The sequence below is a fragment of the Helianthus annuus genome, chromosome 8 (genome assembly GCF_002127325.2).
Source record: "Helianthus annuus cultivar XRQ/B chromosome 8, HanXRQr2.0-SUNRISE, whole genome shotgun sequence".
In the NCBI taxonomy this organism is placed as follows: Eukaryota; Viridiplantae; Streptophyta; class Magnoliopsida; order Asterales; family Asteraceae; genus Helianthus; species Helianthus annuus.
Window position 1 is genome coordinate 151,702,565 of NC_035440.2, and position 72,089 is coordinate 151,774,653.

At 42.1% G+C, this 72,089-nt stretch overlaps 3 protein-coding genes across 3 annotated transcripts; 2 read left to right on the forward strand and 1 right to left on the reverse strand.

Annotated features, from left to right (window-relative positions):
* Positions 1-22,640: 22,640 nt before the first annotated feature.
* LOC110933670 lies at positions 22,641-23,684 on the forward strand. Its single transcript, XM_022176881.1, has one exon. It carries the CDS (start codon positions 22,641-22,643, stop codon positions 23,682-23,684), a length of 1,044 nt encoding a protein of 347 aa, XP_022032573.1.
* A 12,521-nt stretch (positions 23,685-36,205) lies between these two features.
* Positions 36,206-40,946, reverse strand: LOC110933678. Its single transcript, XM_022176888.1, has 2 exons — positions 39,872-40,946; positions 36,206-39,765 (listed from the first exon to the last, which is right to left on the reverse strand). Exons 1-2 carry the CDS (start codon positions 40,944-40,946, stop codon positions 36,206-36,208), a joined length of 4,635 nt encoding a protein of 1,544 aa, XP_022032580.1.
* Positions 40,947-58,482: 17,536 nt separating this feature from the next.
* On the forward strand, positions 58,483-59,337 carry LOC110933692. Its single transcript, XM_022176904.1, has one exon. The coding sequence runs from the start codon at positions 58,483-58,485 to the stop codon at positions 59,335-59,337; it is 855 nt and encodes a 284-aa protein (XP_022032596.1).
* Positions 59,338-72,089: the final 12,752 nt, after the last annotated feature.

Consider the following 72,089-nt stretch of genomic DNA (forward strand, 5'->3'; position numbering starts at 1 on the left):
GTTGAAGATTGATATCTAGAAAGCGTATGATACTGTAAGCTGGTCCTTTTTAGAAGCTATATTACACCGGTTCGGTTTTCACCGGAAGATGGTTTCTTGGATTATGGCGTGTGTAACATCAGTATCCTACTCGGTTAGCATAAATGGCGAATTGCATGGTTATTTTTCTGGGAAACGGGGTCTCTGTGACACCCCAGGAAAACCAGTGAACGATGTAACTTACCTAGCTTCCTCAGTGAGTGCGTACCAAATTTCGGGACGAAATTTCTTTTAAGTTGGGGATAATGTGACAACTCGAAATTTCAAGATTTCTATTTCGCATTTAATGCACGTTCTTGTATTATTTAGTTGATTGATATCACGATTAGTTGTTATGGAATTTGTATATGTTTTGCTACAATGAAGTGTGTTGCGTGATTTGACATAATTGTTGGTTAAATGTGGTAGACTTGTCAAATAGGTGAACTTGGTGGTGAAACTGTGAAACTATTTGAAATGGTGTACTATTGTAAAATATATTACTTAAGGGTGCTTAGGGTTGATAGTGAAACTTTAATAACTAATAACCCTAATTCCCTTCCCTAATCATCCTCTAATCATTTCCAAGAAACCAAAACACGTACTTGCAATCCTCTAATTCTCTGGCAATCATCATCACCAAGATAATCATCACTTTTGGTTCCTCTCCTTCTCTAGAATCATTCAAGGTAATTGTGCTATCATTTGTTATTAATCGTTTGATTGTTAACAATGCTTAAATCTTGTAAAGTGTGTAAACCCTAGTCTTCACATGATGCTCCTGTGTTTTGATTGATGTTAGTTGTTGTGTGATGAAGATGTTTAGTCAGATAATCAATTGCTTGATGATTGTGATGCGTGAGATGTAGGCATAGTGGTCACTGCTTCGATCTGTGTATTGCAAATGAACGAAATTAGGGTTTCATATTCGCATACGTAACTGTTCTGATCATATTGATTCTGTGCAAATTGAAATTCACGCATGATTGATTAGTCTAAGTTTGATTATTTGCCTGAGTTTGATTGTTTGTCTGAGTTTCTGTGCATGGTTGAGTGTCTGAGCTTATTGATTAACACTTGACCGAGTATATTGATCAAGCATGTGCCTGAGTTTATTGATTATCAACATGATCCGAGTTTATTAAGTTCACTTTGGGTCCGAGTTTATGGAAGTTAATAGGACCGAGTTTAATGGTCCGAATTTGGTAAAGCTAATTGGACCGAGTTTAATGGTCCGAATATAATATCTCTTAAGGTCCGAGTTTATTGTGCTTTCAAATGGTCCGAGTATAATGTCTTCATATGGTCCGAGTTTAGGGAAGTTGATTGGACCGAGTTTAATTAGCTCACGTTGGTCCGAGTTTAATGAAAAGACAATTGGACCGAGTTTAAGGGATTGTCTTTGGGCCCGAGTTTAATGACCATAGTTGCCCGAGTTTAATGACCATAGTTGCCCGAGTTTAATGACTATAGTTTGCCCGAGTTTAATGAATATAGTTTGTCCGAGCTTAATGAATATAGCTTGGACCGAGTTTAGTAAGGATGTTTGGACCGAGTTTAGTAAGGATGTTTGGACCGAGTTTAAATGACTATTTAGTGGACCGAGTTTAAAACATGATCCTCCATGTCCGAAGTTGTATGTTAATTATATGCCCGAGGTTGTATGCTATGTCATGAGTTATCCGAGTTTCAAACAGGGGAACCCCCCCCACACACACTTGTCTGATATTGTGTAACTGTTTGATGCTGTATAATTGTCCAATTGAAACAAGTAGCTGCATGATATATTATGTTAGTCCTGCCTGTATGACGTATGATTCTATGTGAACAATTGCGTGCAACGGTATGATTCTGCATGTGTGAACATTATATGTAATATCGTTGTGTACACAATAAACACACAAAGCACCGTTGTTTGAATATCGAGGATTTGTAAACCCTAATGGAACGAATCATGTGCAATATATCCTAGGTCGTGTGTAACGGACTTAGAGATTTATAAACCCTAGAAGCAATAACATACCGAGCAAACCAAGGTGAGTTCACACTCTTACCAAGGCATGGGATTCCCGGGGCGTTGGGAATGGGATTGAAAGGATAAGGTTGAATAGATACACTACTGACACTATGACTAGACTACCATATTACTATCCTCGGATGTGAAGGATACTTATACTGATCACTATCCTCGGATGTGAAGGATACTTATACTGATCACTATCCTCGGTCGTGAAGGATACCTATACTGATCACTATCCTCGGATGTGAAGGATACTCATACTGATCACTATCCTCGGATGTGCAGGATACTTATACTAATCACTATCCTCGGATGTGCAGGATACTTATACTAATCACTATCCTCGGTTGTGAAGGATACTTATAGTTACGAATAGTCTAGTGGTTATACAACGTGGGAAGCCCCCACCAATAGAACGTACTAACGGCCCAGTAGAGCCACCTGTCACAAACGAACTTACTATTACGCATTTACTTTCTGTGAACTCGCTCAACTAGTTGTTGACCCTCTGTTACATGCCTTGCAGGACGTTAGGTATATGGAGCTTGCACACGGAGGAGCTGGTCGTTGTGGGACTTGGATCTTGATTATCTTGTTAAACACTTTTGATAATTGATACTTATTTGCTATGGGTTTTACGATAATACGCTTCCGCTAAACGATGTTAACTTACTTATGTTTTGGAAACACCTTTCATATGGAATTGGTTTGGATTATATTGCATTTACTTTTACTTATTACAATGTTCTGTATGATTGGTGGCTTGATCCTGGTCAGTCACGCTCCCAAGCGGTGATACTCCGCAGGTGGATTTTGGGGGTGTGACAGATTGGTATCAGAGCCATTGGTTATAGAGAACTTGGTTTTAATATGGGGGAAAACGTTTTTTATTAAAACCAGACTATAACCAGAACAATGCTCTCAACGATCCACAACGACGCTTCGCTCCACGTGCAAGACTCGACATCCTAGGTAATAAGGTTTATGTTTATTACCTGCTTGCTAGAACTGCATAGAACTTTGCTCGTAGTATGCTTACATTACCTTGCTCACTACTTGTTATTGCTTGAGAACACTTACGTGCTTACACTCTTCTGTCATCGCACTATTCGCGAACCTTTCTCACTTATGTTGCCTTTGATGTGAAGATCAATGGCCGGAAGAATCAACATGACTCAAGCCCAGCTAGAGGCTCTTGTTCAGGCTCAAGTTGCTGCGGCACTTGCAGCTGCTCAAGCAGGTAGTATACCCTGCAGATTAGACTCACACTAGGATCTTTAGATCCTACATTAATTCTCGTATTTAACTTTGTCCTATTCGTACACAATAGGTCAACCCGCGCAGCAGCCTGTCTGCACTTTCAAGAATTTCATGGATTGCCGTCCTAGCACGTTCAGTGGCACTGAAGGAGCGGTTGGACTCCTCCACTGGTTTGAAAAGCTCGAGTCTGTGTTCGAGATGTGTGAATGCCCTGAGGCACGCAGGGTTAAGTTTGCCACTGGTACTTTGGAAGGGATCGCGTTGACTTGGTGGAACGCGCAAGTGCAGATCCTAGGGTTGGCAGCTGCTAACGCCACCCCTTGGAATGACTTTAAGGAATTGATTAAGCGTGAATACTGCACTCGGGAAGACATCCACAAGCTGGAGGATGAGTTTTATCATTTGAAGATGACTGGGTCAGAAATCGAGGCTTATACAAAGAGATCGAACGAGTTGGCTGTGCTGTGTCCAACCATGGTAGACCCTCCATACAAGCGTATTGAGTTATATCTCAAGGGTTTGGTGCCAGAAATCCAGAGCCACGTAACATCGGCTAATCTCGACAACATTCAGGCTATTCAGCGCCTCGCTCACCGCATTACAGATCAGGCAGTGGATCAGAACAGACTGCCAAAGCGTATCAGTGCTACTGCTACCGCTACTGCTTCTACTACACTTGCTACTCCCAGTGAAAGTAAGAGAAAATGGGATGGGGATTCTAGCAAGGGATCGGCTTCAGTGCAGTCACAAGCTCAGCAGCGAAAGACAGACAGTTACCAGAGTCCCAGTCAGCACTCCTCAGGCAGCCACAGACAGGGGGGATATCGAGGGAACCTCCCGAAGTGTAACACCTGCAACAAGCACCATAGTGGTCAGTGTAATAAGGGTCGCTGTCAAAGATGCCTCAAGATGGGTCACGAGGCCAAAGATTGTAGAAGCCCTCGACCTGCGAACCAGAATCAGCAGCAGCCTCAAGCACAGCAGAACCAGCAGCAGGGTAACAAAGGGTGTTTTCATTGCGGTGCAGAGGGTCACTTCAAACGGCACTGCCCTCAGCTGAACAGGAACCAGAACAACAACAACAACCATAACAACAACCAGGGCAACGGGAACAACAACAACAACAACGGGGGAAACAACAACAATGGCAATGATGCAAGGGGCCGTGTGTTTGTGTTGGGGCAGGGTGATGCCAAAAATGATCCCAACGTCGTTATGGGTAAGTTTCTTCTCGACGACATCTATGTTACTGTTTTATTTGATTCGGGTGCGGATACGAGTTATATGTCTTTGAAAATGAGTAAATTGTTAAAACATGCACCAACACCCCTAAACGCCAAGCATGTCGTAGAACTAGCAAATGGTAAAAGTGTAGAGGCCACGCAGGTAGTTAAGGGTTGTAGCATTGTCTTAGCTGGTCAGACCTTCTCCATCGACCTTATCCCTATAGTTCTGGGTAGTTTCGACATCGTCATCGGCATGGATTGGTTATCCAAGCAGCAGGCAGAGATTCTATGTAAGGAGAAGATCATTCGTATTCCCCGTTCGGGAAAGGAACCTCTCGAGGTTCAGGGCGACAAGAGTGGTGCTGTGGTTGGCATCATCTCTTTCCTGAAGGCTCAGAAATGTTTACGAAAGGGGCATACTGCTATCTTGGCATTGGTTACTGATGCAGCTTCGAAAGAGAAAAGGATAGAGGATATTCCAGTTGTACGAGAATTTCCTCAGGTGTTTCCAGAAGATTTACCTGGCCTACCGCCTCATCGTCAGGTCGAATTTCAAGTCGAACTAGCTCCAGGAGCCGCACCTATAGCTCGCGCACCGTATCGTTTAGCCCCAACGGAATTGGAAGAACTGTCAAAGCAACTGCAAGAGCTCTTGGAGAAGGGCTTCATTCGTCCAAGCTCTTCGCCTTGGGGAGCTCCAGTACTATTCGTGAAAAAGAAGGATGGCACTTTCAGAATGTGCATTGATTATCGCGAACTGAACAAGGTCACGGTGAAGAACCGCTATCCTCTTCCTCGTATTGACGACTTATTCGACCAGTTGCAAGGGTCGAGTTACTACTCCAAGATTGATCTAAGGTCAGGTTATCATCAGTTGAGAGTCCGGGATGAGGACGTCTCCAAGACAGCATTCAGAACTCGCTACGGCCATTACGAGTTTCTGGTCATGCCATTCGGGCTTACAAACGCGCCTGCAGTCTTCATGGATCTTATGAACAGGGTGTGCAAACCTTATCTTGACAAGTTCGTCATTGTCTTCATCGACGACATTCTGATCTACTCCAAGAGTCAGGAGGAGCACGAGCAGCACTTACGTCTTATCTTGGAACTTCTTCGAAAGGAGCAACTGTACGCAAAGTTTTCAAAATGCGACTTCTGGCTTCGTGAAGTCCACTTCTTAGGCCATGTGGTAAACAAGGATGGGATTCATGTCGATCCATCCAAGGTAGATTCGATCAGGAATTGGCCAGCACCGCGTACACCAACAGAAATACGCCAATTCTTGGGTTTGGCGGGGTATTACAGACGGTTTATCAAAGACTTCTCCAAGATCGCGCAGCCGCTCACTATGCTGACACAGAAAGGTGTCGTTTACAGATGGGGTAATACGCAGGAGACTGCTTTTCAGTACTTGAAGGATAGACTATGCAGCGCACCTATCCTCTCACTGCCCGAGGGCACGGATGACTTCGTGGTTTACTGTGACGCATCGATACAGGGGCTTGGTTGTGTATTGATGCAGCGGGATAAAGTTATTGCCTACGCCTCTCGTCAACTCAAGGTTCATGAATGGAACTACACGACGCACGATTTAGAGCTGGGAGCTGTTGTTTTTGCGCTTAAGATATGGCGACACTACCTGTACGGTACCAAGTGCACAATTTACACCGATCACAGGAGTCTCGAGCATATCTTCAAGCAGAAGGAATTGAATATGCGTCAACGACGATGGGTCGAACTGCTTAATGATTACGAATGCGCTATCAAGTACCATCCAGGCAAGGCCAATGTTGTGGCTGACGCCCTCAGTCGGAAAGACACTCTACCAAAGCGCGTGCGAGCGCTACAGCTTACTATTCAGTCTAGTCTTCCTTCTCAGATACGAGCTGCACAGATGGAAGCTCTGAAACCCGAAAACGTCACAGCTGAAGCCTTACGCGGTTCAAGGCAACAAATGGAACAAAAGGAAGACGGCGCCTACTATGTAACGGGGCGTATTTGGGTCCCACTTTATGGCGGTCTACGAGAGCTTGTGATGGACGAAGCGCACAAGTCTCGCTACTCGGTACACCCAGGGGCAGATAAAATGTACCACGATATCAAAACAACATACTGGTGGCCAAGTATGAAAGCTCACATCGCCACCTATGTTGGCAAATGCTTGACCTGTGCGAGAGTCAAGGTTGAATATCAGAAACCCGCAGGTCTACTGCAACAACCCAAGATACCATAGTGGAAATGGGAAGAAATTTCCATGGATTTCGTTACGGGCTTACCTAGATCCCAGCGTGGGAATGACACTATCTGGGTGATCGTTGATCGACTCACAAAGTCTGCTCACTTCTTGGCTATTAAAGAAACGGATAAGTTTTCTACCTTAGCAGACATCTACTTGAAAGAAGTTGTTTCGAGGCACGGAGTGCCAACCTCTATCATTTCGGATCGGGATGCACGATTCACGTCAGAGCTATGGCAAGCGATGCACAAAGCGTTTGGCTCTCGTTTAGACATGAGCACAGCATATCACCCTCAGACGGATGGGCAGTCTGAGCGCAAAATTCAAACTCTAGAAGACATGCTTCGAGCGTGTGTTATCGATTTCGGCAACGGCTGGGAAAAGCACCTCCCTTTAGTGGAGTTTTCATACAATAACAGCTACCACACCAGCATTCAAGCCGCTCCATTCGAGGCATTGTACGGACGTAAATGCCGGTCACCTCTCTGTTGGGCAGAGGTGGGGGATAGTCAGATTACGGGTCCAGAGATTGTAGTGGACGCCACAGTTTATTGCGCAGATACGGCAACGCATGGCGGCAGCTCGCGACCGTCAGAAAGCTTACGCGGATAAGCGTAAGAGGCCGTTGGAATTTCAGGTCGGGGACCGGGTTTTACTTAAAGTCTCACCCTGGAAGGGTGTGGTTCGATTTGGTAAACGAGGCAAACTCAATCCGCGGTATGTCGGACCGTTCGAGATCATTGAGAAAATTGGCAAAGTGGCCTACAAATTGAACCTACCAGCTGAACTCGGTGCAGTTCACAATGTATTTCACGTGTCGAATCTGAAGAAATGCCTATCAGATGAGACCCTCATAGTTCCTTTTAAGGAACTCACTATCGATGAGCGGTTGCAGTTCGTCGAGGAGCCAGTTGAAATCACGGACCGGGATGTTAAGGTCCTCAAGCACAAGAGAATCCCTCTTGTTCGAGTTCGTTGGAACTCCAGACGTGGCCCAGAGTACACCTGGGAACGCGAAGACCAAATGAAAGAAAAGTACCCCCAGTTATTCGAAACCAATGCAACCACTACTGAGGCTGAAGCTACTACTGCTGAATTTCGGGACGAAATTCCAAATCAACGGGGGGATGATGTGACACCCCAGGAAAACCAGTGAACGATGTAACTTACCTAGCTTCCTCAGTGAGTGCGTACCAAATTTCGGGACAAAATTTCTTTTAAGTTGGGGATAATGTGACAACTCGAAATTTCAAGATTTCTATTTCGCATTTAATGCACGTTCTTGTATTATTTAGTTGATTGATATCACGATTAGTTGTTATGGAATTTGTATATGTTTTGCTACAATGAAGTGTGTTGCGTGATTTGACATAATTGTTGGTTAAATGTGGTAGACTTGTCAAATAGGTGAACTTGGTGGTGAAACTGTGAAACTATTTGAAATGGTGTACTATTGTAAAATATATTACTTAAGGGTGCTTAGGGTTGATAGTGAAACTTTAATAACTAATAACCCTAATTCCCTTCCCTAATCATCCTCTAATCATTTCCAAGAAACCAAAACACGTACTTGCAATCCTCTAATTCTCTGGCAATCATCATCACCAAGATAATCATCACTTTTGATTCCTCTCCTTCTCTAGAATCATTCAAGGTAATTGTGCTATCATTTGTTATTAATCGTTTGATTGTTAACAATGCTTAAATCTTGTAAAGTGTGTAAACCCTAGTCTTCACATGATGCTCCTGTGTTTTGATTGATGTTAGTTGTTGTGTGATGAAGATGTTTAGTCAGATAATCAATTGCTTGATGATTGTGATGCGTGAGATGTAGGCATAGTGGTCACTGCTTCGATCTGTGTATTGCAAATGAACGAAATTAGGGTTTCATATTCGCATACGTAACTGTTCTGATCATATTGATTCTGTGCAAATTGAAATTCACGCATGATTGATTAGTCTGAGTTTGATTATTTGCCTGAGTTTGATTGTTTGTCTGAGTTTCTGTGCATGGTTGAGTGTCTGAGCTTATTGATTAACACTTGACCGAGTATATTGATCAAGCATGTGCCTGAGTTTATTGATTATCAACGTGATCCGAGTTTATTAAGTTCACTTTGGGTCCGAGTTTATGGAAGTTAATAGGACCGAGTTTAATGGTCCGAATTTGGTCAAGCTAATTGGACCGAGTTTAATGGTCCGAATATAATATCTCTTAAGGTCCGAGTTTATTGTGCTTTCAAATGGTCCGAGTATAATGTCTTCATATGGTCCGAGTTTAGGGAAGTTGATTGGACCGAGTTTAATTAGCTCACTTTGGTCCGAGTTTAATGAAAAGAGAATTGGACCGAGTTTAAGGGATTGTCTTTGGGCCCGAGTTTAATGACCATAGTTGCCCGAGTTTAATGACCATAGTTGCCCGAGTTTAATGACTATAGTTTACCCGAGTTTAATGAATATAGTTTGTCCGAGCTTAATGAATATAGCTTGGACCGAGTTTAGTAAGGATGTTTGGACCGAGTTTAGTAAGGATGTTTGGACTGAGTTTAAATGACTATTTAGTGGACCGAGTTTAAAACATGATCCTCCATGTCCGAAGTTGTATGTTAATTATATGCCCGAGGTTGTATGCTATGTCATGAGTTATCCGAGTTTCAAACAGGGGAACCCCCCCCACACACACTTGTCTGATATTGTGTAACTGTTTGATGCTGTATAATTGTCCAATTGAAACAAGTAGCTGCATGATATATTATGTTAGTCCTGCCTGTATGACGTATGATTCTATGTGAACAATTGCGTGCAACGGTATGATTCTGCATGTGTGAACATTATATGTAATATCGTTGTGTACACAATAAACACACAAAGCACCGTTGTTTGAATATCGAGGATTTGTAAACCCTAATGGAACGAATCATGTGCAATATATCCTAGGTCGTGTGTAACGGACTTAGAGATTTATAAACCCTAGAAGCAATAACATACCGAGCAAACCAAGGTGAGTTCACACTCTTACCAAGGCATGGGATTCCCGGGGCGTTGGGAATGGGATTGAAAGGATAAGGTTGAATAGATACACTACTGACACTATGACTAGACTACCATATTACTATCCTCGGATGTGAAGGATACTTATACTGATCACTATCCTCGGATGTGAAGGATACTTATACTGATCACTATCCTCGGTCGTGAAGGATACCTATACTGATCACTATCCTCGGATGTGAAGGATACTCATACTGATCACTATCCTCGGATGTGCAGGATACTTATACTAATCACTATCCTCGGATGTGCAGGATACTTATACTAATCACTATCCTCGGTTGTGAAGGATACTTATAGTTACGAATAGTCTAGTGGTTATACAACGTGGGAAGCCCCCACCAATAGAACGTACTAACGGCCCAGTAGAGCCACCTGTCACAAACGAACTTACTATTACGCATTTACTTTCTGTGAACTCGCTCAACTAGTTGTTGACCCTCTGTTACATGCCTTGCAGGACGTTAGGTATATGGAGCTTGCACACGGAGGAGCTGGTCGTTGTGGGACTTGGATCTTGATTATCTTGTTAAACACTTTTGATAATTGATACTTATTTGCTATGGGTTTTACGATAATACGCTTCCGCTAAACGATGTTAACTTACTTATGTTTTGGAAACACCTTTCATATGGAATTGGTTTGGATTATATTGCATTTACTTTTACTTATTACAATGTTCTGTATGATTGGTGGCTTGATCCTGGTCAGTCACGCTCCCAAGCGGTGATACTCCGCAGGTGGATTTTGGGGGTGTGACAGTCTCCGTCAAGGAGATCCAATGTCCCCGTACCTGTTCACGTTGATTATGGAGGTGTTATCTCTCATGTTACAAAAGATGGCGTTAAACCCTGCGTTTAAGTTCCACACTCACTGTTCTAAACAAAAGATCATTAACGTTTCTTTTGCTGATGACTTATTTGTTTTTGTTAATGGGGATACTGGATCGGTTCAGCTTATTCGGAATGTATTGGAGATATTCACTAGTGTTTCGGGCCTGGTCCCTAGCTTGCCAAAGAGTACAATCTTTTTCTGCAATGTTCCAAGTCATGTTAAAGCTGAGATTCTGAGCCTGTTGCCGTTTCGTGAGGGTGAACTCCCGGTTCGCTATCTCGGGGTTCCCTTGATCTCTACTAAGTTATCTTTTAGAGACTGTCGGGTTCTGGTGGAACGAATGGAGAGAAAGGTTGATAACTGGATGTCTAAATTGTTATCCTTTGCAGGTCGATTGCAGCTCCTCAATTCTGTTCTTGCAGCTATGTACACGTATTGGGCCTCGATCTTTATATTGCCAATGCGTATAGTAAAGGATCTGGAAAAGAGAATGCGAAGATTTCTTTGGAATGCGGGGACTTCTGGGAGTGTTTGGTCAAAGGTCGCGTGGAAGGATGTTTGTTTGCCTAAGGATGAGGGTGGGCTTGGGATCCGAAATATCTCAGATGTGAACAAAGCCCTTATCATGTCACATATTTGGAGCATTATTAGCAACCGAGAATCCCTTTGGGTCCAATGGATCCATTCTTACAAGTTAAAGGGCCGAATTTTTTGGGAAATTCAAAGCCGTGGTAGCTTTGGAGTTGGCGAAAGATTTTATCTATTCGTCCGTTGGTCAGACCTTATGTTTGGAGGATGATTGGTAGTGGTTCTCAGACAAATGCGTGGAGTGATAATTGGTGCTCGTGTAGTCCGATCCGTAACTTCATTACGCCTAGGAGAATAGCCCAAGCGGGTTTTAATCTGAAAACTACTGTTGAGGAACTTGTAGATGCGGATGGCAATTGGAGGTGGCCTCAGGCATGGTATGATTTATTTCCAGTACTCATAAATGTCATGGTTCCGCCTCTTGTTCCTCATTCGATTAACAGACTGGGTTGGAAAACTTTAGAAGGTAAAATTGTGCATTTTAACTCTTGGGAAGCTTGGAACAACTTTCAGCTAAGGGATAACAAGGTGGCTTGGGTGAACATGGTGTGGTATGGCCAATGCATTCCAAGACACGCTTTTCATCTTTGGTTAGTTCTAAAAAATAAGCTTAAGACGCAGGATAGGTTGGCGGTGTGGGAAGCGGGGAGTGAGACAAATTTACGGCTTATGTGCTGTCCTCTTTGTAACTATGGACGAGACTCAAGGGATCATTTATTCTTTCAATGCTCCTTTTCGGCTATGATATGGAACATTGTCAAGAATAGAACTGATATGGTGAATGTAAACGACTCTTGGAGCTCTATTATGGCGTGGATAGAACAGAATGCGAGTTCAAAGAAACTGGAACACGTTGTATGTAAGCTTGTTGTAGCGGCTTCTACATACTTCATATGTCACACCCCCAAAATCCACCTCGCGGAGTACCACCGCTTGAGGGCGTGACTGACCAAGATCAAGCCATCAATCACATCAAACCATAGCATTTAATAATAGAAGTAGTTAATGAAAGTCACCATGACATGATTGATGTTCAAAAATCAAATACTGTTTAAGTAGCGGAAGCAACATAAAGTAAACCCAAATTAAGTTATAAGTTCAATAATGTTCATGATCCATCTGCCACAACGACCTGCTCCTCCCTTGTGCAAGCTCCATAAAGTACCTAAGGTCCTGCAAGGCATGCAGCAAATAATCAACAAACTAGTTGAGCGAGTTCACAGAAGGTAAGTTCATAACATAATGCATAAGTGTAGCTAGTGGGGGCTTCCCATACTAGTGTATACTAAAGGTGGGGGCTTCCCATGTTCATCCTGGTTAATGAGGGCTTCTCATTAACGGTACTTACTAGACTAACTTCCGACCATGTGTTCTTCTTTACCGAGAACAGGAAAAACGTACAGGGCCACGTAGGCTTTACGTGACGTGCCCTTCCCCGAGGACATGGTACGCGTGGGGGCTACGTAGGCTTTACGCAGCGTGGCCTTCCGACCTGGAAGCCAGTAGATGGTATTGGGTTACGTAGGCTTTACGTAACGTGTCCTCCCGACCCGGGAGACATAAGGCAAGTATACTGGGTTACGTAGGCTTTACGTAACGTGTCCTGACTAACCTGAGGACGATGGTCTATAGTCTGGTATATGCGTAAGTACGAGTAATCATTCCATATCCATCATATCCAACCCAATTCCCAACCCGGGAATCCCATGCCTTGGCTGTGTGAACTCACCTTGGTTTGCTCGGCAGATACACAAGGAATATAAGTAGCAAGTAACTGGTCAACCACGTCCTATCATGGTTATTATACGAGTCAGGTTCGTATATAGCACGTATATAGTAATCACGTATAGTCATGGCAAACTTGTACGCACGTAAGCAGATAAGACATAGCATGTGAGGATCCAATTGTCTAAGTCCCACAATACCCGGCCCAAAAGCATAACAGCCTAGATTCTCATTCGGCCCAACTAGTAAACGTATACCGGTCCAATAGCAAACAGTCCACAATTCAAATCGTTGGGCCCAAATGATTGGACCCGTGACAGTGAAGGCCCAACAGTGTGCGTGTAAATGGTGGTCTCGACTCGCAACGGGGTTACGAGTCGCAACGGAAATCTCGAGTCGTAACGGGGGTCTCGAGTCGTAACAAATGGTCTCGGTTCATCCTGGTCTGGTTACGAGTCGCAATCTGACTCGCAACCATGATTGCGGCTTGTGCTGTTTGTGGTCTCGAGTGGGGTTCCGACTCGCAATCCGAGTCGCAACCGAACGTGTAACTGGTTTCCATAATTTTAGTCAATTAAACCCCGTGATTTCAGCTAACAGTTTGGTCAGTTCGGTAACCAGATCAATTAACATAATTTTTAACAAATCATTTAGCATGATATCAATCAAACATAACAATTGCAACACAAATTCATAAGAACCCTAATTATATCATGCATGAACACATCTAACAATTCATCGACAAACCAACATTCAAGTTAACCCGATGCATACTATAGCCGATTACTTGATCATTCGGTAATACCACAAGATCATTGATTCTTATGTAAATCATGCATTCATATATATCCGATTTATGTCCAAGTCAATCACATAATCATAATATACCATAAAAGCCGATTTCTTTATATCTAAACATTCGATTCTAAGTTAACCACAACTACAAACTGATTATATAACAATCAATTCGAGGACCAACATAACCACAATATCTAACCGGCCCTAGTTCATCATCATGCAAATTCTAATCGGTTCGATCTAAGCATGTAATCAAAACATCACTTAACACACAAGCATAAAACATCATACTAACCGATTACAAGAAGGAGAGTGTGATCCGATCGAGATGATGGTCCTGCCGTCGAGTTCTAAGCAAGCCGAGAGAGAGAAAGAAGCAACTAGGGTTTTCTTGTGTGTGTTTATGTTTTGCAAAAGTAGTAAAACAATCCCCTAGTTCCGGTTTTGTGTGTTGCGAGTGGGGAGTGGGCCGAGCCCAACTCGGGTATCAAGTGGAGTCCGATTTCAAGGTGGCCCAAACGAGCTTGTATGACCGGTTTGCTTTGTGCAATCGGTTTTAGTGTGTGGTTTGGGTTCGGCTCAATTAACATACAAATATATCACACAATACACATAACGACATCTCATAAATCACGAAATATTCATTAGCTCAAAATGTCACATAAACACGTAACGTTACATCAAGCAAGCCTAAAGTTCGAGTTGTCACATTATCCCCAACTAATTGGAAATTTCGTCCCGAAATTTGGTATGCACTCACTGAGGAAGCTAGGTAAACTGTATTGTTCACTGATTTTCCTGGGGTGTCACATCCTCCCCCCGTTGATCTGGAATTTCGTCCCGAAATTCCGAAGTAGTAGCTTCAGCCTCAGTAGTGGTAGCATTGGTTTCGAATAACTGGGGGTACTTTTCTGTCATCCTGTCTTCGCGTTCCCAGGTGTACTCTGGGCCACGTTTGGAGTTCCAACGAACTCGAACAAGAGGGATTCTCTTGTGTTTGAGGACCTTCACATCCCGGTCCGTGATTTCAACTGGTTCCTCGACGAACTGCAACCGCTCGTCGATAGTGAGTTCCTTAAAAGGAATGATGAGGTTTTCATCTGATAGGCACTTCTTTAAGTTCGACACATGAAAGACATTGTGAACTGCCCCGAGTTCAGCTGGTAGGTTCAACTTGTAGGCTACCTTGCCAATCTTTTCTATAATTTCGAATGGTCCGACGTACCGTGGATTCAGTTTGCCCCGTTTGCCAAAACGAACCACACCCTTCCAGGGTGAAACTTTCAATAAAACCCGGTCCCCGACCTCGAATTCCAATGGCTTTCTACGCTTGTCCGCGTAGGCTTTCTGACGGTCTCGTGCTGCCGCCATGCGTTGTCGTATCTGTGCAATCCTTTCTGTGGCGTCCACTACAATCTCTGGACCCGTAATCTGACTATCTCCCACCTCTGCCCAACAGAGAGGTGACCGGCATTTACGCCCGTACAATGCCTCGAATGGAGCGGCTTGAATGCTGGTGTGGTAACTATTATTGTAAGAAAACTCCACCAATGGGAGGTGCTTTTCCCAGCCGTTGCCGAAATCGATGACGCATGCCCGAAGCATGTCTTCTAGAGTTTGGATCGTACGCTCAGACTGCCCATCCGTCTGAGGATGATAAGCTGTGCTCATGTCTAACCGTGAGCCGAAAGATTTGTGCATCGCTTGCCAAAGTTCTGACGTGAATCGTGCATCGCGATCCGAAATGATAGATGTGGGCACCCCGTGCCTCGAAACAACTTCTTTAAGATAGACGTCTGCGAGAGTGGAGAACTTGTCCGTTTCCTTAATCGGTAGGAAGTGTGCAGACTTGGTGAGTCGATCAACTATGACCCATATTGTATCGTTTCCACGCTGGGATCTAGGTAGGCCTGTAACGAAATCCATGGAAATTTCCTCCCATTTCCATTGCGGTATCTTAGGCTGCTGAAGTAGGCCAGCTGGTTTCTGATATTCGACCTTGACTCTCGCACAGGTCAAGCATTTTCCAACATACGTAGCAATGTGGGCCTTCATACTAGGCCACCAATAGGTAGTGCTGATGTCGTGGTACATTTTATCCGACCCTGGATGTACCGAGTAGCGAGACTTGTGTGCTTCTTCCATTACAAGTTCGCGTAGACCGCCATAAAGTGGGACCCAAATCCGGCCCGTTACATAATAAGCGCCATCTTCCTTCTGTTCCATTTGCTGCCGTGAGCCGCGTAAGGCTTCAGCCTTGACGTTTTCGGGCTTCAGTGCTTCTACCTGAGCATTTCGTATCTGTGCAGGAAGGCTAGACTGAATCGTAAGTTGTAGCGCTCGCACGCGCCGTGGTAAAGTGTCCTTTCGACTAAGGGCGTCAGCCACAACATTGGCCTTGCCTGGATGGTACTTGATAGCGCATTCATAATCGTTAAGTAACTCGACCCATCGTCGTTGACGCATATTCAAATCCTTCTGCTTAAGGATATGCTCGAGACTCCTGTGATCGGTGTAAATCGTGCACCTGGTACCGTACAGGTAGTGTCGCCATATCTTAAGCGCGAAAACGACAGCTCCCAGCTCTAGATCGTGCGTCGTGTAGTTTCGTTCGTGAACCTTGAGTTGACGAGAGGCGTAAGCAATAACCTTGTCGCGCTGCATTAACACACACCCAAGTCCCCGAATGGATGCATCACAATACACCACGAAGTCATCTGTGCCTTCTGGCAATGAGAGGATAGGTGCGCTGCAAAGTCTATCCTTTAGATGTTGAAAAGCAGTCTCCTGGGGCTCTCCCCAGCGATAGGTAACACCCTTCTGTGTCAGTAGCGTAAGCGGCTGAGCAATCTTCGAAAAGTCTCTAATAAATCGTCTGTAGTATCCTGCCAAACCCAAGAATTGGCGTATTTCTGTCGGTGTACGCGGCGCAGGCCAGTTCCTGATCGAATCTACCTTGGATGGATCAACATGGATCCCATCCTTGTTCACTACGTGGCCTAAGAAGTGGACTTCACGAAGCCAGAAGTCGCATTTAGAAAGCTTGGCGTACAGCTGTTCCTTTCGAAGGAGTTCCAAAATAAGACGAAGGTGCTGCTCGTGTTCCTCCTGACTCTTGGAGTAAATCAGAATGTCGTCAATGAATACTATGACAAACTTGTCAAGATAGGGTTTGCACACCCTGTTCATAAGATCCATAAATACAGCAGGCGCGTTCGTTAACCCGAATGGCATGACGAGAAATTCGTAGTGTCCGTAACGAGTTCTGAAGGCTGTCTTGGAGATGTCCTCATCCCGGACTCTCAGCTGATGGTACCCTGACCTTAAGTCTATCTTCGAGTAGTAGCACGACCCTTGCAACTGGTCGAATAAGTCGTCGATGCGTGGAAGAGGATAATGGTTCTTCACCGTCACCTTGTTGAGTTCGCGGTAGTCTATACACATTCTGAACGTACCGTCTTTCTTTTTCACAAAAAGTACTGGAGCTCCCCAAGGCGAAGAGCTTGGTCGTATGAAACCCTTTTCCAAGAGTTCCTGCAGTTGCTTTGACAGTTCCTCCAATTCCGATGGAACTAGACGATATGGTGCGCGAGCTATGGGTGCTGCTCCTGGAGCGAGCTCGATCTGAAATTCGACCTGACGATGAGGCGGTAAGCCAGGTAAGTCTTCAGGAAACACCTGAGGGTAATCACGTACAATTGGAATATCCTCCAATTTCTTTTCCTTCGTTGATGCGTCTGTAACGAGTGCCAGAATGGCAGTGTGACCCTTACGTAAGCATTTCTGAGCCTTCAAGAAAGAGATGATGCCAACCACAGCACCACTCTTGTCGCCTTGAACTTCTAGAGGTTCCTGACCCGAACGAGGAATGTGAATTACCTTTTCACTACATAGAATCTCTGCCTGGTGTTGGGATAACCAATCCATCCCAATCACGACGTCGAAGCTACCCAAAACTATGGGAATGAGATCAATAGAGAAGGCTTGACCAGCTAGGATAAGATTACAACCCTGAACTACGTGCGTGGCTTCTAGACTTTTACCGTTAGCTAACTCTACTACATGTTTGGTGGGTAAAAGTGTTGGTGCACGTTTTAGCAGTTGACACATTTTCGCAGACATATAGCTTGTATCCGCACCCGAATCAAATAAAACAGTAACGTAAATATTGTCAAGGAGAAACTTACCCATGACAACGTTGGGATCGTTCACTGCGTCGCCTCGACCTAGCACAAAAGCGCGACCACGAGCTTCATTGCCGTTATTGTTGTTGTTCCCGCCGTTGTTGTTGCCGTTGCCCTGGTTGTTATTGTTGTTGCGGTTCTGGTTCAACTGAGGGCAATCGCGTTTGAAGTGACCTTCAGCCCCACACTGGAAACATCCCCGGTTTCCACGCTGTGGCTGCTGCTGCTGCTGCTGGTTCTGTGGAGCTGGTTGCTGAGGCTGCTGATTCTGATTTGCAGGACGAGGGCTCCTACAGTCTTTAGCCTCGTGCCCCATCTTAAGACACCTTTGACAACGACCCTTGTTACACGGGCCGTGGTGATGCCTGTTGCAATTGTGGCACCTAGGTTGACTACCCTGATATCTCCTTTGTCTGTGACTACCAGAGGATTGCTGACTAGGACTCTGGTAATGGTCAGTCTTCTGTTGCTGAGCTTGAGACTGAACGGATGCTGAGCCTCTGCTGGAATCTCCATCCCACTTTCTTTTACTGTCACCAGATGTAGCAGGAGTAACTGAGGTGGTGACGTTAGCAGTAGCACTAACACGCTTGGGCAGTTTATTCTGATCCACTGCCTGATCGGTGATACGGTGAGCGAGGCGTTGGATTTCCTGGATGTTTTCGAGGTTAGCCGACGTCACGTGGCTCTGAATTTCTGGCGCCAATCCCTTGAGATACAACTCAATGCGCTTGTATGGAGGGTCCACCATAGTAGGACACAGAACGGCCAGCTCATTGGACCGTTTGGTATACGCTTCGATTTCCGATCCAACCATTTTCAAGTTATAAAGCTCGTCTTCCAGCTTGTGTATGTCTTCCCGCGTGCAATACTCACGCTTGATGAGTTCCTTAAAGTCGTTCCATGGGGTGGCGTTAGCAGCTGCCAACCCTAAGATCTGGACTTGGGCGTTCCACCAAGTCAATGCTATCCCTTCCAAAGTGCCGGTGGCAAACTTGACCTTGCGAGCCTCAGGGCACTCGCACATTTCAAAGACTGATTCTAGCTTCTCGAACCAGTGGAGTAGTCCCACTGCTCCTTCCGTGCCGCTGAAGGTGTTTGGACGGCAGTCCATGAAATTCTTAAATGTGCAGACAGGCTGCTGCGCGTGTTGACCTATTGTGTACGAGTAGGGCAAAGTTTAAATACAAGAGCTAGTTTAGGAGTGTAGGATCTAAAGATCCTAGCGTAAGTTATAACTACAGGTTATCCTACCTGCTTGAGCAGCCGCAAATGCTGCTGTGACTTGGGCTTGAACGAGAGCCTCTAGCTGGGCTTGTGTCATGTTGATTCGTCCAGACATGATCTTCATAGTAAAGTGTAACATACATAAGAATGGTTCGCGAGTAGGGCGATGACAGAAAAGCGTAGGCATATAGGCGTTTTCATATAACAAGCATGTGTATCTAAGCGTAACGCGAGCAAAGTTCTAAGCAGTTCTAGCAAACAGGCAATAAACATAAACCTTATTACCTAGGATGTCGAGTCTTGCACGTGGAGCGAAGCGTCGTTGTGGATCATTGAGAGCACTGTTCTGGTTATAGTCCGGTTTTAATAAAAACGTTTTCCCATATTAAAACCAAGTTCTCTATAACCAATGGCTCTGATACCAATCTGTCACACCCCCAAAATCCACCTCGCGGAGTACCACCGCTTGAGGGCGTGACTGACCAAGATCAAGCCATCAATCACATCAAACCATAGCATTTAATAATAGAAGTAGTTAATGAAAGTCACCATGACATGATTGATGTTCAAAAATCAAATACTGTTTAAGTAGCGGAAGCAACATAAAGTAAACCCAAATTAAGTTATAAGTTCAATAATGTTCATGATCCATCTGCCACAACGACCTGCTCCTCCCTTGTGCAAGCTCCATAAAGTACCTAAGGTCCTGCAAGGCATGCAGCAAATAATCAACAAACTAGTTGAGCGAGTTCACAGAAGGTAAGTTCATAACATAATGCATAAGTGTAGCTAGTGGGGGCTTCCCATACTAGTGTATACTAAAGGTGGGGGCTTCCCATGTTCATCCTGGTTAATGAGGGCTTCTCATTAACGGTACTTACTAGACTAACTTCCGACCATGTGTTCTTCTTTACCGAGAACAGGAAAAACGTACAGGGCCACGTAGGCTTTACGTGACGTGCCCTTCCCCGAGGACATGGTACGCGTGGGGGCTACGTAGGCTTTACGCAGCGTGGCCTTCCGACCTGGAAGCCAGTAGATGGTATTGGGTTACGTAGGCTTTACGTAACGTGTCCTCCCGACCCGGGAGACATAAGGCAAGTATACTGGGTTACGTAGGCTTTACGTAACGTGTCCTGACTAACCTGAGGACGATGGTCTATAGTCTGGTATATGCGTAAGTACGAGTAATCATTCCATATCCATCATATCCAACCCAATTCCCAACCCGGGAATCCCATGCCTTGGCTGTGTGAACTCACCTTGGTTTGCTCGGCAGATACACAAGGAATATAAGTAGCAAGTAACTGGTCAACCACGTCCTATCATGGTTATTATACGAGTCAGGTTCGTATATAGCACGTATATAGTAATCACGTATAGTCATGGCAAACTTGTACGCACGTAAGCAGATAAGACATAGCATGTGAGGATCCAATTGTCTAAGTCCCACAATACCCGGCCCAAAAGCATAACAGCCTAGATTCTCATTCGGCCCAACTAGTAAACGTATACCGGTCCAATAGCAAACAGTCCACAATTCAAATCGTTGGGCCCAAATGATTGGACCCGTGACAGTGAAGGCCCAACAGTGTGCGTGTAAATGGTGGTCTCGACTCGCAACGGGGTTACGAGTCGCAACGGAAATCTCGAGTCGTAACGGGGGTCTCGAGTCGTAACAAATGGTCTCGGTTCATCCTGGTCTGGTTACGAGTCGCAATCTGACTCGCAACCATGATTGCGGCTTGTGCTGTTTGTGGTCTCGAGTGGGGTTCCGACTCGCAATCCGAGTCGCAACCGAACGTGTAACTGGTTTCCATAATTTTAGTCAATTAAACCCCGTGATTTCAGCTAACAGTTTGGTCAGTTCGGTAACCAGATCAATTAACATAATTTTTAACAAATCATTTAGCATGATATCAATCAAACATAACAATTGCAACACAAATTCATAAGAACCCTAATTATATCATGCATGAACACATCTAACAATTCATCGACAAACCAACATTCAAGTTAACCCGATGCATACTATAGCCGATTACTTGATCATTCGGTAATACCACAAGATCATTGATTCTTATGTAAATCATGCATTCATATATATCCGATTTATGTCCAAGTCAATCACATAATCATAATATACCATAAAAGCCGATTTCTTTATATCTAAACATTCGATTCTAAGTTAACCACAACTACAAACTGATTATATAACAATCAATTCGAGGACCAACATAACCACAATATCTAACCGGCCCTAGTTCATCATCATGCAAATTCTAATCGGTTCGATCTAAGCATGTAATCAAAACATCACTTAACACACAAGCATAAAACATCATACTAACCGATTACAAGAAGGAGAGTGTGATCCGATCGAGATGATGGTCCTGCCGTCGAGTTCTAAGCAAGCCGAGAGAGAGAAAGAAGCAACTAGGGTTTTCTTGTGTGTGTTTATGTTTTGCAAAAGTAGTAAAACAATCCCCTAGTTCCGGTTTTGTGTGTTGCGAGTGGGGAGTGGGCCGAGCCCAACTCGGGTATCAAGTGGAGTCCGATTTCAAGGTGGCCCAAACGAGCTTGTATGACCGGTTTGCTTTGTGCAATCGGTTTTAGTGTGTGGTTTGGGTTCGGCTCAATTAACATACAAATATATCACACAATACACATAACGACATCTCATAAATCACGAAATATTCATTAGCTCAAAATGTCACATAAACACGTAACGTTACATCAAGCAAGCCTAAAGTTCGAGTTGTCACATCATATGGCAAGAACGGAATAACCGGCTGTTTTCCAACATACACAGAAAGGAAGAGGTGGTGGCACAACTTATCCTTGATACGGTACGGCTTCGGATTATGGGTTTCAAGATCGGTCGATATGTGAATTATAGGAAGCTGTTGGAAACATGGGGAATAAAGGAGGACGAACCGGGCTAATTGCGAGACTAGGTTGCTAGTGTGGTGCAGTTAGTTTAGCTTTGTGTTTCGGGTTGTTTAATTTTGTTTGGCTGTTTTTTTGATTTGTTATTTTTGTTTGCCTAGGCTTGGCCTATCAAGCCTAGTAGTGTGTGTCAAACTTTTGTCGCACCCTGTTCTTTGATTCATTTATAAAATTCACCGGGGTAACCCTTTACCCAAAAAAAATTCAAGTTTGTTCGATCGCAGGGACTAATTTTGTCAAACTACGAAACTATACCAATTTGTATAGTAACGAACATTCCGGAACTTGATCATAAGTTAAACATACCCTAAATATCCTTTACATAGCTTAGAAATAGGCTTTGAGGGGTTCGGTATGCTAAAATAAACTTTATTGATCAATAGGGATTAAAAGCGTCAAGTTTCTTATGGTGCCAGGATGCTTTATCGTCTGGGAAAGCTAAAGTTGCTTGGAAATCGGTATGTATGCCTAAGGATGAAGGGGGGTTAGGCATTCGGGGTGTCTTAGATGTTAATAAAGCGCTAATGTCATTCCATATTCATAGTATTGTCTCCGGTCGAAAGTCTCTATGGGTCGAATGGATTAGGAGTTATAGACTAAAGGAGAGATCTTTTTGGGACATTCCTGATCCTAGGAATGCTTGCTGGAGCTGGAGGAAATTATTGCAAATTAGACCGCTTGTCAGAAAGTTTTTTTGGTCTAAGATTGGTAATGGGCAGAACACATCGCTTTGGTATGATATGTGGTGCGAAGATTGTCCGCTTAGCAGATATGTATCGCCTAGACATATATCTAGGGAGGGGTTGTCCATCTACTCAAGAGTGGCGGATGTGGTTGTTGATAATAATTGGCAATGGCCTGAGGCGTGGAGAGACTTGTTCCCTATCTTATTTCAGCTAAATCCCGTTCAAATACATAGTAACAAAACTGATACCATAGCTTGGAAAGATTCAGATGGGAAGCTTGTTCCATTCTCTACCAAACTTGCATGGGACGCCATTCGAAGACGGGAGCAGAAAGTTCTGTGGGATAAAGCTGTTTGGACCTCGTGTTGGATTCCTAGGCATGCTTTTCACTTGTGGTTGGTGTTTAGGGAGAAGTTGTGGACACAGGATCGGATCCGGAATGTGCAAATAATATCAAACGGGTCGATGAATATGATGTGTTGCATGCTTTGTTTTAACAACTTGGAGTCTCATTCTCATTTGTATTTTGAATGTGAATATTCTGCAAAGGTTTGGAACTCGCTAAAGGTTAGGGCAGAGTTGGATGATGTTTCTGGTAGATGGGAAGATGTAGCCGAGTGGATGAATGTCAATGCTAAGTTAAAATCGGTTAAAGCCGTTATTGGTAAACTATTGGTAGCGGCTATTACCTATTTTCTTTGGCAAGAAAGGAACTCAAGGCTCCATAACAACCAGCCTCGGCCACCAGAAAAGCTAGTAGAGATTATATCCGAGACCATCCGCTTAAAACTTCATTCTTTTAAGTATAAGCGTACGGATTCAGCTTGTCAAATCCTAAGGGAGTGGAAGATCACTAGCATGGAGGTTTTTTTGGCTAGTTAAACTTAATATTGAAGTGTTTAGAACTGATGTATAGATAACAGTAGTGTTTTTTGTGGTTCTGGAGGTGTTGTTTTCTTGTTTTACACTTGTGTGGCATGTCACACTTGTGAACTAGGGTGGTTTTTTCACTCTACTTGTGCTTCATGGTTTTGGTTATAATATTAATCACCGGGGTAACCCTTTACCCAAAAAAAAAAGTGCATAAGTTTGCATTTTCGCGCATATCTTACGTCCTGAATACATCTGGACATCCAAAAATTTATGTAAGCATTAAAATATTTTATTTTAGTGTTTGGCATAACAAAAATCCATTCGTCGCTTAATTTGGATCGTTTTTGCGTTCGTTATGACTTCCGTCGTAATTAAGCGAATAACGCGATCATACGACCAAACGAACCGACATCCGACATATTTTTGAGCATGTTTCATGTCCATTATGTTTAGGCATCATTTTATGTCACACCCCCAAGATCCACCTGCGGAGTATCACCGCTTGGGAGCGTGACTGACCAGGATCAAGCCACCAATCATATTGAACATGTAATTAATATCAAACATAGTAAATGTAAACCAATCATTCAATACGATAGGTGTTCAAAACATAATCATAGTTTATAAGTATAGCGGAAGCATAAGTACGAAAACCCAAAAGTGTAACATAAGTTCAATAAGTTTCAAAACATAATCCATGCTCCACAACGACCTGCTCCTCCCTGTGCAAGCTCCATAAGTATCTAACGACCTGCAAGGCATGTAACAGAGGATCAACAACTAGTTGAGCGAGTTCACAGTTAACAGTTCAGTAATAGTTTAGTGTGAGTAGAAGTATGTTCGTTCGTTATGTCATGTATCGTATCAGTTTCCATCGCGGCCTCCCAGGCAGGTATGCGAAGACATTAGGGGATGTTCATCCCGAGTATTCTAGACTAGGTTTACTTGTATCGCGGCCTACCAGGCAGGTGTGCGAAGATTAGTAAATTACAGTTCGCGGCCTTCCAAAGGCAGGTGTGCGAAGTCAGTCATAATATCGCGGCCAACCCTTGGCAGGTGTGCGAAGATCAGTTCAATAAGTGTTACTAGTCTAGTCGTAGTTCTATCAGCGAAGTATATACAATAGTTCATCAAATCCCATTCCCACCCGGGAACCCCATGCCTTGGCTGTGTGAACTCACCTTGGTTTGCTCGGTATGTTATGCTCTAGGGTTTATCAAACGTCTAAGTCCGTTATACACGACCTAGGATATGTTGCACATGATACGATGTAAGTGTTTGCATCAAATTAAGGTTTGCAAATCATTGGCATTCAAGCAGCTGTGTTTTGTGTGTACAGTCTGATATCACATCGAATGTTCATACATACGGGATCATACAGTTGCAGTCAGTATCATGCGATTATATAGAATCATGCATTCACGTAAACAGTTAATCATCATGTATCACATCTTTCACGTACGATTATCTCCCGTATTCATTGATCACATAAAACACACTGTCGTACATGTAACGCACACATGCAATCCTAGTCACGATAGTTCATCCATTCATCTAGTGTCATCTAATAATCGCTTAACATGCAGATAGCCCAACGGTACATCATATGGACACACATAATTTTACCCGTGCACACAACAAGTCTAGCTATTAACCATGAGTAGCCCATCTACTATGCAAGGCCCAATCAAGTAAAGCTTAACCCAACCGGCCCAACCAAACTTAGTCTATACATCACATAGGGAAAAGGTCGAATAATGGTTCCCTACTTGAAGTTCGGACAGGGGGGGGGCCTGATGTCATAAAACTCGGTCAAAGGCTTCATGCCTTATGAAAACTCGGACAAGACACATCATTGAAAGGGTCGGACCACCTCACTAATGAACTTAAACTCGGACCACCTCACTAATAACTTAAACTCGGACCACCTCACTAATAACTTAAACTCGGACCACCTCACTAATAACTTAAACTCGGACCATGCTTGGTGAATTAACTCGGACCATGCTTGATACAAACTCGGACCAAATGGTCCTGGGTTAAAAGGTCGGACCAAATGGACATGGCACAAAGTCGGACCCCTATGATGTAAGAAACTCGGACTCTAGTGTTTAATTGAAGTCGGACAAGGGCAAGGTCCAAAACTCGGACCTCCATCATCTCTAAAACTCGGACACATCATTGTAAGGAAACTCGGACCATGTGCATTGTTTAAAAGCTCGGACAACTTATAAGGGTCATGAAGCACAGACAATGTTTGCAAGCAAAAACTCAGATCTCATACACATCTATAAGAAATTCGGACAGCTTGTGTTATAATAAACTCAGACAATTATATTCAAAGGTCGGACTAACATATTGTATCAAAACTCAGGCAATCAAAGTCATGAATAAACTCAGGCAACTAGTCATTCAGTAAAACTCTGACTAACAAATAATCATGCGTTCATTGCGATTGCAGCAGTTACGTTTTAGCATTTACACGACCAGAAACCCTAATTCATACTTTGCATTACACTGATCAAAACAACAATCGCTATGTCTACATAACACGCATCAAAATCATCAGGTAATTGATTATATGACTAATCATCTTCATATCACAATAATCAATATCAATCACAAACACAGAAGCATCATATGGAGACTAGGGTTTACAAAATTACAAGAGTCAAGCATTGCTACCAATCAAACAATCACAAACAATGATTAAACAATTACCTTGATTCGATTCTAGATGGATTGGCAATCAAACTTGATGCAAAGAACTTGTGAATCCAAGAATGATGAGAAGGTGTTGTAGAGAGGATTAGAGGAGGTGAAAGTACGTGTTTTTGATTCTTTGTGAATGATTAGAGAATGATTAGGGAAAAGAATTAGGGTTAAGTATTATTTATGTTTCACTAATGACTCTTTACACCCTCTATTGTTATATTTTACACAAGTACACCATCACACAACAATTTCACAGTTTCATCACCAAGTTTATATATATATGACAAATCTTTCATAATTAACAAACAACCATGTACAATCACACACTACAGTTTATTGCACCAAAGCGTATACAATTCCATAGCCAATTATTTGCACAATAAACAACTAAACAAAACAAGAACGTGCAATAAATGCGAATTAGAATCTTGGAAATTCGAGTTGTCACATTATCCCCAACTTAAAAGAAATTTCGTCCCGAAATTTGATACGCACTCATTGAGGAAGCTAGGTAAGTTATATCGTTCACTGGTTTTCCTGGGGTGTCACATCATCCCCCCGTTGATTTGGAATTTCGTCCCGAAATTCAGTAGTAGTAGCGTCAGCCTCAGTAGTGGTTGCATTGTTTTCGAATAACTGGGGGTACTTTTCTATCATTTGGTTTTCGCGTTCCCAGGTGTATTCTGGGCCACGTCGGGAGTTCCAACGAACTCGAACAAGAGGGATTCTCTTGTGTTTGAGGACCTTAACATCCCGGTCCGTGATTTCTACAGGCTCCTCGACGAACTGCAACCGCTCGTCGATAGTGAGTTCCTTAAAAGGAATTATGAGGGTCTCATCTGACAGGCACTTCTTCAGATTCGACACGTGAAACACATTGTGAACTGCACCGAGTTCAGCTGGTAGGTTCAGTCTGTAGGCTACTGGGCCTATTCTTTCTATGATCTCGAATGGTCCGACATACCGCGGATTGAGTTTGCCTCGTTTGCCAAAACGAACCACACCCTTCCAGGGTGAGACTTTAAGTAATACCCGGTCCCCGACCTGAAATTCCAATGGCTTCTTACGCTTATCCGCGTAAGCTTTCTGACGGTCGCGTGCTGCCGCCATGCGTTGTCGTATTTGTGCAATCTTTTCTATGGCGCCCACTACAATCTCTGGACCCGTAATCTGACTATCCCCCACCTCTGTCCAACAGAGAGGTGACCGGCATTTACGTTCGTACAATGCCTCGAATGGAGCGGCTTGTATGCTGGTGTGGTAACTGTTATTATGCGAAAACTCCACCAAAGGGAGATGTTTTTCCCAGCCGTTGCCGAAATCGATAACACATGCCCGAAGCATGTCTTCAAGAGTCTGGATCGTTCGCTCAGACTGCCCATCCGTCTGAGGATGATATGCTGTGCTCATGTCTAATCGTGAGCCGAAAGATTTGTGCATCGCTTGCCATAGCTCTAGCGTGAATCGTGCATCCCGATCTGAAATAATGGAGGTGGGCACCCCGTGCCTTGAAACAACTTCTTTAAGATAGATGTCTGCGAGAGTGGAGAACTTATCCGTTTCCTTTATAGCTAGGAAGTGTGCAGACTTGGTGAGTCGATCCACGATCACCCATATGGTATCATTCTCACGCTGGGATCTGGGTAGGCCTGTAACAAAATCCATGGAAATTTCTTCCCATTTCCACTGTGGTATCCTGGGTTGTTGAAATAGACCCGCTGGTTTCTGATATTCAACCTTGACTCTTGCACAGGTCAAGCACTTGCCGACGTAAGTAGCGATGTGAGCCTTCATACTAGGCCACCAATATGTAGTTTTGAGATCGTGGTACATTTTATCCGACCCTGGATGTACCGAGTAGCGAGACTTGTGTGCTTCGTCCATCACAAGCTCTCGTAAACCGCCATAGAGTGGAACCCAAATACGCCCCGGTACATAGTAGGCGCCGTCTTCCTTTTGTTCCATACGTTGCCTTGAGCCGCGTAAGGCTTCAGCTTTGACGTTTTCGGGTTTCAATGCTTCTATCTGAGCAGCTCGTATCTGTGCAGGAAGACTGGACTGAATTGTAAGCTGTAGCGCTCGCACGCGCTTAGGTAGGGTGTCCTTTCGACTGAGGGTGTCAGCCACAACATTGGCCTTGCCTGGATGATACTTGATGGCGCATTCGTAGTCGTTCAGAAGTTCAACCCATCTCCGTTGACGCATGTTCAAATCCTTTTGCTTAAGAATATGCTCGAGACTCCTGTGATCGGTGTAAATCGTGCACCTGGTACCGTACAGGTAGTGTCGCCATATCTTAAGCGCGAAAACAACAGCTCCCAGCTCTAAATCGTGCGTCGTGTAATTCCGTTCATGAACTTTGAGTTGTCGCGAAGCGTAAGCAATAACCTTATCCCGTTGCATCAATACGCAACCAAGTCCCTGTATCGATGCGTCGTGATAGACCACAAAATCGTCGGTGCCCTCTGGCAATGAGAGAATAGGTGCACTGCAAAGCCTATCCTTCAAGTACTGAAAAGCGGTCTCTTGGGAATCTCCCCAACGGTAGGTGACACCTTTCTGTGTCAACATAGTAAGCGGCTGCGCGATCTTCGAAAAGTCTTTAATGAATCGTCTGTAATACCCCGCCAAACCCAAGAATTGGCGTATTTCCGTTGGTGTACGCGGTGCAGGCCAGTTCCTGATCAAATCTACCTTGGATGGATTGACATGAATCCCATCCCTGTTCACCACGTGGTCTAAGAAGTGGACTTCACGAAGCCAGAAGTCGCATTTAGAAAACTTTGCGTACAGTTGTTCTTTTCGAAGAAGTTCCAAGATAAGACGTAAGTGCTGCTCGTGCTCCTCCTGACTCTTGGAGTAGATCAGAATGTCGTCGATGAAGACAATGACGAACTTGTCAAGATAGGGTTTGCACACCCTGTTCATAAGGTCCATAAATACGGCAGGTGCGCTCAATAATATCAAACCATCCATCATATCAAACATAAAGTATAGTAGTTAAAATAATTCATAAAACTCAATACAATTGATGTCCAAACCAAACTTTTATTTGAGTAGCGGAAACATAATAATGAAAACCCAAAATAAGTTATAAGTTCAAATATCGTTCATTGCGTCTCCTCGTCCTAACACGAAAACTCGACCTCTTGCCTCGTTGCCATTGTTGTTGTTGTTTCCCCCGTTGTTGTTGTTGTTCCCGTTGCCCTGGTTATTGTCGTGGTTCTGATTCTGGTTCAACTGAGGACAATCGCGTTTGTAATGACCTTCTGCCCCACACTGGAAACATCCCCGGTTTCCACGCTGTGGTTGCTGGTGCTGGTTCTGTGGAGCTGGCGGTGGGAGTTGCTGGTTCTGATTCGCTAGCCGAGAGCTTCTACAATCCTTTGCCTCATGACCCATCTTGAGGCATCTTTGACAACGTTCCCTGCGACATCTTCCGCTGTGGTGTCTGTTGCACTTATTACACAGTGGGTGAATTCCCCGATATCCACCCTGCCCCTGACTGCCAGATGATTGCTGACTCGAATTCTGGTAGTCATTTGTCTTGCGCTGCTGAGACTGAACAGAAACTGATCCCTTGCTGGAATCCCCCTCCCATTTCCTCTTGTTGTCACTGGGAGTAGCAGCAGTAGTGACAGCAGTAGCAGTAGCCTTGACACGTTTTGGCAGTCTGTTCTGATCCACTGCCTGATCTGTAATACGGTGAGCAAGGCGCTGAATAGCCTGGATATTATCAAGATTAGCCGATGTCACGTGGCTCTGGATCTCTGGCGCCAAACCCTTGAGATACAACTCAATACGTTTCACTGGAGGGTCCACCATAGTTGGGCATAGCACGGCCAGTTCATTCGACCGTTTGGTATAGGCTTCGATCTCTGACCCAACCATTTTCAAGTGATATAGTTCATCTTCCAACTTGTGAATGTCTTCACGAGTGCAGTATTCCCTTTTGATCAATTCCTTGAAATCATTCCAAGGGGTGGCGTTAGCAGCTGCCAACCCTAGGATCTGTACTTGCGCGTTCCACCAAGTCAACGCGATTCCTTCCAAAGTGCCAGTGGCGTACTTAACCCTGCGAGCCTCCGGGCATTCACACATTTCGAACACGGATTCTAGCTTCTCAAACCAATGGAGGAGTCCCACTGCCCCCTCGGTGCCACTGAATGAGCTTGGACGACAGTCCATGAAGTTCTTGAAAGTGCAGACAGGCTGCTGCGCGTGTTGACCTATTGTGTACGAATAGGACAAAGTTAAATACGAGAGTTAATGTAGGATCTAAAGATCCTAGTGTGTGTCTATACTACAGGGTATACTACCTGCTTGAGCAGCTGCAAGTGCCGCAGCAACTTGAGCTTGAACGAGAGCCTCTAGCTGGGCTTGAGTCATGTTAATTCGTTCGGCCATTGATCTTCACATCAAAGGCAACATAAGTGAGAAAGGTTCGCGAATAGTGCGATGACAGAAGAGTGTAAGCACATAGGTGTTCTCAAGCAATAACAAGTAGTGAGCAAAGTAATGTAAGCATACTATGAGCAAAGTTCTATGCAGTTCTAGCAAGCAGGTAATAAACATAAACCTTATTACCTAGGATGTCGAGTCTTGCACGTGGAGCGAAGCGTCGTTGTGGATCGTTGAGAGCACTGTTCTGGTTATAGTCTGGTTTTAATAAAAACGTTTTCCCATACTAAAACCAAGTTCTCTATAACCAATGGCTCTGATACCAATCTGTCACACCCCCAAGATCCACCTGCGGAGTATCACCGCTTGGGAGCGTGACTGACCAGGATCAAGCCACCAATCATATTGAACATGTAATTAATATCAAACATAGTAAATGTAAACCAGTCATTCAATACGATAGGTGTTCAAAACATAATCATAGTTTATAAGTATAGCGGAAGCATAAGTACGAAAACCCAAAAGTGTAACATAAGTTCAATAAGTTTCAAAACATAATCCATGCTCCACAACGACCTGCTCCTCCCTGTGCAAGCTCCATAAGTATCTAACGACCTGCAAGGCATGTAACAGAGGATCAACAACTAGTTGAGCGAGTTCACAGTTAACAATTCAGTAATAGTTTAGTGTGAGTAGAAGTATGTTCGTTTGTTATGTCATGTATCGTATCAGTTTCCATCGCGGCCTCCCAGGCAGGTATGCGAAGACATTAGGGGATGTTCATCCCGAGTATTCTAGACTAGGTTTACTTGTATCGCGGCCTACCAGGCAGGTGTGCGAAGATTAGTAAATTACAGTTCGCGGCCTTCCAAAGGCAGGTGTGCGAAGTCAGTCATAATATCGCGGCCAACCCTTGGCAGGTGTGCGAAGATCAGTTCAATAAGTGTTACTAGTCTAGTCGTAGTTCTATCAGCAAAGTATATACAATAGTTCATCAAATCCCATTCCCACCCGGGAACCCCATGCCTTGGCTGTGTGAACTCACCTTGGTTTGCTCGGTATGTTATGCTCTAGGGTTTATCAAACGTCTAAGTCCGTTATACACGACCTAGGATATGTTGCACATGATACGATGTAAGTGTTTGCATCAAATTAAGGTTTGCAAATCATTGGCATTCAAGCAGCTGTGTTTTGTGTGTTTATTGTGTACAGTCTGATATCACATCGAATGTTCATACATACGGGATCATACAGTTGCAGTCAGTATCATGCGATTATATAGAATCATGCATTCACGTAAACAGTTAATCATCATGTATCACATCTTTCACGTACGATTATCTCCCGTATTCATTGATCACATAAAACACACTGTCGTACATGTAACGCACACAAGCAATCCTAGTCACGATAGTTCATCCATTCATCTAGTGTCATCTAATAATCGCTTAACATGCAGATAGCCCAACGGTACATCATATGGACACACATAATTTTACCCGTGCACACAACAAGTCTAGCTATTAACCATGAGTAGCCCATCTACTATGCAAGGCCCAATCAAGTAAAGCTTAACCCAACCGGCCCAACCAAACTTAGTCTATACATCACATAGGGAAAAGGTCGAATAATGGTTCCCTACTTGAAGTTCGGACAGGGGGGGGCCTGATGTCATAAAACTCGGTCAAAGGCTTCATGCCTTATGAAAACTCGGACAAGACACATCATTGAAAGGGTCGGACCACCTCACTAATGAACTTAAACTCGGACCACCTCACTAATAACTTAAACTCAGACCACCTCACTAATAACTTAAACTCGGACCACCTCACTAATAACTTAAACTCGGACCATGCTTGGTGAATTAACTCGGACCATGCTTGATACAAACTCGGACCAAATGGTCCTGGGTTAAAAGGTCGGACCAAATGGACATGGCACAAAGTCGGACCCCTATGATGTAAGAAACTCGGACTCTAGTGTTAATTTGAAGTCGGACAAGGGCAAGGTCCAAAACTCGGACCTCCATCATCTCTAAAACTCGGACACATCATTGTAAGGAAACTCGGACCATGTGCATTGTTTAAAAGCTCAGACAACTTATAAGGGTCATGAAGCACAGACAATGTTTGCAAGCAAAAACTCAGATCTCATACACATCTATAAAAAATTCGGACAGCTTGTGTTATAACTCAGACAATTATATTCAAAGGTCGGACTAACATATTGTATCAAAACTCAGGCAATCAAAGTCATGAATAAACTCAGGCAACTAGTCATTCAGTAAAACTCTGACTAACAAATAATCATGCGTTCATTGCGATTGCAGCAGTTACGTTTTAGCATTTACACGACCAGAAACCCTAATTCATACTTTGCATTACACTGATCAAAACAACAATCGCTATGTCTACATAACACGCATCAAAATCATCAGGTAATTGATTATATGACTAATCATCTTCATATCACAATAATCAATATCAATCACAAACACAGAAGCATCATATGGAGACTAGGGTTTACAAAATTACAAGAGTCAAGCATTGCTACCAATCAAACAATCACAAACAATGATTAAACAATTACCTTGATTCGATTCTAGATGGATTGGCAATCAAACTTGATGCAAAGAACTTGTGAATCCAAGAATGATGAGAAGGTGTTGTAGAGAGGATTAGAGGAGGTGAAAGTACGTGTTTTTGATTCTTTGTGAATGATTAGAGAATGATTAGGGAAAAGAATTAGGGTTAAGTATTATTTATGTTTCACTAATGACTCTTTACACCCTCTATTGTTATATTTTACACAAGTACACCATCACACAACAATTTCACAGTTTCATCACCAAGTTTATATATATATGACAAATCTTTCATAATTAACAAACAACCATGTACAATCACACACTACAGTTTATTGCACCAAAGCGTATACAATTCCATAGCCAATTATTTGCACAATAAACAACTAAACAAAACAAGAACGTGCAATAAATGCGAATTAGAATCTTGGAAATTCGAGTTGTCACATTTTAGACCCTTGAAAATGGTTTAACGGGCTTCAAACATGTCGAAAATGGACTGAAATGCATAACAGGGACTGAAACTGTAAAAACTGGAACTTGTTGCTGAACTGGAACCTCAGGTGGGCCGTGTAAGGTCCCTCCTTACTTCTACGCAGGCCGTGTGACAGTATCAAACCAGCAAAACTGTTTTTCCAGCTGTTTACAGCTGTTCAACCTGTTTTCTTCTCTTGCAAATGGGTTTTGCAAAACCATGGGCTCATTCTAGGGGCTCTAATAGTATAAAAAAAACAAGGGGCACACATGGAGGGCTAGGATTGAAGCTCGTTTATCGAGGAACGATCTTAACGGTTGTGTGAAATCTATAAATACCCCATTTGTTTCATTTCTTCCTCACACAAATCTAATCTAATGTGCTCTAAGTTGAAGCCCTTGCTTCATACCTGAGCTATTTGGATCAAGATTTGCTTGCGGGGACCCTTTGTAAGTATTCCTTCGTTCTTTTATGCGTTTTTCGTTTAAAAGTCAAACTTTGTTTGACTTTCTGCTTTGACCAGTTTATGGTCAACATGAAGTTCGTTTGAACTTCATAACGTGAGCGTAATCACAATGGTTTTAGTCCCTAGTGACTATACCTACTGATTACCACGTTATCTAGGTTAGTGACGAGTCGTAGTTTCGGCCAAAATGCGTATTCTCGCGCATTTTGTAACCAAACTACTCTTAGGTATCAAAACTGTTTGTTTTGATACCAAAACCTGTTTTCTAACTTAACTAAACATGTTTTAGCATGTTTAGCTCGTCACTTTTTAGATTAGTGCTTGTGTAGAGTCGTAAGTCAAGCGGTCTAAACAACCGCTTAGACTTACAAACTAGACCCGTTTGGTCGATTTAGACCAAACACATTAGGTGACCATAGTTGTATAGGGAATAACTTTTTGAGGTTATACCTTATGGTCACTTCGTTTAAGTAGTTGTATGATAGGTAGTTTATATGCCTTAGGAAAATTACCAAAATACCCTTTTCATGCATAATTGATATTTAAGCATATGTAGCCCAAACTTTTGTTATTTAACTAATTATGCAACATAATTATGTATGTTAGGGCATATAATACTTGTCGTAGGACTAGTTAGACGGTCCAAACGCGTTCTACGCGAATGACGCGTTAAAGTAGCGTATCTAAAAGGGTCGTAATGGGTCGTAAACACTTAGGTTAGGTTTCCTCTTAGTATGTAGGCCTTGTTAAACCATATCATATGAGATCCCACACTCATTTGGTTTACGAGACCTCATCCTATCCAATCCTCCGATTTGGGTCCGGTTTACTTATGTAGTTGTTACCTATATTAGGTGCCGTTTGATATCCGGGACTCCTCTAGCTTGCTTGGTAGTTGTTCAAGACTTCTAAGCACTCTCAAGTGAATACATAGTCCCCTCTTTTACTGTTTTCAAATGTTTTGGGGTGAAGCATGTGTACCTATCTGTTATTTTCATGATTTTAAAGTATAATTGATTATACATGTTAGTACTTATCTTTTGACAAACTGGATGATTATTTATGGTTTAAACACTGATTTTTCAAAGATTATAAAATTAATTGTTGGAATAGTACTTATTTTTGTTCACCAGACCGGTTGGTAGTATGATATAGCGCTATAGGATTTGACACCCCATTCCTGTTGTCATGGAATGTCTGAAACCAATTTATTTCTCCATCCAAATAGGGATTGCCTTCGTGGTATTCCTATAGTCTCAAAGGTGTAGTTTGATGCACTAAGTCTGATTGAATTCTTAAATCACATTATTTTTGGTATATTTAGTTATACTCCCAAAAGTATAGTTTGATATGCTCTCATATGTGATATTGTACAAAACCAACATATATTTTGTTAATACCCAAAACATAGTTTAATATGTTATTTATAAAATCCAAAGCATATTTTGATATGTTATTTATAAAACCAAAACATAGTTTAATATGTTATTTATAAAATCCAAAACATAGTTTAATATGTTATTTATAAAATCCAAAGCATATTTTGATATATTTTTCATAAAATCCAAAGCATATTTTGATATGTTATTTATAAAATCCAAAGCATATTTTGATATGTTATTTATAAAACCACAACATATTTTGATATATTATTCATAAAACCAAAGCATAGTTTTTTTTTTTGGGTAAAGGGTTACCCCGGTGATTCTATATATTCACAACCAAAAAAGAACAAGTGGTGTAGAAAGCCTACACCAGTTCAATCATGAGACATGCCCCATGAAAGTAAAGCCAGAAAAACAAAACCAAAAGAAACCGAACGCAACAACCGGACATAAACACCTAGACACTCATCTAGACAGAACCGAAACTACAAATAAACTAACTAATTAGCCTCCGTCATCTTTCGTTTCAGTTGCAACATCCCAATCCCCAAGCAGCTTCCGCACCCTAGCGTTGATCTTCAGCTTAGCTCCCATCAGCTTGTATCTCACAGTTTTCAGAATAGCATCCTTCACCATTTCAGGTGGACGTAATTGGTTTCTGAATAGTCTAGCATTCCGCTCTTGCCAAATCGTATACGCAGCAGCCGCAACTAGAAGCTTCGCGACATAAATCTCCACTTTCTTTGACCGAATGCGAGCACATAGCCACTCGGTGATATCCGCCCATATCGAACACACAGCCTCCATACCCACTTTACCCCGAATCATATTCCAGACTTCGTCCGAAAATTTGCATTCAAAGAATAAATGCTGATGAGAATCAAAGTTCTCGTAGCACAATAGACAGCACATCATATTCATGTTTTTCCGCCTTGAGAAATCCCACTGCAGAATCTTGTCTTGAGTAAGGAGCTTTCTCTTCATAATCAGCCACATCATAAACGCGTGCCTAGGGATACATTGAGCAAACCAAACAATACCACTCCAATCAACCTCTGATTCTCTATGACGAACCGAGTGCCATACGGCTGACGAAGAGAAATCCTGACATTCGTTCCCATCTTTCCATAGCAATCGGTCAGATTTTGACGGGTCTAACCGAAAGTGATCCAGCTGAATAAGAACAGGGAAAAGATCCCTCCATGCGACAGGCCAATTCCAAGTATCGTTAGAGAAAATATTGAAAACAATGTCATCTAACCGAAAATCAGCATCCGTAATAGTCCTTGGTGACAGAAAATCACCAAGAGGGCCTAAATCGCTCCAAAAATCAAACCAAGCTGATGTATCACGGCCATTACCCACATCGGACCAAACATATTTCCGAATAACATGCCTCAACTGAATGATTTTCCTCCATGACCAAGTAGAATTTGAAGTAGCTTTGCAAACCCAGAAATTCTTTCCTTTAAGCCGATAAGAGTGAACCCACTTGACCCAAAGAGAATCCCGCTTCATCACAATACTCCAAATATGAGACGCCATCAGGGCTTTATTCATATCCCCAATCCGTCTAATGCCTAAACCACCTTCATACTTAGGAGTACAAACCACTTTCCACGAAACTTTAGCTTTACCTCTATTGAACGACACATCTTGAGACCATAAGAAATTTCTCATTCTAGCTTCAAGCTCCTTAACAACCCGCACAGGAAGCAAAAACACAGAGGACCAATAAAGATGCATTGAAGAGAGAACTGAGATAATCAGTTGAAGCCGCCCCGCAAACGATAACAATTTATTCTTCCAGTGCATAATACGATTCTCTAATTTTTCCACGAGCACACGGCAATCACTGTACCTAAGCGTAGAGGAAATAAGAGGGACACCCAAATACTTGACCGGTAACGTACCTTCCACAAAAGGCATAATGTCCAGAATCTCCTGTTTAACATGATCTTTCACATTGCAAAAGAAGACCGTACTTTTCTGGTTGTTAGGCACTAGGCCCGACATCTTAGAAAATTTTGAAAGAGAGGTCATAATACAATTGGCCGAGTTCACTTCCCCTCTAGCAAAAAGGAACAGATCATCCGCAAAGCAAAGATTTATAATCTGCTGTTTTTCACATCTGTTATGATATTTGAAGGAGGAATCTATCCGAACAGAGTGCTGAAGAATACCCGTCAACACCTCCATGACAAGAGTGAAAAGATAAGGAGAGATAGGATCCCCTTGCCTTAACCCCCGTTTACCTCTGAAAAACCCATGAACCATGCCGTTAACACAAACCGAAAATGAGGTAGAGGAAACACACATCATGATCCACCTCACCATATTATCGTTAAACCCAAACCCACGAAGCACACTTTTCAGAAACCTCCAGTCCACCGTGTCGTACGCCTTCTGAATATCAACCTTAAACGCACATCTTGGAGGCCCCACATTTCGATGATAGTTGTGCATTAACTCTTGCGTTAATAAGATGTTGTCCGAAATTTTCCTGCCCGGGACAAATGCCGATTGATTAATGCTAACAATCTCATTCAAACCTCCCTTTATCCTATCAGCAATTATCTTGCTGATACACTTGTATAGAACGTTACAACAAGCAATCGGGCGAAAATCAGTAACAACCATAGGCGTTGGCACTTTAGGAATAAGAACTATAAGCGTATGATTCAGCTCCCGAAGCAAATTACCAGTATCAAAAAAATCTTTAATGGCATTAACAATATCATTACCAATTAGCGGCCAAGCATTCTTGAAAAACGCAGCCGTAAAACCATCCGGACCCGGAGCTTTATCATTGCCAATGGAGAACATCGCCTTTTTAACTTCCTCCTCCGTAACCGGCCGCACCATACTCGTAGCAATATTGTGGGGTAAAACTTTCGGAAATAAATCTGGAGTAGGTTGTAAGGAGATATCATCTTTGTTGCCAAAAAATTTCTCATAATGTTGGACAAATGCTTTAAACACATTATCACCTTCATAGAGATTCCCTTGAGTATCTTTAATGATATCGATCCTACTACAATGATTACGAATTTTCAAAGAGGAATGGAAAAATGCCGTATTCATGTCGCCCACACTCAGCCAATCTACCTTAGCTTTTTGTTTCAGAAAACGCTCTTCATCCAACATAGCAACTTGAAGATCACGGCTAGCCGCAGCTTCCTCGTTCCGCAAATCAGCATTATGCGGCTCTAAGTCAATTGATTGCTGAATATCATCTAATTTCAAACGGATAGTTTCAACTTTCTTGTGGAGATTACCCTGTTTAAACAGCAACGACCGAAGCGGGTGTTTAAGCGACTTTAACTTCTTGACAACTCGAAATTGGTGAACCCCATCAACATTAATTATCCAATGTTTATTAACAATCTCCAAAAATTCTGGTTTAAAAACCAGAAAATTAGCAAACTTAAACGGCCTTGGTTTGAGTTTCAACGCTTCCGGAATAGACAAAATACACGGGCAGTGGTCCGAAAGTCTATATGGCTTGAACATGGCAACCGAGTTCGGGTATTCAGTATGAAACGGAGTGTTTCTCATTACCCGATCGATTTTCTTTAGTAATCCCACACCGTTTTTAGGTTTTTGGCTCCACGTAAAATGAATACCTGAACGATTAATATCCACAACTTCGATGTCATCAACACATTCCTGAAAATCCCTCATACCAATCGAAATTGATGAAGAACCCATCGAATTATCTTCTATGTTAAGAGCCGAGTTAAAATCACCCATAATACACCATGGCCGATCCGCGACAAAAACCTTATGCATAGACAGAAGATGCCATAACTCCCTCCGCGTAACATAATAATTATCGGCATAAACAATGGAACAAAAAAGCACTCTCTTATCCAATTTAAACACAAGCTGTAAATGCATAACCTGAGGAGATTGAGCAACGATCATAACATCAAAAATAGCTGGGTTCCACCCAATGATTATCCTTGTACCTTTGTTACAGCACCCGCCATTTGAAGTCCAATCCCAAGAACGAAACACAGCTTTACACACATTGCCCAACTTACCGACATCCACATGAGACTCTAGAATAGCACACAAGCTCAAATTGAAATCCTTGACTGCCTGCCGAACCTCTATTTGTTTGAGAGGGCGGTTCAACCCCCTTATGTTCCATGCAGCGATACTAACCATTGGTAACTTTCGGAGAAGGGGTGCTTGCCCCTTTGTGATTCTTTATATTCCGGGTACCATCCATTATAAACCCATCCATTTCATCATAAATTTCCTCCACATCGTCATCATCCGAGTCCCCATCATTCAAGTCCGGTTGCCTTTTACTAGGCCCCGGTTCGTCCTCCACCTCATTAAGAACATCAAACGGATTGGCTGACCGAAAAGAATTATTATTTGAAGTACCATCCATACCGTTCTGAGACTTAGGTTTAGTAGAATCTCCTTTTGACTTTTGTCCCACCGGACGATATTCAAATTTAGGCTTCTGTGTATTCACGGGTATCCCAGTTTTCTTGGCCGCTTTCTTCCCATACACACCTGTATATCCCTCCTGATCCACAACAGGAGACTTTTTACCTTTCGGGTTCTTTGGACCATTCCGATTTTGCACCTGATGCAAGTTATTAGTCTTTCTCACAGGAAGTTTTGGACAAGTCTCGGACGTGTGGCCAAAGACACAACATGAAGCACAACGATGCGGGTTCCATTCATACTCCACATACATCGTTTCTTTTGTAAAACCCTCTCCATCAAGTTCAGGTATCGCCATTGTAATTTCCTCTCGCAATTCTCTATCGGCTGAAACTTCAATCAACGCTCTAGCGTAGCTACTACGTCCCCAAGAGTCCATACACATTGACGTGGTAAACGAGTCCAACATCTTTGGTTCGCCAATAGTTGTTGCAATCAAGCTGAGGCCATCCTCCGTGTATGCCGCAATAGGAACTTCGTGAATTTTAACCCACACTTGCACTTTCGTTACCTCTTTCTTTTCGAGTTTAGTAGTTGGGGTCCAATGATTAAGAAACAAAGGCTGAGAACGTATAATCCATGGCCCATCCTGAAGAACATTCGATATTCCAGCCTCATCTCTAAACTTGAAAAAGAAAAAACCATTAGCGTTCATCATAGTCTTTTGTAACCCATATTTCTTCCAATTCATCCGAACAAAGTAGTCAACCACTGGGAAGGCAACTCGATCCCCCAAAAAGTACCCATAAAGGGTGTTAGCCAACTTATCCTGGACCATACGTACTGATTCTCTCGGTAACACAACATCACAACCCTCCAAAGTGTTTCTTAATATGTTACAAATTAAACCAAAGTATACTTTTGATATACTACTGAAAACTATTATTTTGACAATTAAAGTATGTTTAATATACTATCTGTTTAGCTATTTTGAAACTGAAATATATTTTAATATATTACTTATTCGACTGTCTTAAAACCAAAGTATATTTTTATATATACTATGAACCTTTTTATCAAAATATTGTTTTCAAACAATATATATATATATATATATATATATATTGTTATATATATATAAATAAACTCATTTTTACCTAATTATCTATTTGTACATCTTTCTTTTATGTCATGTCACACCCCGACCACGTAAAACAACAAATCGTGGCGGAAACGTCGGGGAGTGTTGTAACAGAATCATTGTTTCACAACCATGGATCAAATAGTTTTGTTTTATTAAATTATTGAACTCAATGTTTTGGAACAAATCAGATAAATACAAATAAATTGTTTCTCAGTTTTAAAGTCGCTAAGGCACAGGTCCATCCTATGTGAAGCATGAATCAATAATCATCACACAGCAGTACCTGAAACATATATGAAAATAGGTACGTCAGCATAAAAATGCCTGTGAGTAACATAGGATTTTGTGTATTAGATTCATGGCTTTGGATAATGTGAGAAAAGGTTTTATGTTTTCAAAATAACCATGAATCTAATGTAAAAGTTTTGTTTCTGAAAACGTGTCGTTTTGGAAAAAAATTTATAGTATAGACAAAAATATATTTTGGTTTTGAAAAGCTTGTATAAATAGTATAACAAAGTATACTTTAGTTTTGAAATAGTTAAATGGATAGTATATCGAAATATACTTTAGTAATTAAAATAATAGTTTTGGTAGTATATCTCAAATATACTTTGGTTTAAGGATAAAAGTATTGGTAGTATATCAAATTATACTTCGGTTTGAAAATAGCATATCAAATATGCTTTGGTTTAAAAGTAGTATATTAAAACACATGTTGGATTTTGTACTTAGTATATCAAAATATACTTTGGTAGATCACATTTGAGAGCACATCAGACTGTACTTTTGTAGTATATCAACATATACAAAGAGAGTGTGATTTGGTATTCAACCAAGCCTTAGTGTATCAAACTACACTTTGGAGACTATAGAAATACCACGAAGGCAATTTCTATTTGGTTTAAATTTGGTTTCTGACATTCCATACAACAGGAATGGGGTGTCTAGTCCTATAGCGCTATATCATACTACCAATCGGCTGGGTGAATGTATAAAATAGGTACAATCCAACAATTAGTTTTATAAGTTTTGGAAAATCAGTGTTTAAACCATAGGTAATTGTTTAATTTGTCAAAAGAATGTGTACTAAATATGTGTAATCATATAGTTTAAAATCAGGAAAATAACAGATAGGCATATATGTTTCACCCCAAAACATTTGAAAATAGTAAAAGAGGGGACTATGTACTCACTTGAGATTGCAAGTATCCTTGATTAAGTGTCCTAACAAAGCTCGGGAAATCAAGGAATCAAGTGGCACCTAGAATGGATCACTATGTTAAACAATCGGATCCTAAGTCGGGAGATAGGATAGAATGAAGTTCTATAAATCAAATGAGTATTGCAACTCATATGGCATGATTTAATAGAGCTAACATTCTGATTTGGAAGTTTACCTAAGTGCTTTTGACCCGTTTCGACCCATTATGGTAGTATAAGCCACTATAATGCGTCGTTTGCGTAAAACTATGTTCGGATGGTTAACTATGTGCTATGTCAAGTCTTACATGCCCAATTATCCCTAAATATGTTACTAATTCAGATTATATGTCAAAAATATGTTCACATAGTCAAAATACAGATTTATGCTTCAAAAATAAGAGAGTGTTTTAAGAGGGTTTCTCTGGGCGAACTAGGCGATTTGGGCAACTTCGTGTAATCCTAGCAGATTCGTGCTTCTCCTAATCACGATTGACATTGGTTATCATCTTAGGGTTTCTCTAGACGATCCTTAGAAGACAATCAGTTGAAATCGCGCTCCAATTCTGCAGTTAGGGTTCCGATTTTTTCTGATTAGTGAAGAGGTGCGGCTACCCTCTTCCACGGTGCTGCTTAATCAGTTGGTTTACGGCGATCCAGATTAGGGGTTGTTGTCGGCAAAGTTTCTGTCTTGCGACGATCCTAGTTAGGGTTTGGCAGTCAGCAACAATTCAGTCTAGGGTTTTGTGGCGGCTTTGACGGCGGAACAGTGTTTTTCAATCGGATTCGGGTTTGCGGCGGCGTACTCCTCTGATTAGGGTTTTGCTGGTTTGGCCGATATGGATGATAAGAAATCAGCTGGGATTTTTCCGCAAGACCGAGGTAAATCAGTTTCGTTTGAAGAATTAGCTAAACGTTTCGTTGATGTTGAGGGTAATTCTTGGTTACCCCGAAGAGGGTCGGGTCAGAACCCTCTTGATTCTGCAACATTCAGTGCAATGGATAAACTTGTGAAATTGGCTGCTCCATTGTCTTCGGATGGTGAAGGGTCTGGTTACCCAAACAGGGGATACCCATCATTAACGGGTTCAAATGGATTGAATATGTCGGCTGATCAAGGAACACCGGGTGTTGCGGATCGGTTTTCCTTTGCTAAAGTGGCTGCAAACTCTAAAGAAACTTTAAAAGTGAATTTTAGAGCTATGGAGTCTAATGAGAGTGTTGACGGAGCAGATGTGGTGATTCCATTATCTTCGGTTAAACAAGTTACAGACAGGTATGCGAACACTTTGTATGGATATTTTCTGGGTAAACGTTTGGCATTTCCTGTGGTGGATTTCTTTGCAAAGAACAACTGGGTGAAATATGGTTTGACTAGACTTATGATGAATGCGAGTGGGTTCTTTTTCTTTAAGTTCAAGACTAAAGAAGGGATGGACCAGATGTTAGAGGATGGACCTTGGATGATCAGAAATGTTCCAATTATCTTGAAAGAGTGGTCGGCATCCATCAAGTTGGAGAAAGAGGATATAAAAGCTATTCCAGTTTGGGTTAAGATGCATGATGTGCCGCTAGCAGCTTATACTGAGGACGGTCTTAGTTTGCTCGCTTCTAAGATAGGGGTGCCTAAGATGCTAGATTCATACACTGCTACAATGTGTGCTGAGTCATGGGGAAGAAGCAGTTATGCTAGAGCTCTCATTGAAATTCATGCTGGGGCTGAATTAAAGAGGAGTGTTACTATTGCAATCCCGTCTTTAGAGGGTAAGGGTCACTCAATGGAGGAGGTAAAAATCGAATATGATTGGGAGCCTTTAAGGTGCTCGTCTTGCTGCGTGTTTGGTCATGAGGATCACTCGTGTCCAAAGAGGCCTCAGGTCGTTTCGAGTGGGGAGTCTAGTAAGAAAATTGATGATTTTCAGGTTGTGGGTGCAAAGAAGAAGAAATCTACTAACCAAGGTCTTCACATGAAAAATCAGAAGCCTAAGGTAGTGTACAGACCAGTTGTAAACCCTAAACCAAACTCGTCCTTGAAGAAGCCGGTGAATAATCAGGTATCAACGTCAAACCCCTTTGATGCTCTTAAGGATGATGATGGTGGTCAGGGAGGTAGTAGTACTGTGGGTCGTATAGAGAAGAAGGAGAAAAAGTCGAGTGACAGGCAGGATTCAGATGAAGAGGAGGTCGAAGAAGTATACAATGAAACTAGTGCATTTATGACATCGGGTACTCATCCGTTCTCTTCGAAAGCGGGGGCAAGCACCTCCTCCACAAAATTCTCAAATGGATAGGCTTCTTTTGGTTCGTTTGAAGGGGTTGCCGGTTTGTGGCAACTTTATTTTTGATGATGGCGGTTGAGGATTTTGGTTTTGTTTTCCATTGTTTTGTCTACTAGATCATGATGTATAGTAGGCTAGGTTACGGGGTGTCATAGTTGTTTTGTTTTGTTTTTTTGCTGGGTTATACATATATGGGGCATGTCCTATATATGAACTAGTGTGGAACACATCCTCACTACTTGTACTTATTTGCGGTTGCATTTTAATAGATTCACCGGGGTAACCCTTTACCCAAAAAAAAAGGGCATTTTGGTCATTTCCTATGGGCATACAAGCTAACTAGCATACGACTAACCAATCCTATGTGATCATAAGGTATAACCTCAGTGGTTATTCCCTATGCAACTATGATCACTAACTAAGCTTGGTCGGATCCTAAAGATCGACCAAACGGGCCGGGTTCGAAAGTCTAAGCGGTTGTTTAGACCGCTTAACTTACGACCCTAAACAAGCACTAAACTAATAGTGTCGAGTTAGACATGTCAAAACATGTCTAACCTACTGATTTGGTATCAAAACAAAGTGTTTTGATACCCTAAAGTAGTTCTGAGGCAAAATGCGTGCTAAAACGCATTTTGACCGAAACTTTGACTCGACACTATACCTAGTTAACGTGGTAATCAGCGACTATAATCACGAAGGATTAGAACTATCGTGATTACAATCACGTGTCAAAGTTCAATTGAACTTTGACTTGACCAATTGATGGTCAAAACTGAAAGTCAAACTGTTGGCCAAACTGTTTGACTTTCTGCTTAAACATAAAGAACAAGCATGAAAGAAGACTTACAAAGGGTCCTAGCTATCTTTTCTACAAAGAATAAAGTTCCAAGCAGATTAGAAAGCTCCCAAATCAGATTAGAGAAGGAAATGAGCAAGGAATGAGGAAGTTGGCCAAGCTATTTATAGTTGTTGGTGATGAAGAAGATCATCACAAGTGGTTTGTTTAACCATTAAGCAATAAATCATGACCATCCATTTGTTACAAACTGACTAGGAGCCTTGGTGAACACACAAACTTGCTCAACACACCAAGAATTTACCAAAACAGCCCCTGAATTTGCAAATAGTTGCTGAAAACCAACTTTCTGGTCGCTGGGCACCTGAGGCGCCCCGCGTAAGGTTTGGGGCTGGGCTTACGCGCCCCGCCTGAGCCCCCAGATCAGCAAACTTTCAAAATTTACAGTTTTGGTCCCTGCATGCAATCGAGTCCATTTCAGGCCTTTTTGACCCCCGTTAAGCCATTTTCAAGGCTCTACAAGGTCAATAAAGTTTAGAGGACTCAAATATGCTTGGAACATTCTCGGATGTCGGCTCGTTTGGTCGTACGATCGCGTTGTTCGGCTAATTACGACGAAACTCAAACGGATGCGAAAACGAACCAAATTAAGCGACGAATGGAATTTTTGCATGCCGATCACTAAAATAAAAATATTTTAGTGTGTACAAAAATTTTGGATGCCCGGATGTGTCCAGAACGTAAAATATGCGCGAAAATGCAAACTTACGCCGTTTTTGACACTTTTAGCCCCTGTAAGATCATATAAGCATGTTTTCGCACACCGAACCTATCAAAGCTTATTTCTAAGCCATGTTTAGGTTATATATGGTATGTTTAACTTATGATCAAGTTCCGGACTATTCGACACCATACGAATCGGTATAGATTCGCAGTTTGACGCAAATAGTCCCTGCGATCGAATAAACTTGTTTTTGCCATACCAAACGTTCCAAAACTTATTTCTAAGTTATATAAAGGTCATTTAAGGTATGTTAAGCCTATTTCACTATTCCGGAGTGTTTGTCGCGTTAAACTGATTACGTTTATGCACCAGTGCGCGTATAACTTTCCAGAAAGCGATTTAAAGCTCGGAATTGATCAAGAATTGATATGTGCAAAGGATACACATATTTATACAAATCCCAAGTATGAAACACAATGTTTCATAGGTTTGGCATTTGTTTGGTGTTCGTGGTGACACAGGTGTCACATGTCACACCCCCAAAATCCACACGCGGAGTATCACCGCTTGGAGGCGTGACATGACCAGGATCCAGCCACCAATCATATTGAACCAGCATGTAAATAGTTTATAAAATCCCACACAATACAATTGGTGTCCAAACAAAACATAGTTTAAGTTGCAAGCGGAAGCATAATGTCTAAAACCAAATCATAAGTTTAAATGTTTCAAATGTTTAGCATGGCACACAGCTGTCCATGTCCCACAACGACTCTGCCCACTCCCATGCAAGCTCCAAAGATACCTAACGACCTGCAAGGCATGTAACAGAGAGTCTTTTTTTGGGTAAAGGGTTACCCCGGTGATTTTATAAATTCACAACCAAATAAGAACAAGTAGTGTAGAAAGCCTACACTAGTTCAATCATAGGACATGCCCTATGAAAGTACAGCCAAAGCAAAACAAGAAAACAACCAAATACATCCTCAAATCAAACGACATCTAGACTAAACACCTAGACCAAACACATAAAACCCTTAATCAGCAGCTATCTCGAATAAACCTGAGCCATCAATTCCCCAATCCTCCAGAAGCTTTCGAACATTAGCACAATTCCTCAGCTTCGCTCCCATCAATTTGTATCGCACTTGTTGTATCACAATTCCACTTAAAGTCTCCGGCGGTCGCAATTGGTTTTGAATAACCTCGAATTCCGCTCTTGCCAAATAAAATAAGCTGAGGCCGCCACTACCAATCTAGCTACGAACCCAACTACCGATTTTGGTTTAGACTTCTCAATCAACCAGTTAGAAATGTCACTCCATTTAGGTTGAACAGTGCCCATCCCAGCTTTCTGCCTAACCTTATGCCACACTTCAGAAGAGTATTTGCATTCAAAGAAAAGGTGGTTATGCGAATCGTGGTTGGCATAACAAAGTAAACAGCACATCATATTCATATTCTTCCTGCGCGAGAAATCCCAAGACAATATTTTATCTTGAGTAAGCAACTTCCGTCTCATGATAAGCCACATTAAACAAGCATGTCGGGGGATGCATTGAGGGAACCAAACAACACGACTCCAATCGACCTCCCCTGCCTGAATACGAACCGAATCCCAAGCTCTCGAAGACGAAAAGTCAAACAGGTTATCACCATGGCGCCACATAAGTTTATCCGGCTTGTTTGGCACCAAAGAAAGCTGATCAAGCTGATTAAGACCCGGATAAGAAACCCTCCACTCTAGCGGCCAAATCCAAGAATTAGAATGATAGATGTCCGACACTTTAGAGCCCATATCAAACCCCGCATTAGCAATGACTCTAGGAGAGATGATAGAGTGCAAAGGCCCTAACACACTCCACGAATCGAACCAAGCAGAAGTATTCACCCCATTACCAATCTCGGTCCAAAAGAACTTCCTTATAATCGGCCGAATCTGAAGCATCTTTCTCCAAGACCAGCAACAAGAAGATGGAACTCGACACTCCCAAAAGCTCTTTCCTTTAAGCCTGTAAGAATGAACCCAATCAACCCATAAAGAACTACGCTTCGTAAGAATACTCCAAATATGAGAAGTCATGAGAGCCATATTAACGTCTCCAATACGCCGAATACCTAAACCTCCTTCATACTTTGGAACACAAACCGAATTCCACGACACTTTAGACCGCCCTTTTTGAAACGCACTATCCTGGGACCATAAAAAATTCCGCATCAAGGCCTCCAATTGCAGAACTACTCGAGATGGTAAAATGAAAACAGACGACCAGTAGACATGCATAGAAGACAAAACAGAAATAATCAGCTGCAGCCTGCCTGCAAAAGAGAGCAATTTATTTCTCCAATGCATAATCCTCTTTTCCAGTTTCTCCACCAGCTCATAACAATCTTTATGGAGCAACCTAGAAGATATAAGAGGCACCCCAAGATACTTCACAGGAAGAGAACCCTCCTTAAACGGCATAATATTTAAAATAGCATTTTTCACAAAAGAAGGCACGTTTGAGAAGAACACCGTGCTTTTTTGCACATTGGGCACCAAGCCAGACATGTTCGAAAACGAATCAAGGGACTTCATAATGCATCTGGCGGAAGCAATCTCAGCTCTCGCGAAAATAAACAAAACGTCCGCAAAACAAAGATTAATAATCCTCTGACGCTCACATTTATTGTGGAATTTAAAAGAAGAGTCAATCCTTACCGAATGTTGAAGGATCGCGGTGAGCACTTCCATTACCAACGTGAACAAATAAGGAGAGACCGGATCACCTTGCCGAAGGCCCCGATTACCCTTAAAGTAACCATGAACTTCCCCATTAACGCATACTGAGAATGTAGTAGTGGAAACACATAACATGATCCAATGAACCATCTTATGGTGAAACCCAAAACCAATCAGAACATCATTGAGAAATTTCCAATTAACCGTGTCATAAGCCTTCTGAATATCAACTTTAAAAGCACATTTAGGAGGCCCGATATTCCGATGATAATTATGCATTAGCTCTTGTGTTAACAAAATGTTATCGGAGATTTTTCTACCTGGAACAAAAGCTGACTGGTTTATGCTAACAATATTATTCAAACCCGCTTTAATTCGATCAGCCACAATCTTGCTAATACATTTGTATAGCACATTACAACAGGCAATCGGACGATAGTCCGTAACCATAACTGGGGAAGGGGACTTAGGAATGAGCACGATAAGAGTATGATTTAACTCCCGAAGAAGTTTCCCAGAATTAATGAAATCAATAACAGCCTCCGCCACTTCACTACCCACAATATGCCATGCACCTTTATAAAATCCAGCAGTAAAACCATCGGGCCCTGGGGCTTTATCTGAACCCATGGAAAACATAGCCTGTTTGACCTCTTCAGCTGTTACCGGTCTAACCATATGCGCCGCAACATCATCATCCAAGGTAGAAGAGAATAGCTCAGGGGACGGCCACGAGGACGTGACTCCCGGGCAGCCCAAAAAATTTTGATAGTGATTAACAAAGGCTTCTTGAACCGCAGTCCCTTCAAAAACCTTCCCGCTAGTATCCTGAATCGCATCAATATGATTATAGTGAATTTTATTCTTGAGAACCGAATGAAAATATGCTGAATTACAATCCCCGGCCGCCAACCAGTCCACTTTGGACTTTTGCTTCAAAAATCTTTCCTCATCTAGAAGGGCTTCTTGATAAACACGTCGGATACTAGCCTCTTCCTCTCGTAACGACAACGAAGACGGATCTATATCGATGTTTTGCTGAATGTCATCGAGCTTTGCCCTCAGATCAAGAACTTTCTTGTGCAGATTCCCTTGCTGAAAAAGAAGGACTCGAAGCGGAGACTTAAGCAACCGAAGCTTCTTAACCACCGAAAACTGCGGCACCCCTCTAATACTCGTATCCCAAGAACGCTTAACAATAGCTGAAAAATCCGGCTTATGAATGAGAAAATTGGCAAACTTGAAAGACCTATGTTTAACTTTCCCCTCGTCTGGCACTTTCAGAACACACGGGCTATGGTCCGATAACCGAGCCGGATGAAAGATAGCCACCGCATTAGGAAACTGAGCTATAAACTGCGAATTCCCCATAACCCTATCAATTTTTTTCAACAAACCAATCCCCTTTTTCGGCTTCTGACTCCAAGTGAAATGACTACCCGAGCGATTTAAATCTATCATCTCAATATCATCAACACATGTTTGGAATTCCCTCATGCTAGCCAAAATAGATGAACATCCCATAGATTTGTCTTCCAGATTAAGAGCCGAATTAAAATCGCCAAGCATGATCCATGGAGCATCACGAACAAACACCTTGTGCAAAGTGAGATGTTTCCATAACTCCCTGCGTGTAACATAATAATTCGCGGCAGAGGTAATAGAACAGAATACCATTTTTTTCTCGTTTTTAAAATTCAGCTGTAAATGCATCACCTGATCCGAAACAGAAAGAACCATAACATCAAAAATACTCGGGTTCCAGCCAACAATAATCCGGGTACCTTTATCACAACAATCACCATTAGACGCCCAATGCCAAGACCGAAAAACCGACTTACAAATATGAGGAAGATTATTCAGCTCAACGTGTGACTCAAGAATCGCACAGAAACTCAACTTAAACTCTTTAATTGCCTGACGAACCTCCGCTTGCTTGATGGGGCGGTTCAAACCCCTAATATTCCAAGAAGCCAAACTAACCATTAATAACTATCGAGGAAGGAGTGCTTGCCCCTTTTTTATTGTCTTTTTTAACGGTTCCCTGATTTAAAAACGCATCCATCCCGTAACCATCGGCTTCATTAAACACCTCTTCCACTTCTTCGTCCCCATCTCCACCTCGATCCTCCCCGGATTTATTTCCATCCACCTCGGCAACATTAGGATCATTAAGAGCATCAAAGGGATTAGTAGATTGAAACCTGGAAGTAGACGCAGACGCCCCATTGGCTCCATCCTGAGACTTAGACGAAGTCACAGGCCTATACTCGAACTTAGGCTTTGGCTTGTTGATAGGAAAAGCAACTCTTCTCGCGACCTTCTTGCCATAAACACCTGTATAACCATCATCGTCGATCACTGGCTGTTTACCAGCTTTCGTATTGTTACGAGCAACATGTTGAGATTTCGGGTGGTGCGGACAAGAGTCATCAGAATGGCCAAACACACAACAATGACCACACCGGTGCGGAACCCACTCAAATTCGACAGACATAGTTTCCTTAATGAATCCCTCCCTGTCAGGTTCAGGAATAGCTAAAGTGGTCTCCTCTCTTAACTTCTTCTCAGCCGAAATCTCTATTAAAGCTCTAGCATAGCTGCTACGGCCCCACATATCCAAACACATCGATGAGGTATACGAATCCAATGCTTTCGGCACTCCAATAGTAGTAGCAATCATACTAAGGCCGTCTTCGTATAAGCCGCGATCGGGACATCATGGATTTTAACCCACACTTGCACATTCTTAACACCCTTCTTTTCCAATTTAGTAGTCGGACTCCAAATGTTAAGGAAAAAAGGTTGTGATCTAATAATCCAAGGGCCATCTTTTAAGACATTCATCATACCTGCTTCATCGGAGAATTTGAAAAAGAAAAACCCGTTATCATTCATCATAGCCTTTTGAACACCATACCTTTTCCAGTTATTACGTACAAAATAATCCACGACGGGAAAAGCAACCCGATCACCAAGAAAATAGCCATACAAAGTGTTTGCCAATTTATCCTGAACCAAACGAACTGAATCCTTTGGAAGAACTACATCACACCCATCATGAGCTTGATCACTAACGAGAGTTCTGAAATTCAACTTGGTGGACTTGCTAGCAGAAAGCGAATCAGCATATGATTTAGGTTTAGGAGTATTACCACTATCATTCTTGGCAGCCAAACCTTCGTGATTATCAGCTTTACCACTCCCTGAAGATTCACAATCCGGACGGCTCAGATCAGAGTTAACCGGTGTAGTAATCTTCGTTAGTTCATCAATGATATTTATTTGTTTCGGGTCCGACACAGTACCACGGCGCGGCAACAACGGGTTACCATCAATGTTAACAACTCGACTAGCGATACCCCTAGAAAACAAGCTAAGCTTACCCCGATCTCCCTTATCAATTTCAGCAGAAAACAAACGATCCTCCATGCAGAGAGTCAACAACAAAGTTGAGCGAGTTCACAGGAGGTGTTTGTTTTAAAGTAGTTTCTCAGGAACTAAGAGTTTGTTTTCAACAGTAGGTTAAATCAACTTTCCTTGTATTCCAAACCATGAATGGTGGGGGCTACCCCATGTTGTAAACCACTAGACTAGATGTATCTGTAAGTGTCCTTCCCAATCCGAGGACAGAGGTACGTATTGAAAATGTAGGTTTAGCATAGGTTTCCTTCCCAATCCGAGGACAGAGGTACGTATGTGAATACGTAAGTTTAGCGCTGGCGTCCTTCCCAATCCGAGGACGGTGGTACGTAGTGTATATGTAGGTTTAGCGCGGGTGTCCTTCCCAATCCGAGGACAGTGGTACGTAGCGAGTACGTAGGTTTAGCGCTGGCGTCCTTCCCAATCCGAGCACAGTGGTAAGTAGTCTAGTAATGGTGTAAGTATAAGTTCTGTCGTAGCTATTCAGTCCCATTCCCAACCCACCGTGAATCCCATGCCTTAGGAGTGTGAACTCACCTTGGTTTGCTCGGCAGATACACGAAAAGGTTACTTGAGCTATATGTGGTCAACCACTTCCTAACATGGTTACCATACAAGTCAGGTTTTGGTTTCAAGTAGTGCACATAAGTTTTACACATAGCCTAACAGGTTACGAACACGTATTAATCATGGCAAACATGTATTTTCACGTTAACAGTCATAACATGTCCGAACTTGTGTGATCAGGATGTATTGGGCTGAGGTAACAATGTAAGCCCAATAACATCTTTTTTTTTTTTTGGGTAAAGGGTAGCCCAATAACATCTTGTGCGAGTGGGTAGTTGAAACCCAAACACTATCCGACCCAAATAGTCAAAAGCCTAAACGTAGATACACGGCCCAATTAATAACATACACGAGTCTTGTGCGATCTGGACAACTTGTGCGATCCAGTTAAGTTGTGCGGCTGGATTTTGGGCTTTGAGGCCCAACAACAGAGTAAAGTCCAAACAGTGTGTGTAGCCCAAGACTTGTGCGATCAGCACGGTCTTGTGCGATCCACAGGCCTTGTGCGATCATGCAATCCTAGTTGTACATAGTGTATTAACAGTTGTACCCTATCTTGTGCGACTGTCTTGTGCGATCAGATCAGGTCTTGTGTGACCTGATCTTGTGCGACCGAGAGGGCTTGTGCGACCGGTTAACTAATTTCCTTAATTCATGCAATAGTTACAATCATTCAAACATTTTCCAAATTTCCATTCGATCAATCAATGCTAACAGTTTTCTATCTCTACTTTAGTCGATCAAAACATGGTTCTTATCACAAAATTCATATGAACTCTAATCATATTCAAAACATAAGCAACAACCTATACATTAACTATTAGATCGTTGGATTTAAATCATACAACGCTTCATACTCGATCATGCCTTTAATCCAAGCACACAAACACACAGCCGATTACATTGCATCCATTCGGTTCTTAGATCAATATTATGCAATCCGATTCACATAAACATCAACATATAAACATAATTATTCATCATCTATACAACCCTAGCCATTACATCATGTAATCATAACATCATCTAACAAACATAAGCCGTGAAACACTAACCGATTAAAAGGTAAGATGTGAATTGATCCGAACAAGAAAGTCTTCGAGAGAAGGGGGATGTTTGCCGTCGGCTTCGAGAGAGAGAGAGAGGGTGAGAGGAGAGAATTAGGGTTTTGTGTGTGTTGTGTATTGCAAGTGATGAGGAGTATACTCTTTCCCCATAGTGTTATGCGCAACAAGGGAGTGGGCCAAACCCATTCGTGGGCTGCCCTTTGGTTGCGAGTACAATAAGTGTAGCCCGAATGGGCTTGTGCAATCGGGTTTTGTTGTGCGATTGGTTCGTTTTGTGTGATCCCATTGTTTTCCTAGGCTTGGCATGTCAAGTCTAGTTGGTGTGTTACACTGACACACCTTTGTACTGATTGGTTATTTTATAAAATTTACCGGGGTAACCCTTTACCCAAAAAAAAAATAACATACATAACAACATAACATTCAATTAATCATCCAGGTTCACATAATCATATAACGTTCACACCGGTTACATCAACGTACAAAGAGAGGTTTGAAATACGAGTTGTCACATTTTATATCAGCTGTTTTCTTATCGATTTTTATATGACTTACAAAACAAAAACAATTTTGCAAGGATCATGACTACTTTTCTTAAAACATTTTCTTCAAACCTATAAGTCATGAATCCTAAATCAATAAAACCTATGTATCTCACAGGCATTTTTATGCTGACGTACCTGTTTTTACACATGTTTCAGGTGCTGCTATGTGATGATTGTTGATATATGCTACACTTAGGATGGACTCTTGCCTTAGCGACTTTAAACTTTTTTTTTTTGGGTAAAGGGTTACCCCGTTGAATTTTATAAAAGAATCAAAGAACAGGGTGTGACAAAAGTTTGACACACACTAGTAGACTTGACATGCCAAGCCTAGACATACAAAACAAATAACCCAAAACACGGCCAAACAATCCAAACAACCAGAACAAACAAAGCTAACTAGATGCAACACACTAGAACACTAAACTCGCAATTAGCCCGGGTCTTCTGCCGTTATTCCCCATTTTTCCAAAAGCTTCCTATTGTTGACATCTCGTCCGATCTTGAAACCCATTATACGATGCCTCACCATATCAAGAATGTCTTGCGCCACCGTCTCTTCCTTCCTTTGAACGTTAGAAAACAGCCGGTTATTCCTTTCTTGCCATATGAAGTATGTAGAAGCCGCTACAGTAAGCTTACAAACAATGTGCTCCAGCTTCTTTGAACTAGCATTCTACTCTATCCACTCCATTATTGAGCTCCAATTTTCGTTTACATTCCCCATACCGATCCTTTCCTTGACAATGTTCCAAGACTTGGCTGCATAAGAGCATTGAAAAAATAAATGATCTCTAGAGTCTCGTCCATAGTTACAAAGGGGACAGCACATAAGCCGTAAATTCGTCTCACTCCCCGCTTCCCATACCGCCAACCTATCTTGGGTCTTCAGCTTATTTTTTAAAACCAACCAAAGATGAAACGAGTGTCTTGGAATACATTGGCCATACCACACCATGTTCACCCAAGCCACCTTGTTATCCCTAACCCGAAGGTTGTTCCAAGCTTCCCAAGAGCTAAAATGCACAATTTTTCCTTCCACGCTTTTCCATCCAATCTTGTCCTCCGAATCAGGAACAAGAGGCGGAGCTATTACATTTATGAGGACCGGAAATAAATCATACCATGCCTGAGGCCACCTCCAATTACCGTCAGCATCTATAATATCCGCAACAGTTGACTGCAAATTAAAACCCGCTTGAGCTATTCTCCTAGGAGTAATAAAATTGTGAATGGGACTACACGAGCACCAATTATCACTCCACGCATTTGTCTGGGAGCCACTACCAATCGACATCCAAACATATTGTCTAACCAACGGACGAATAGACAAAATCTTTCGCCAACTCCAAGTCAAACTCCCGTGGTTTTGAATCTCCCAAAAATTTCTGCCTTTGGACCCAAAGGGATTCACGGTTGGTTATAATACTACAAATGTGCGACATCATAAGGGCTTTATTAACATCTGATATACTTTGGATTCCCAGACCACCCTCATCCTTAGGCATACAGATATCCTTCCACGCTACTTTAGACCGAATACTCCCTGGAGCCCCCGCGTTCCAAAGAAATCTTCTCATTCTCTTTTCCAGATCCTTCACAATGCGCATAGGCAAAATAAAAACCGAGGCCCAATATGTATACATAGCAGTAAGGACTGAATTGAGAAGTTGCAGTCTTCCTGCAAATGATAACGATTTAGACATCCAGTTATCTACCTTTCTCTCCATGCGTTCCACCAGAACTCGACAGTCTCTAAAAGATAACTTAGTAGAGATTAATGGAACCCCGAGATAGCGAACCGGGAGTGTACCCTCACGAAACAGCAACAGGCTCAGAATCTCCGATTTAACATGATCTGGAACATTGCAGAAAAAGATCGTACTCTTAGGCAAGCTAGGGACAAGGCCCGAGACACTAGTGAATCTCTTCAATACATTCCGAATAAGATGAACCGATCCAGTATCCCCATCTACAAAAACAAATAAGTCATCAGCAAAAGAAACGTTGATAATCTTCTGCTTAGAACAGTGACTATGAAACTTGAACGCAGGGTTTAGAGCCATCTTTTGCAACATGAGGGATAACACCTCCATAATTAACGTGAACAAGTATGGGGACATTGGGTCTCCTTGACGTAAGCCCCGTTTCCCTGTAAAATAACCATGCAACTCACCATTTATGCTAACCGAGTAGGATACCATTGTGACACAAGCCATGATCCAAGAAACCATATTCTGGTGAAACCCAAACCGGTATAAAATAGTTTCCAAAAAAGACCAGCTGACAGTATCATAAGCTTTCTGAAAATCAATTTTCAACGCACACCTCGGAGGACCTCGATCCACATGATAATTATGCATAAGCTCCTGAGTAATAAGAATATTATCAGATATCTTTCTGCCCGGAACAAACGCCGACTGGTTTATGTTCACTAGAAACCCCAAGCTACCCTTCAGACGATCAATGATTATTTTGCTAATACATTTATATATCACATTGCAGCACGATATCGGCCGGTAGTCGAGCACCGTATTTGGAGTATCAATCTTTGGAACCAAAGCTAGTATCGTATGATTGATTTGCTTTAGAATTTGACCATTGTTAACGAAATCACGCACCGCCTTTGTAACTTCTCCACCCACAACATCCCAGGCGCTTTTAAAAAATGCTGAAGTGTAGCCGTCAGGACCTGGAGCCTTGTTCTCACCTATACTGAACATAGCCTGTTTAACTTCATCATCAGTAACCTGTCTCACCATATTCTCCGCCACATCCGGTTGCAAAACATTGACAAACAGGTCTGCATCATCCAAGCTAACCACTTGATCTTCGGTGCCCATGAAACCCGAGTAATGATTAAGCAGAGCAGCAGCCACATCAACTCCCTCAAACTGGTTCCCATTCAAATCCTTAATGCAATTGATTTTATTTCTAGCATTCCTACTTTTCACACAATTATGAAAGTAGGATGTGTTTGAATCACCCGCACATAACCATTGCACTTTAGATTTTTGCTTCAAGAAACACTCCTCATCATAAGCCGCTGACTTGAAATCACGCAAACAGATAGCTTCGGACGTCCGAAGAGCAGCATCAAAAGGATTAGCATCAAAAGGATTAGCGACTTTAAACTTTGAAAGACAATATTTGTAATTATTTGATTTGTAATAGAACAAAGATTTCAATGATTCAATAAAACAAAATTATTTTATCCATGGTTGTGAAACAATGATTCTGTTACAACACTCCCGACGTTTCCGCCACGTCTTGTTGTTTTAGGTGGTCGGGGTGTGACAAGTTATAGGTGGAATGTATATATGGGCGTGAACTGTTAAAGTGAGTGCATGTTATGTGGTAGATGCGTGTAGAAACTTTGTGCTCTATTTGAAACCACTAATGGACTAAGTGGTAATTATACTAGGACGTGATTGACCAAGCCTGACTATTGGCTATTTTAAGAGTCCAACCGTGCAACCAAAGGTGAGTTCACACTTTCGTCAAAGCATGGGATTCTCGGTGGTTTGGGAATGAGTTAAGTAAGGATTCCCGGTGGGTTGGGAATGGGTTAGTTAACAACAATCCCCCTTAGGTGGGATGCAACCTGCCTATTCTCCTTGGGTAAATACATACCTCGGTCCTCCTTGGGTAGGACAACCTTAAATGTGACACTTGTGCTCTATAAACACTATACGATATAGAACAATATCATTTATCAAAGAAACAAAGTGTTTTGGTCTCAATGTTTGCTTATTTATGTTGACAATTTCACGTTTTGATTCTAGTTCGATTTCAAGCTTTAAATCTTTTTCTAGAAAGTTATACGCAAACTGATGCGTAAACTTAATTAGTTTAATGATAATTAGTTTAATTAGTTTAATTCAAAACAAAGGAAGGGATGGATAAATTGGTGGAGGATGGTCCTTGGTTGATTAGAAATGTTCCGATAATCTTGAAGGAGTGGTCGGCCTCTGTCAAGTTGGAAAAAGAAGACATAAAGGCTATCCCTGTTTGGGTTAAGATGCATGAAGTGCCGTTAGCAGCATATACTGAGGACGGTCTTAGCTTGCTTGCTTCTAAGATAGGGGTGCCTAAGATGCTAGATTCATACACTGCTACAATGTGTGCTGAGTCATGGGGACGAAGCAGTTATGCTAGAGCTCTCATTGAAATTCAAGTTGGGGCTGAATTAAAGAGGAGTGTTACAATTGCAATCCCAACTTTACAGGGTAATGGTCACTCAATGGTGGAGGTGAAAATAGAATATGATTGGGAGCCTTTAAGGTGCTCTTCTTGTTGCGTGTTTGGTCATGAGGATAACTCATGTCCAAAGAGGCCTCAGGTCGTTTCGAGTGGGGAGTCTAGTAAGAAGATTGATGATTTTCAGGTTGTGGGTGCAAAGAAGAAGAAATCTACTAACCAAGGTCTTCCCATGAAAAATCAGAAGCCTAAGGTAGTGTACAGACCAGTTGTAAACCCTAAACCAATCTCGTCCTTGAAGAAGCCGGTGAACAATCAGGTATCAACGTCAAACCCCTTTGATGCTCTTAAGGATGATGATGGTGGTCAGGGAGGTAGTACTGTGGGTCGTATAGAGAAGAAGGAGAAAAAGTCGAGTGACAGGCAGGATTCTGATGAAGAGGAGGTCGAAGAAGTCTACAATGAAACTAGTGCATTTATGACATCGGGCACTCGTCCGTTCTCTTCGAAAGCAGGGGCAAGCACCTCTTCCACAAAATTCTCAAATGGATAGGCTGCTTTTGGTTCGTTTGAAGGGGTTGCCGGTCTGTGGCAACTTTATTTTTGATGATGGCGGTTGAGGATTTTGTTTTTTGTTTTTTCCATTGTTTTGTCTACTAGATCATGATGTATAGTAGGCTTGGTTACGGGGTGTCATAGTTGTTTTTGTTTTGCTTGGTCATACATATATGGGGCATGTCCTATATATGAACTAGTGTGGAACACATCCTCACTACTTGTACTTATTTGCGATTGCATTTTAATAGATTCACCGGGGTAACCCTTTACCCAAAAAAACTTAATTAGTTTAATGCGAAAAACACCCCGGAACAGTGACTTAGGCTTAACATACCTTAAATAACCTTTACATAACTTATAAATAAGTTTTGAAGGGCTTGGTGTGTCAAAAATAAGTTTATTCGATCACAGGGACTAATTGCGACAAACTCCAAAAGTCTGCCGATTCGTATAGCAATGAACATTCCGAAACATGATCATAAGCTAAACATACCCTAAATATCCTTTACATAGCTTAGAAATAATCTTTGAGGGGTTCGGTATGCGATAATGCGCTTATTTGATCAATAGGGACTAAAAGCGTCAAAAAGTGCATAAGTTTGCATTTACGCGCATATCTTACGTTCTGAACATATCCGGACATCCAAAAATTTTTGTAATCATTAAAATATTTTATTTAAGTGATTGGAATGCAAAAATATCATTCGTCGCGTAATTTGGATCGTTTTCGCGTCCATTCGAAAGTTCATCGTAATTAGCCGAACAACGTGGCCGTACGACCAAAAGAACGACATCCGAGATGTTTTCAAGCATATTTCATGTTCCCTATGCTTTAACATCATTGTAAAGCCTTGAAAATGGATTAACGGGGCTTAAACGCGTCAAAAATCAACTTTATAGCATGCAGGGGCTTGTTTTGCCAAAATATGAAAGTTTGGACAGCAAGTCCTGGCGGGGGCGACAGCTGAGGCTTCTGTCTTTGCGGGGCGCGATAGCTGGAGCTGGGCAGATTCTCAGGATCCTCAAAACAGCTTGCTGTCTTCGGTTTTTAACATGGTTTTTTCAATACTTGGAGCTGGTTTAAGTGTTCCCCAAGCCCTCTAATGAATGTGCAACATGTGTAGGGCTAAGATCAAGCTTTGATTAACTCACAAACACTTGTCATTAATCCAAAGGTTCAAGAAAATCTATAAATACCCATCTCTTTTGCTCCATTCCTTGCTCATTTCATTTTTCTTTCACTTTGGATCTGATTGAAGCTATCCCACTTGGTTGAAGGCTTCATACTTCAGTTTTCTTTGTTTTTTCTTCAAGCTTGAACCCTTTGTAAGTGTTCTTTCATGCTTGGTTATGTATTTCAAGCATGAAAGTCAAACAGTGTTTGACTTTCTGCTTTGATCATGATTTGGTCAAGTCAAAGTTCGTTTGAACTTTGCAACGTGAGCATAATCACGATGGCTATAGTTCCTTGTGACTATACCTACTGATTACCACGTTGATTAGGCATAGTGATGAGTCATAGTTTTGGTCAAAATGCCGATTATGAGCATTTTGCAATGAAACTATGTTCGGGTATCAAAACACTTTGTTTTGATATCAAATCAGTTATCGAACATAGTTAAACATGTTTTAACATGTTTTTTTTTTGGGTAAAGGGTTACCCCGGTGATTCTATTAAAATGCAACCGCAATTAAGTACAATTAGTGAGGATGTGTTCCACACTAGTTCATATACAGGACATGCCCCATATATGTAAATCAATAAAAAAACCAAAGACCTATAACACCCTATAACCTAGTCTACTATACATCATGACAAGACATCTAGTAGACAAAACAATGCAAAACACAAAACATAATCCTCAACCACCATCGTCAAAGATAAAATAGCCACAAAACAGCAACCCCTTCAAACGGAAAGCAGACAGCCTATCCATTAGAGCATTTGGTAGAAGAGGTGCTTGCCCCTGCTTTCGAAGAAAACGGATGAGTACCCGATGTCATAAATTCACTAGTTTCATTGTAGACTTCTTCGACCTCCTCGTCATCCGAATCCTGCCTGTCACTCGACGGTTTCTCCTTCTTCTCCACTCGACCCACAGTTGTACCTCCTTGGTTACCGTCATCGTCTTTAAGAATATCAAAAGGGTTCGACGTTGAGACCTGATTAATAGTCGGATTTCTCAAAGACGATTTCGGTTTGGGTTTGACAACTGGACGATAGACTAGCTTTGGCTTTTGATTTTTCATATGAACTTGATTAATAGGTTTCTTCTTTTTAGCACCCACGTCCTGAAATTCATCATTATCCCTCTTCACAGTTTCCCCAGTCGAACTAACTTGAGGGTTCTTAGGACACGAGCTGTCCTCATGACCGAAAACACAGCAAGCAGAACACCTTAAAGGTTCCCAATCATACTCAAGCTTGACCTCCACCATTGAATGGCCATTACCATCCAAGGATGGGATTGCAACAGTTACACTCTTTTTTAAATCAACCCCTGCCTGAACCTCAATAAGAGCTCTCGCATAGCTGCTTCTTCCCCAAGATTCCGCGCACATTGTGGCTGTATACGAGTCCAACATCTTAGGCACCCCAATCTTAGATGCAAGTAAACTAAGCCCTTCCTCAGTAAATGCCGCTAAAGGCACATCATGCATCTTGACCCAAACTGGAATAGATTTTAGATCCTCTTTTTCCAACTTGATAGAGGCAGACCATTGTTTCAAAATTATTGGGACATTTCTTATCATCCACGGTCCATCCTCTAGCATTTGGTCCATCCCTTCTTTAGTTTTGAATTTGAAGAAAAAGAACCCGTGAGCATTCATCGTAATCCGAGAGAGGCCATACTTAACCCAGTTGTTTTTTGCAAAGAAGTCGACCACAGGAAATGCCAACCGTTTACCCAGAAAATAACCATACAAAGTATTAGCATACCTATCAGCGACTTGTTGAACCGAAGACAATGGGATAACAACATCCACACCGTCTACTGTCTCAGTAGATTCCATCACCCTAAAATTCACTTTAACATTTTCCTTAGTGTTCTTAACTATGCTAGCGAAGGATACCGGGTCTGCAACCCCCGAAATCTGTGATTTACCTTGTGCAGCCAACAAGTTCACTCCCTCCAGACCTGCTGATAATGAACACCCCATATTAGAAAAGTGATCCGAATGCTCACCAGCCGGTTTCTGTAAATGAACCGGTACCGTTATCTTTGACAGTTCATCGATGATATTAGGCTGCAACTTCTCCACCGGAATCTGACCAGAAATGTCGCGACGATCAGTAGGTTGTTCACCAGCCGGTTTCGGCGTCTGAATTGAACCCCTACGAGGTATCCATTTGTTTCCTTCAACATCCATCACCCGGTTAGCAAAACAATCAAACGAGAATTGTGATTTACCGCGATCCTGAGGAAACGCCCCGTCTGACTTATGTTCCTCCATTAAAACGAAACCACAATCAGCCGACAGCGAATTCTTCTCAATCTGATGAAGATTCCGACAAAACCCCAAAGCCTAGACAACACACAGAGCCGATGAAACACTAGATGAAGGTGGAAATTCGAACCTTAATCGGAAGCTGGTTTGCCGTTGAGAATGGGTACCGAAACCCTAAGAGGACAGCCGCACCCCTTCGACAATCAGAGAAAAAACGACAGAACCCTAATTAAAACCCGAACGCAACTGCAAATGATTAACTTCTAAGGATCGGATGAAACCCTAAGATGATAATCGAGTTCAATCTCTGCTAGAATCAACAAAAATCTGCTAGGGTTTTACGGAAAAGCCAGATCGCCCAAAATCGCCCCCTCTGCTAGGGTTTTCTTAGGTTTTCCAAAAAATGTTTTAACATGTTTAACTATGCATGAAAAACAGTATTAACATGTTTTAACATGTTTAACTCGTCACTTTTAGTTTAGTGCGGCTGAAGATAATGGGATTCAGGATTGCTAGACAGCCGAACCACATGAAGATTCTTGACCGATGGCAGATCTCGAAGAAGGCTATGATTTTGGATCCAGGCTAAGGAGGCATTGGATTGTTCTTTGTTTTAATTGTTAGTTTGTAAGTTGTGAAAATGAAACCACTAATGGCTTCTCTCTGGCTTCCTGGGCGATTTCGGCGATCTTAACAAACCCTAGATTTCTTGCTTTCTGATCCTCATCTTGATCGATCTGGGTTAGGTATTGGGGTTTGTCGATCCTTCTGAGTAAGGTTTTCTTGACTCTACCCTGGTTTCTAATCTTTTGAAGTCTTGATTAGGGTTTTTCTTTTCATTTATTCGGTCTAGGGTTTATCGTCTTTTGCTTTGGTTGCTGCTTTAGTTCTGTTTCTTTTACGTTGCATGGTTATTGTTCGTGTGTGGCATCATGTCTAATCTGTTCCCATCGTCTGATAATGGTGGTAATCCTCCTGAGAAAGTGCCAGATAATGTTGGGAAATCACAAAACCCTAGTAAGGGTTTCGGAAGCAGGTTATTGAACATAGACGGCAAAACCTTTTGCCCTAGGCGGGGGGTTGTGTCGTCTCAGCAGCATGGAATGCAGGTGGTCAATATTATAGATGAGTTAACTAAGATTACTGTGCCAGTGGAGTCGACTACTAGGGATCCAGTTGTGGTTCAGCAAGGCACGGTTGAAGATGATTGTTATTGGAATGTAAGTTTGAACAATGATCAGGTTTCATATGCTGACAAATTACAATCTAGGGTTCGTAATAAAAGAGAGGTGAACTTTAGACTCATGGAACCAGTTGAGACAAGGGAAGGTGCGGACGTTGTTATTCCTAAAGAAGTTGTCAAGCAGGTTCAAGATAAGTTTGAGAATGTGTTATATGGTTACTTCCTTGGAAATAGGTTACTGTTTCCTGTAGTTGAATACTATGCAAAGAATGTCTGGGCAAAGTACGGATTTGTTAAACTCATGATGAACTCAGATGGATTTTTTTCTTTAAATTTGATTCGAAAGATGGTATGATGAAAGTTTTGGAAGGAGGGCCATGGCTAATACGAAAAGTCCCTTTATTTTTGAATGTGTGGTCACCTAAGGTTAGTCTTAAGAAAGATGGGATTAAAACTGTTCCTGTGTGGGTGAAGCTACACAATGTTCCAATTACTGTGTACACGGACGATGGTTTGAGTCTGCTAGCATCCAAACTAGGGGTTCCAAAAAGATTGGATTCCTACACGGCTGATATGTGTGCTGAGAATTGGGGTAGGAGTAGTTATGCACGAGCTATGATTGAAGTCAATGCGGATAATGAGCTTAAAGACCATGTTATACTTGCTATTCCAAAGATGGATGAGGAGGGGTATATAACTGAACGTGTAAAGGTTGAATATGAATGGACACCCCTTCGGTGTGCGACATGTTGTTTGTTTGGGCATGACGAGAATACATGCAGTAAGGTGGATAGGGGTAAATCTAAACAAGTGGTTGTTTTTTTTTGGGTAAAGGGTTACCCCGGTGATTCTATTAAAATGCAACCGCAATAAGTACAAGTAGTGAGGATGTGTTCCACACTAGTTCATATACAGGACATGCCCCATATATGTAAAACAAAAACAAAACCAAAAACCTATAAAATCCCATATCCTAGTCTACTATACATCATGACTCGACATCTAGTAGACAATCAATGCAAACCACAAACTCCAAAACTCAACCACCATCATCAAAAATAAAGTGGCCACAAAACCGCAGCCCCTTCAGACGAAACGCAGACAATCTATCCATTCGAAGGCTTGGAAGAAGAGGTGCTTGCCCCTGCTTTCGAAGAAAAAGGGTGAGTACCCGATGTCATGAATGCACTAGTTTCGTTGTAGACTTCTTCAACCTCCTCCTCATCCGAATCTTGCTGATCATTATGAGCCCCACTACTAGACTGACCCGTATGAAGACTACTATCCCGTAAAACAAGTGGTTGTTGATGAGGAAGGTTTTGTTACGGATAGGAGGAGGGTTGTGAAGCATTCATTCCCGCAAAAGAAGCAAAAGCCTAAAGTGATTTATAGACCGAAGCTGAATAAAAATGGGGCAAGTACTTCCGGAACAAAGAAGGATGACAATAATGAGCCGCAAACGGTGAAGCTGGTGAATTCGTTTGAAGCGTTAGCAGATCAAGATGTTGGTGACGGGGTAAAGATCGACAATATTCACCTTCTGGAGAATATTAATGTTCAATTTGATGAGGTTTTAGAAGCCAACCCAACAGAAATGGCTGATTTCATGGGTAGAAATGTGACTAACGGTCGGTCTGAGGGGGCAAGCACTCCCGGTGAGGCGGGTTTTAATGGATAGTGTGGCCTCATGGAATATTAGGGGTTTGAATCGTCCCCTGAAACAAAACGAGGTCCGAGTTCTTATTTCTGAAAATCGTTTGAAGGTTTGTGCTATTTTAGAGACGCACGTGAATATTAATAATTTAGATAAAGTGTGTAAGAGTGTCTTCCGAAGCTGGAATTGGACGTCAAATGGGAACCTGTGCCACCGGGGTACCAGAATCATCTTGGGTTGGGATGCAGATGCGGTTAGTCTTATGGTGTTAGCTCAATCGGATCAGGTAATCCATACGCAGATACAATTAAAGGATAAGTCTAAGACTTTTTTCTGCTCTTTTGTCTATGCCGAGAATAAATATCAAGACCGTAGAAGTCTTTGGGAAGACCTTTGCAAGCATAAAAGTTTTGTTCATGATAAGCCGTGGGTAGTGTTGGGTGATTTTAATTCCGCTTTGAACATGGAGGATTGTTGTTACGGCCCTTCAAGTCACACCATAAGCATGAGAGATTTTTTTGACTGTGTTCAAGTTACGGAGCTTTTGGATTTAAAAAGTCATGGGCTTCACTATACATGGAGTCAGAAATCGCGAGAAGGTATTGGAGTAGTTAAGAAGATCGATCGGGTTATGGGGAATGTCATGTTCTTGGACCTTTTCCCGGATGCTTATGCGGATTTCCAGCCAGCTAGAGTGTCTGACCACACTCCTTGTATTCTTAAGTTATCCGTGGCGTCTCGGTCTAAACATAAGCCGTTTAAGTTTCCGAATTTTTTGACATCTAAAGAGGAATTCAGGCAGTTCGTTGCGTTGGAGTGGGCCAAAAGAATTCAGGGATTTTCTATGTTTTCTGTTGTTCAGAAGATGAAAAATCTAAAACCTTGTTTTCGAAAGCTATTGCATCAACAAGGGAATCTCCATGAAAATGTGTCTCGGTTACGTAAGGAGCTAGATGATGTTCAAAAACTTGTTGATTCTGATCCGTTAAATGTGGATATCCGGGATAAAGCTGCAAAGTGCCTTCGGGATTTTCAGGTTGCAGCTTATGATGAGGAATGTTTTTTAAAGCAAAAATCCAAAGTAGAATGGCTTTGTGCTGGAGATTCTAACACTTCCTATTTTCATAAATGTGTGAAAAGTAGGAATGCGAGGAGCAAGATTAGTTGCATACATGATGTGCATGGTAACCGGTTTGAAGGTGAGAATGTTCCTCATGCTCTTGTTGATCATTATACGTCTTTCTTGGGCTCGGCTCACACGAGGCCTGCTAGTGTTGATGGTGACTTGTTCCTGAATACCCTTAGTCAGCAGTCGGCGGATCATATGGTTAGAAAGGTCACCCGTGAAGAGGTTAAGCAAGCTATGTTTAGTATTGGTGATAATAAGGCTCCAGGCCCAGATGGTTTCACATCGGCGTTCTTTAAAAAGGCTTGGGATATAGTGGGGGATGAGGTTACTAATGCTGTGCTAGATTTCTTCGAGAATGGTAAACTCTTAAAGCAGCTCAATCACACTATTCTTGCTTTGATTCCTAAGGTGGATACTCCTAACTCAGTGCTTGACTACCGGCCTATTTCTTGTTGTAATGTGCTGTATAAGTGCATCAGCAAGATTATCACGGATAGAATAAAAGGAAGTCTTGATAATTTGGTTAGCATTAATCAGTCGGCGTTTGTTCCAGGCAGGAAAATAACTGATAATATTCTGCTTACTCAGGAGTTAATGCACAATTATCATCTTAATAGAGGTCAGCCAAGATGTGCTTTTAAGATTGATATTCAAAAGGCGTATGATACGGTTAGTTGGACATTCCTTGAGTCAATCTTGTATCAGTTTGGGTTTCATGTTAAAATGGTCAATTGGATTATGACATGTGTTTCTACGGTGTCATATTCGTTGAGCATCAATGGAGAATTGCATGGTTATTTCCAAGGAAAACGGGGCCTTAGACAAGGGGATCCGATGTCCCCCTATCTTTTTACTTTAGTTATGGAGGTCCTAACCCTTATTCTTCAGCAAGCCGCTTCGAGTTCTTCGTTTAAATTTCATGTCAATTGTGCTAAACAGAAGATAATTAATGTTTCGTTTGCGGATGACTTGTTCTTGTTTTCTCATGGGGATTGTGTCTCGGTTAAAAAATTGAAAGAGGCTCTGGAGAAATTCACGGATTTATCGGGTCTGGTTCCAAGTGTGCCTAAAAGCACAGTTTTCTTCAGTAATGTATCGGGTTCTTTGAAAGATCAGATTCTGCACACTATGCCCTTTCAAGAGGGCTCCTTTTCGGTTCGTTACCTTGGAGTTCCGTTGATTTCAACAAGGCTGGCGGCTAGAGACTGTAAAATTTTGATGGAACGCATGGAGAGGAGAATAAATAATTGGATGACTAAATCCCTTTCGTTTGCAGGGAGACTCCAATTAATCAACTCGGTTCTAGCTACCATGTATGCTTACTGGGCCTCGGTGTTTATGCTTCCTACGAGTGTTATAAAGGATTTGGAGAAAAAGCTTCGTAGGTTTTTATGGAATGGTGGTAGCCAGGGATCGGTTCGTGCAAAGGTCGCCTGGAAGGAGGTGTGTATGCCTAAGGAGGAGGGGGGTTTGGGTATTCGACGCATCATGGATGTAAATAAAACCCGTTTGACATCGCATATCTGGAGTATAATTACTAAACGGCCGTCTCTTTGGGTCCAGTGGGTTCACACTTACAAGTTGAAGGGTAATATTACTTGGGGTTGGCGAAAGCTTCTCGCTATTCGTCCTATAGTTCGTCCTTTTATGTGGAAGTCTATCCAGAGTGGTCGTCAGACCAACGCTTGGAGTGATAACTGGTGTACATGCAGCCCCCTACGATCATTTATTACTCCGCGTTCTATAGCTAGAGCTGGTTTCTCATTAAATGCATCGGTAGCGGACCTTCTTGATAATGATGGGCAATGGCGTTGGCCACAGGAGTGCTATGATCTGTTTCCGGTTCTCATTAATATTGATCATTAATATTGATTCTGTCCATCTTGTGCCTGACGTGGAGGATCGGTTTCGTTGGAAAGACTTAGAGGGTAACTTACGGGTTTTTGGTTCTTGGGAGGTTTGGAGCAGCTTGAGACATAGAGATAGTAAAGTTGATTGGGCAAATTCGGTTTGGTTTAGCCAGTGCATCCCGAGGCATTCTTTCCATCTTTGGTTGGTCATAAAAAATAAATTGAAAACGCAAGATAGGATGGCAGTTTGGGAGGCAGGTAGTGCCACCAATCTTCGGCTCATGTGTTGCCCCTTATGCAGCTACGATCGTGACTCCAGGGATCATTTATTTTTTAGTTGCTCTTATTCATCGGAGGTATGGGGTTTGGTTAGGGATATGGCTGATATGGGTAACGTTGATTACTCTTGGTCCTCGATTATTCAGTGGATAGAAGGTCATGCTCAATCTAGATCTCTGGATATCATCGTTTCCAACCTTCTGGTGGCGGCTTCAACGTATTTTATATGGCAAGAAAGGAACACTCGTCTGTTTTCTCGTGAACGGCGGAATGCAAGTGTGCTCTCGAAGGTCATTATTGATACAGTTCGGCTCAAGCTTATGGGATTCCGTATGGGTGGCGACTTGAAGCAAAAGAGGTTATTGGATAAATGGCTTGGCTCGAAGAAGAATGTGGATATAGATCCAGGCTAGAGATTTTATAGTCTCCTAGTTTTTCTTTTTCGTTTGGGTCGTGATGTATTGGTTCTCGGGTTGTTTTGGTTTCGGTTGTGACTGTTTTGGTTGTGTCTGGTTGTTTGGTTTCCTAGTCTTGGTATGCCAAGGCTAGTAGTGTGTATCGATGTCTTGATACACCCTGTTTTATTTGGTTGATTTATAAAATTTACCGGGGTAACCCTTTACCCAAAAAAAAAAATAATAATTGTTAATTTGTGGTAGTGTTCGGTCGAGTTGTTGTCTTGGTTGTGTTTTACTTTTCGTGTCTTGTATGTTTGGTTCCCTAGTCGGGGTATGCCTTGGCTAGTAGTGTGTGTCGGGTTCTTGACACACCCTGTTCTTTTATTGGTTATTTATAAAATCCACTGGGGTAATCCCTTTACCCAAAAAAAAAAGAAGTAAAACTTGGTTTAAATCAATGTTATGTTTTGTGGAAAATGCATACTACACTGAATACAAACATTTATGCGGTATTGTGAAAATGCATACATCCAAGCCTTACGACTGGGGCGAAATTGGCGAAATTGGCGATTCTCTACTAAACCCTACTTTCATTCGTCTCTAACCTGTTCTTGATTGATTTTGATTAGTGATTAGGGTTTGTCGATTCCTTTACTGCTAAGGCAACTTGACTATTCCTTGATCCCTAATTGATTGAAGTTAAGATTAGGGTTTTATACAAGTAGGTTTGTTTTGTCTTTGCCGCCGTCCATCCTATTACTAATCTGGGTTCCGGATTTTCTTTGTCTTCTGATTGGTTTCGGGTGACGGCTGCTTATTTCGTGTCTAGATTTTGTTCTTAATCTGATCTAAACGCCGAATCAGTTTTACTTCAGATTAGGGTTCAAAAGCTTCTGCGCTTTGTAGCGGCTGTTTAATCATTGCAGAATCGGCTATATTCAGGTTCGGGTTTTTATTTAACGTTGCAGATTGCTCTGAATGGATGACTGTAAAAGTGATGCGGCTGCTCATAAGGAGAATCACAGCAAACCCTTGTACTCCTTTGACAGTTTTGCAAGCCGTATTATTGATGTGGACGGTAACACATGGATGCCTCGTAGGGGAACAGTCCAGACACCGCAGATTAATCACACAAAAACGAACATTATTGATGAACTGTTGAAGGTGTCTGTTCCAGATCCGGTGGAGAGTATGGGGGCTGATTTGAGGACTTCGGCTAATTGGGAAGGCTGTGCAGGATCTCAGGGGAACCATAGCGATCGAAATATTAATTCTAAGCCAATGTCTTATGCAGATTCAGTTTCTGCAGCCAAATCTGCTAAGGTAAACTTCAGATTCCTTACAAGCACTGATTCACATGAGGGTTGTGATGTGGTATTGCCTCGAGACTCTGTTACAGTAGTTCAAGAGAAGCTAGCAAACACCCTTTATGGTTACTTCCTAGGGGACCGAGTTGCGTACCCGGTGGTGGATTATTTTGTGCGAACAAATTGGAAGAAGTATGGATTGCAAAAATCCATGATGAATGCTAATGGTTTTTTCTTTTTCAAGTTTGCTGATAAGGACGGGATGACGAATGTCCTGAAAGAAGGACCATGGATTATTCGAGGTCAGCCTATATTTCTTAATATTTGGTCTCCCATCTCGAAACTGGAAAAGAAGGAGGTTAAGAAATTGCAACTATGGGTCAAAATCCATGATGTTCCGATTGCTGCGTATACTGAGGATGGATTGAGTATGATAGCTACGGCTATTGGTGATCCGAAGATGTTGGACTCGTACACCTCGTCCATGTGTATGGATACTTGGGGAAGGAGTAGCTATGCTAGAGCGTTAGTAGAAATCTCAGCTGAAAATGAATTAAAGGAGGAGATAGTTATAGCGGTTCCTGACCTTGAAGGTGAAGGTTTTGTCAAACAGAAACTGTATGTGGAGTATGAATGGAGTCCTTATAGGTGTGCTCATTGTAAAGTGTTTGGGCATTCTGATGCTACATGCCCGAGGCAGACTACAAGGGATCCTAAGGAGCCGGTCAACAATCAGAAACATTATGAAGGGAATAATAGACAACAAGTGAATCAGCCGGTAGTAGACAAGGATGGGTTTATGGATGTGGTTCGCAAGAAAGCGGCCAGGAAGGCAGGTTTTCCTGTAAACAAGCAGAAACAGAAGTTCGAGTATAGGCCGATTGGACCTAAACCTAATGGGGGGACCAATACATCGGCTCAACAATCGAATATTTTATCTAAGAACTCCTTCGGTGTTTTACGGGATAAGGGTCTTCATATGGGTCAGACTAGAAGTGGGGCTCATAATGATCAGCAAGACTCAGATGATGAGGAGGTCACAGAAGTATACAATGAAACAAATAGATTTATGACCTCGTCGTCTGCGAGATTAGGAGCAAGCACATCTTCCTCAAAATCACTTAATGGATAGATTGTCTCGGGGTCGTGTGAAGGGGCTGCCGGTTCACGGCAATTTTATTTTTGATGATGGAGGATGATGTTTGGTTTCGTTTTATTTTTGTTTGTCTACTAGATAGTCTTCTTTGATGTTTAGTAGGCTAGGTTATGTGGTGTAATAGGTTTTTTGTTGGATGGTTTTACATATATGGGGCATGTCCTATATATGAACTAGTGTGGAACTCATCCTCACTACTTATACTTATTTGCGGTTGTTTTATAATAGAATCACCGGGGTAACCCTTTACCCAAAAAAAAGCCTTGCGACTGTGGTGATAAACCCCTAAACGAATTTAAAGGTCTATCTGTCTAAATGTTTTAATCGAATTCGGTCATTCC

Excerpts from the sequence above, each read along its gene's own strand:
- LOC110933692 (XM_022176904.1), top strand. The coding sequence starts at position 58,483 with ATGGATAAATTGGTGGAGGATGGTCCTTGGTTGATTAGAAATGTTCCG.
- LOC110933670 (XM_022176881.1), top strand. The coding sequence starts at position 22,641 with ATGTCATTCCATATTCATAGTATTGTCTCCGGTCGAAAGTCTCTATGG.
- LOC110933678 (XM_022176888.1), bottom strand. The coding sequence starts at position 40,946 with ATGGTCCAGGATAAGTTGGCTAACACCCTTTATGGGTACTTTTTGGGG. Across the intron at positions 39,766-39,871 it reads TTCTCCGAAAGTTACCAATG|AGTCTCATGTGGATGTCGGT; the intron begins GTTAGTATCGCT and ends GTGCTATTCTAG.